The 72,089-nt window shown below is 32.7% G+C and overlaps 2 protein-coding genes across 3 annotated transcripts; one reads left to right on the top strand and one right to left on the bottom strand.

Moving 5' to 3' along the window:
* The first annotated feature begins 35,182 nt into the window (after positions 1-35,182).
* Positions 35,183-39,767, top strand: LOC139876983 (RNA-binding protein BRN1-like). 2 transcript variants are annotated; one of them, XM_071864386.1, is made up of 9 exons: positions 35,183-35,402; positions 35,650-35,732; positions 36,204-36,255; positions 36,562-36,687; positions 37,669-37,748; positions 37,837-38,007; positions 38,288-38,594; positions 38,983-39,126; positions 39,398-39,767. In XM_071864386.1, exons 1-9 carry the CDS (start codon positions 35,234-35,236, stop codon positions 39,523-39,525), a joined length of 1,260 nt encoding a protein of 419 aa, XP_071720487.1. In that variant the 5' UTR covers positions 35,183-35,233; the 3' UTR covers positions 39,526-39,767. The 2 variants fall into 2 exon arrangements, with proteins under 2 accessions (XP_071720487.1, XP_071720488.1); XM_071864387.1 differs by having other exon boundaries at positions 38,288-38,587; positions 39,398-39,533.
* A 1,085-nt stretch (positions 39,768-40,852) lies between these two features.
* Positions 40,853-41,800, bottom strand: LOC139874700 (uncharacterized). Its single transcript, XM_071862110.1, has one exon. The coding sequence runs from the start codon at positions 41,798-41,800 to the stop codon at positions 40,853-40,855; it is 948 nt and encodes a 315-aa protein (XP_071718211.1).
* Between the last annotated feature and the right edge of the window lie 30,289 nt (positions 41,801-72,089).

Raw genomic sequence — 72,089 nt, 5'->3', positions numbered from 1 at the left:
AAAAGAGCTCCTTTTTTTATTTTTTTCCGGAAGAATTGGAATGGCTAGATCAAGAAACGGGTTAAATGAAATCAAATTCTGTATAATTCAGGAAAGACATTAACCGCAGAATGGTCTTGGGTGTTAGCGTTTGAGCGAGAGGTCTCGGGTTCAAACTCGGGCAGAGGTGTTTATTTATTTTGAAGGCTTGTTACTTAAGGTAGTATTTTTAGTATTAGTCTTTTTATTATTATTATTATAATAATTATTATTATAAATATTAACACATAACATTTTACTTATTAGTATTATCATTATTATTAGTACTATATGTATTTTCATTTTTATTAACAATATCATTATATTCGACATTATTATTATTATTATTTACTACTAGTATCATTAAAATTATAAGAACTATATTATTATTATTATCATCAATACTACTATGAATACTATTATGATTACAATAAAAATTAGTTATACAATAATATATTTAACAACACTATATCAATATTTTCATAATAATATTGATTATTATGTAAAGTATATAAAATAAATATATTTAACATAAAAACCATTAAAACATCATTATTATCACTAATAACACATAAATTGTTCAATTACGAATATATTTTTTAATATATATATATATATATACGAATGATATAGGTTCGTGAATCTGAGGCCAACCTTGCACTTGTTCAATGACGTTATATGTATTTTTACTACGAAATACAGTATGGTGAGTTTCATTTGCCTTTTTACCCTTTATATTTTTGGGACTGAGAATACATGCGCTTTTATAAATGTTTAATGAAATAGACACAAGTAATTGAAACTACATTCTATGGTTGAATTATCGAAATCGAATATGCCCCTTTTTATTAAAGTCTGGTAATCTAAGAATTAGGAAACAGACACCCTAATTGACGCGAATCCTAAAGATAGATCTATTGGGCCTAACAAACCCCATCCAAAGTACCGGATGCTTTAGTACTTCGAAATTTATATCATGTCCGAAGGAGGATCCCGGAATGATAGGGGATATTCTTATATGTATCTAGTTAATGTCGGTTACCAGGTGTTCACCATATGAATGATTATTTTTGTCTCTATGCATGGGACGTATATTTATGAGAACTAATTTTAACATGAACGTTTTTAACATGTGAAATATTATTTATGAGAACTATTTTCATGTGAAATAATTTTAACATGAACGTGTTCACCATATTATTTATGTGAAATATATCTGATTTTATCAAGAACGGGACATATACCACTCGGGGTTCTGCACCAAATTTTGCAACAAGTGTAAAAGAAATGGTCATAGCGCGGCGAAGTGTGAGGTCTACGGACCAGGGGTTAATAGAACGAAAGGAACAAATGGTGTCGGAACGAGTAATGGCGGAGCAAGTAGTGTCGGAGCAAGTTATGCCAATGTAGTTTGTTATAAATGTGGAAAACCGGGCCACATTATTAGAAATTGCCCGAACCAGGAGAACACGAATGGACAAGGCCGCGGAAGAGTTTTCAATATTAATGCGGCAGAGGCACAAGAAGACCCGGAGCTTGTTACGGGTACGTTTCTTATTGACAATAAATCTGCTTACGTTTTATTTGATTCGGGTGCGGATAGAAGCTATATGAGTAGAGATTTTTGTGCTAAATTAAGTTGTCCATTGACGCCTTTGGATAGTAAATTTTTACTCGAATTAGCAAATGGTAAATTAATTTCAGCAGATAATATATGTCAGAATCGAGAAATTAAACTGGTTAGCGAAACATTTAAGATTGATTTGATACCAGTAGAGTTAGGGAGTTTTGATGTGATAATCGGTATGGACTGGTTGAAAGAAGTGAAAGCAGAGATCGTTTGTTACAAAAATGCAATTCGCATTATACGAGAAAAAGGAAAACCCTTAATGGTGTACGGAGAAAAGGGCAACACGAAGCTACATCTTATTAGTAATTTGAAGGCACAAAAACTAATAAGAAAAGGTTGCTATGCTGTTCTAGCACACGTCGAGAAAGTACAAACTGAAGAAAAGAGCATCAATGATGTTCCCATTGCAAAAGAATTTCCCGATGTATTTCCGAAAGAATTACCGGGATTTCCCCCACATCGATCCGTTGAATTTCAAATAGATCTTGTACCAGGAGCTGCACCAATAGCTCGTGTTCCTTACAGACTCGCACCCAGCGAGATGAAAGAACTGCAAAGCCAATTACAAGAACTTTTAGAGCGTGGTTTCATTCGACCAAGCACATCACCGTGGGGAGCTCCTGTTTTGTTTGTCAAGAAGAAAGATGGTACATTCAGGTTGTGTATCGACTACCGAGAGTTGAACAAACTTACCATCAAGAACCGCTACCCACTACCGAGAATCGACGACTTATTTGATCAACTACAAGGCTCGTCTGTTTATTCAAAGATTGACTTACGTTCCGGGTATCATCAAATGCGGGTGAAAGAAGATGATATTCCAAAGACTGCTTTCAGAACACGTTACGGTCATTACGAGTTTATGGTCATGCCATTTGGTTTAACTAATGCACCAGCTGTGTTCATGGACCTTATGAACCGAGTGTGTGGACCATACCTTGACAAGTTTGTCATTGTTTTCATTGATGACATACTTATTTACTCAAAGAATGACCAAGAACACGGTGAACATTTAAGAAAGGTGTTAGAAGTATTGAGGAAGGAAGAATTGTACGCTAAGTTTTCAAAGTGTGCATTTTGGTTGGAAGAAGTTCAATTCCTCGGTCACATAGTGAACAAAGAAGGTATTAAGGTGGATCCGGCAAAGATAGAAACTGTTGAAAAGTGGGAAACCCCGAAAACTCTGAAACACATACGCCAGTTTTTAGGACTAGCTGGTTACTACAGAAGGTTCATCCAAGACTTTTCCAGAATAGCAAAACCCTTGACTGCATTAACGCATAAAGGGAAGAAATTTGAATGGAATGATGAACAAGAGAAAGCGTTTCAGTTATTGAAGAAAAAGCTAACTACGACACCTATATTGTCATTGCCTGAAGGGAATGATGATTTTGTGATTTATTGTGATGCATCAAAGCAAGGTCTCGGTTGTGTATTAATGCAACGAACGAAGGTGATTGCTTATGCCTCTAGACAATTGAAGATTCACGAGCAAAATTATACGACGCATGATTTGGAATTAGGCGCGGTTGTTTTTGCATTAAAGACTTGGAGGCACTACTTATATGGGGTTAAAAGTATTATATATACCGACCACAAAAGTCTTCAACACATATTTAATCAGAAACAACTGAATATGAGGCAGCGTAGGTGGATTGAATTATTGAATGATTACGACTTTGAGATTCGTTACCACCCGGGGAAGGCAAATGTGGATCGGAGAAGCATCTTAATATTCGGGAAGACGGAACCCGGTATAGGGCTGAAAGGATTTGGGTACCAAAATTTGGAGATATGAGAGAAATGGTACTTAGAGAAGCTCATAAAACCAGATACTCAATACATCCTGGAACGGGGAAGATGTACAAGGATCTTAAGAAACATTTTTGGTGGCCGGGTATGAAAGCCGATGTTGCTAAATACGTAGGAGAATGTTTGACGTGTTCTAAGGTCAAAGCTGAGCATCATAAACCATCAGGTCTACTTCAACTACCCGAAATCCCAGAATGGAAATGGGAAAACATTACCATGGATTTCATCACTAAATTGCCAAGGACTGCAAGTGGTTTTGATACTATTTGGGTAATAGTTGATCGTCTCACCAAATCAGCACACTTCCTGCCAATAAGAGAAGATGACAAGATGGAGAAGTTAGCACGACTGTATTTGAAGGAAGTCATCTCCAGACATGGAATACCAATCTCTATTATCTCTTATAGGGATGGCAGATTTATTTCAAGATTCTGGCAGACATTACAGCAAGCATTAGGAACTCGTCTAGACATGAGTACTGCCTATCATCCACAAACTGATGGGCAGAGCGAAAGGACGATACAAATGCTTGAAGACATGCTACGAGCATGTGTTATTGATTTCGGAAACAGTTGGGATCGACATCTACCGTTAGCAGAATTTTCCTACAACAACAGCTACCATTCAAGCATTGAGATGGCGCCGTTTGAAGCACTTTATGGTAGAAAGTGCAGGTCTCCGATTTGTTGGAGTGAAGTGGGGGATAGACAGATTACGGGTCCGGAGATTATACAAGAAACTACCGAGAAGATCATCCAAATTCAACAACGGTTGAAAACCGCCCAAAGTCGACAAAAGAGCTACGCTGACATTAAAAGAAAAGATATAGAATTTGAAATTGGAGAGATGGTCATGCTTAAAGTTGCACCTTGGAAAGGCGTTGTTCGATTTGGTAAACGAGGGAAATTAAATCCAAGGTATATTGGACCATTCAAGATTATTGATCGTGTCGGACCAGTAGCTTACCGACTTGAGTTACCTCAACAACTCGCGGCTGTACATAACACTTTCCACGTCTCGAATTTGAAGAAATGTTTTGCTAAAGAAGATCTCACTATTCCGTTAGATGAAATCCAAATCAACGAAAAACTTCAATTCATCGAAGAACCCGTCGAAATAATGGATCGTGAGGTTAAAAGACTTAAGCAAAACAAGATACCAATTGTTAAGGTTTGATGGAATGCTCGTAGAGGACCCGAGTTCACCTGGGAGCGTGAAGATCAGATGAAGAAGAAATACCCGCATCTATTTCCAGAAGATTCGTCAACACCTTCAACAGCTTAAAATTTCGGGACGAAATTTATTTAACGGGTAGGTACTGTAGTGACCCGAACTTTTCCATGTTTATATATATTAATTGAGATTTATATTTACATGATTAAATGTTTCCAACATGTTAAGCAATCAAACTTGTTAAGACTTGGTTAATTGAAATATGTTTCATATAGACAATTGACCACCCAAGTTGACCGGTGATTCACGAACGTTAAAACTTGTAAAAACTATATGATGACATATATATGGATATATATATAGTTAACATGATATTATGATAAGTAAACATATCATTAATTATATTAACAATGAACTACATATGTAAAAACAAGACTACTAACTTAATGATTTTGAAACGAGACATATATGTAACGATTATCGTTGTAACGAAATTTAATGTATATATATCATATTAAGAGATATTCGTACATCATAATATCATGATAATATAATAATTTAAAATCTCTTTTGATATTATAAACATTGGGTTAACAACATTTAACAAGATCGTTAACCTAAAGGTTTCAAAACAACATTTACATGTAACGACTAACGATGACTTAACGACTCAGTTAAAATGTATATACATGTAGTGTTTTAATATGTATTCATACACTTTTGAAAGACTTCAAGACACTTATCAAAATACTTCTACATAACAAAAATGCTTACAATTACATCCTCGTTCAGTTTCATCAACAATTCTACTCGTATGCACCCGTATTCGTACTCGTACAATACACAGCTTTTAGATGTATGTACTATTGGTATATACACTCCAATGATCAGCTCTTAGCAGCCCATGTGAGTCACCTAACACAAGTGGGAACCATCATTTGGCAACTAGCATGAAATATCTCATAAAATTACAAAAATATGAGTAATCATTCATGACTTATTTACATGAAAACAAAATTACATATCCTTTATATCTAATCCATACACCAACGACCAAAAACACCTACAAACACTTTCATTCTTCAATTTTCTTCATCTAATTGATCTCTCTCAAGTTCTATCTTCAAGTTCTAAGTGTTCTTCATATATTTTACAAGTTCTAGTTACATAAAATCAAGAATACTTTCAAGTTTGCTAGCTCACTTCCAATCTTGTAAGGTGATCATCCAACCTCAAGAAATCTTTGTTTCTTACAGTAGGTTATCATTCTAATACAAGGTAATAATCATATTCAAACTTTGGTTCAATTTCTATAACTATAACAATCTTATTTCAAGTGATGATCTTACTTGAACTTGTTTTCGTGTCATGATTCTGCTTCAAGAACTTCGAGCCATCCAAGGATCCATTGAAGCTAGATCCATTTTTCTCTTTTCTAGTAGGTTTATCCAAGGAACTTAAGGTAGTAATGATGTTCATAACATCATTCGATTCATACATATAAAGCTATCTTATTCGAAGGTTTAAACTTGTAATCACTAGAACATAGTTTAGTTAATTCTAAACTTGTTCGCAAACAAAAGTTAATCCTTCTAACTTGACTTTTAAAATAAACTAAACACATGTTCTATATCTATATGATATGCTAACTTAATGATTTAAAACCTGGAAACACGAAAAACACCGTAAAACCGGATTTACGCCGTCGTAGTAACACCGCGGGCTGTTTTGGGTTAGTTAATTAAAAACTATGATAAACTTTGATTTAAAAGTTGTTATTCTGAGAAAATGATTTTTATTATGAACATGAAACTATATCCAAAAATTATGGTTAAACTCAAAGTGGAAGTATGTTTTCTAAAATGGTCATCTAGACGTCGTTCTTTCGACTGAAATGACTACCTTTACAAAAACGACTTGTAACTTATTTTTCCGACTATAAACCTATACTTTTTCTATTTAGATTCATAAAATAGGGTTCAATATGAAACCATAGCAATTTGATTCACTCAAAACGGATTTAAAATGAAGAAGTTATGGGTAAAACAAGATTGGATAATTTTTCTCATTTTAGCTACGTGAAAATTGGTAACAAATCTATTCCAACCATAACTTAATCAACTTGTATTGTATATTATGTAATCTTGAGATACCATAGACACGTATACAATGTTTCGACCTATCATGTCGACACATCTATATATATTTCGGAACAACCATAGACACTCTATATGTGAATGTTGGAGTTAGCTATACAGGGTTGAGGTTGATTCCAAAATATATATAGTTTAAGTTGTGATCAATACTGAGATACGTATACACTGGGTCGTGGATTGATTCAAGAAAATATTTATCGATTTATTTCTGTACATCTAACTGTGGACAACTAGTTGTAGGTTACTAACGAGGACAGCTGACTTAATAAACTTAAAACATCAAAATATATTAAAAGTGTTGTAAATATATTTTGAACATACTTTGATATATAAGTATATATTGTTATAGGTTCGTGAATCAACCAGTGGCCAAGTCTTACTTCCCGACGAAGTAAAAATCTGTGAAAGTGAGTTATAGTCCCACTTTTAAAATCTAATATTTTTGGGATGAGAATACATGCAGGTTTTATACATGATTTACAAAATAGACACAAGTACGTGAAACTACATTCTATGGTTGAATTATCGAAATCGAATATGCCCCTTTTTATTAAGTCTGGTAATCTAAGAATTAGGGAACAGACACCCTAATTGACGCGAATCCTAAAGATAGATCTATCGGGCCCAACAAGCCCCATCCAAAGTACCGGATGCTTTAGTACTTCGAAATTTATATCATATCCGAAGGGTGTCCCGGAATGATGGGGATATTCTTATATATGCATCTTGTTAATGTCGGTTACCAGGTGTTCACCATATGAATGATTTTTATCTCTATGTATGGGATGTGTATTGAAATATGAAATCTTGTGGTCTATTATTATGATTTGATATATATAGGTTAAACCTATAACTCACCAACATTTTTGTTGATGTTTTAAGCATGTTTATTCTCAGGTGATTATTAAGAGCTTCCGCTGTCACATACTTAAATAAGGACAAGATTTGGAGTCCATGCTTGTATGATATTGTGTAAAAACTGCATTCAAGAAACTTATTTTGTTGTAACATATTTGTATTGTAAACCATTATGTAATGGTCGTGTGTAAACAGGATATTTTAGATTATCATTATTTGATAATCTACGTAAAGCTTTTTAAACCTTTATTGATGAAATAAAGGTTATGGTTTGTTTTAAAATGAATGCAGTCTTTGAAAAACGTCTCATATAGAGGTCAAAACCTCGCAACGAAATCAATTAATATGGAACGTTTTTAATCAATAAGAACGGGACATTTCAATATTTGTATAAATATAAATATAAATATAAATATAAGTAGTATTATTATTATAAAAGGGGTTTTTACCGTTTAATGACCGGTTTGTCGATTTTAAAACTTAAGTCACAGTTAAAACCTAATGTAAAATATTAAAAATAAATATAACTTAATTTTAAGCGTAAAGTAAATAACAATAATAAAATTGCGATAAATAAAAGTGCGATAAATAAAATGATGATAAATAAAATTGCGATAATTAAAAGTGCAATTAAATATGAAATAAAGGAATTATGCTTATTTAAACTTCCGTAATCATGATGTTTGACGTGTTGATTTTAGTTTATTACCATGGGTTAATTGTCCTTTGTCCTGGATTATTCAATATGTCCGTCTGGTTTTTTTCCATAACAGTCCATCAGTCATAAATATAAAGTGCGAGTGTCCTCGTCAAATTATCCTTATATCCGAAGTCAAATATTCCAACTAATTAGGGACTTAAACTATAATTACACGAAATTTCCTTGTATATAATTCTCCCCTATTTTAATAAGTCCATTAACTATTAATCCATTCCCGTGTTCGGTTAAATGAACGATTATTTGTACTTATAAATATCCCGACATCGTGTCTGATTGAGTGTATATGGTTATTTATAATTACATCCAATTGTAAATCTTTATATTAAATTAATGAACTATCATTCAATTAAACAAATATAAAGCCCATTAATAGCCCATAGTCTAATTTCCACAAGTGTCGTTCTTTTGTCCAAACCCCAATTATAGTACAAAGCCCAATTACCCCGTCTTTAATATTTAGCCCAACATCATGATTACTTCGGCTTAAATAAGCATAATAATAACTTAGCTACGAGACATTAATTTAAAAAGGTTGAACATAACTTACAATGATTAATAATAGCGTAGCGTTACACGGACATAATTTCGACTTACACCCTTACAACATTCGCTAACATACCCTTATTATTATTAAAATTAAAATTATAATATATATATATATATATATATATATATATATATATATATATATATATATATATATATATATATATATATATTACGTTTGAGAGAGAGATAGATAAAAGATGTGTTTAGTTCGACCAAAACTGCGAAATTTATAGGACCTGACCCAAAATTTGGGGCCATGCGATCGCATGGAAATTGTTCTTGCGGGCCATGTGATCGCATGGCCTGGGATTCCAGCTCACATTCGATTGTTTTCTTCTTGCCGACGGTTTTATTAAATAATATAATATATAAATAATTTTAAGAATTAATTATATATTATATTATATTCATGTGCATAGTTGACTTGTAATTTTTAGTCCGTTGCGTCGAGCGTTGAGAGTTGACTCTGGTCCCGGTTCCGGATTTTCGAACGTCCTTGCGTACAATTTAATATCTTGTACTTTGCATTTTGCGGCTCGTACTCTTGTAATTTTGAGACGTTTCTCATCAATAAATTGAACCACTTTGATTGTACTTTGTACTTTTTAGCTTTTTGGTCGTTTGCGTCTTCAATTCGTCGAATCTGTCTTTTGTCTTCACCTTTTATCATTTAAACGAATATCACTTGTAAATAGAAGATTTGCAACTAAAAGCTTGTCTTTTTTGAGGGATAATGCTATGAAATATATGTTCGTTTTTAACATTATCAACGACTCGTAGGATTAAGTCTAAAGGAAAAATCAAACGTAAGGAATCATCTTAATGTAAAATGTCGATCTATTTAACTTGTCAATATCTATTTTCTAATTTTCCTATATTCCCTAATTTCACTTTCACAATACATAATATGTAGGTTAATTAATTTTATCTTATCAAAGTCACGGGGCAATTATTGTAGGGCATGTATTGGAATTTAACAGGAATTTCTACCAATCTGGCTAGCTCTTGTTACTTGCCACTTTGTCCTTACTCGAAGATCACTTTACCATTTATTCCGAATATTGTTAAAAAGAAAAGGTTTCCTAATTCAAAGTGGACCTTTCAACAGAGACTCGTAATCATAATTCAATGTATCTAATAATTCAATCATTTGATATTATCTTTTAATTCCGTCGATAAACATATAAATACGTTCATGTAAAGTATTATACGTTTAATACTTTGTTAATATTCTCAAGTTATAATATATATATATATATATATATATATATATATATATATGTATAATCATATCCATTTATGTATTGGTTCGTGAATCGTTGAAACTTGGTCGAGGTTAATTGAATGTATGAACACAGTTAAAATTCTTAACAAACTTTGCTTATCGTGTCGGAATAATGTAAAGATTAAAGTTTAATTTTAGTCGGAAATTTCCGGGTCGTCACATTAAGGATAGACAACCAAAAATTTTAGAAGACCTACCCGGGGACATGATTGATGAAATCTTGTCTAAAGTCGGTCAGAATTCGTCGGCACAATTATTTACGACAAAATTAGTTTGTAGAACATTTGAAGAACGTTCCAGGCATGCCTTAGTTTATAAAAGGCTTTCATTTGAAAGATGGGGTATATCACATTGGGGACACCGTAAGTTACGCCGTGTTTTCTTTAAAGCGCTAAATGCGGGGAACCCAAATGCAATTTTACGCTACGGGTTAAGAACCTATTTTGACTCAACATATCTCAACATAGGACTTCGTGAGTTAGAAAGAGCTTCTAACATGCAACATAAACAAGCATGTTATGCTTACGGGTTAGTGATGTTCGCTTCTCACCAAAGTGAGAAAAAGAACATCGGATTACAACTTTTAAATAAAACCTTCCCACATGTGACGGATTCAGTAGTTGGGGTGAGAAACAAGGTTTTTAGATTATTACGGGGCTGTTGGGCATTACGAAACCCTCGTCCCTTTGACGACGTTACAACATGTTGTCTTGTCAACGGCCACAATGGTTATGTTCCACAAGACCAAGGATGGGAAGTAGTCATAGTAAAACCAGAATGCATGACTTGTTTCTGGACTTATGAATTACGTGTTTTTATTGCCTTTGCTGAACGACTTGCGTATTAACTAGGATTGTTGTTACAACTGTTTTGTATCAAAGTTATTGTGTTCTATATTTCATGCTATATGTATAATAGCGGTATTGTAAGCTTGTAAAGTATTTTATAAAAGTTTGAACGCGAAATATTATTATAATCAGTTTTTCATATAGAATTGTAGTAGTTGAATTGTATATTAGCTTCTAAGTATGAACTTAACGGGTAGGTACTACCCGAATTAAAACTATAAAAAGCTAATATGAAGAAAAAGCTTTTATAAATGAGTTCATATTATGCTACGAAATACTATTGACTACTCTTAATATTCTATATGATTAACTTAATTCTTTTGGCTATTTTTGAAGGAAATGGCACCGACTACTCGTCAGAACTTGAACATGAGCGAGGAAGACTTCCGTGTTTTCCTAGCTGCGAACATAGCCGCAGTGCAGGCCGCAATGCAAAATAACAACAATAACTCTGGTTCTAGCAGTGGAACTAATTCCACAAGAAATCGTGTAAGATGTTCCTACAAAGAATTCACTGCCTGCAAACCTTTGGAATTCGATGGAACTGAGTGTCCAATCGAATTAAAACGGTGGACTGAAAAGGTTGAATCGGTGTTTGCCATAAGTAAATGTACTGAAGAAGACAAAGTAAAGTACGCTACGCATACCTTCACAGGTACTGCGTTAACATGGTGGAACACCTATCTCGAGCAGGTGGGACAAGATGCTGCTTACGCATTATCGTGGTCAGCATTCAAGCACTTGATGAACGAGCAGTACCGTCCCAAAAACGAGGTCAATAAGCTCAAGGTAGAGCTTAGAGGGTTACAAACACAAGGATTTGATATTACTACGTACGAACGACGATTCACAGAGTTGTGTTTATTGTGTCCGGGAGCATTCGAAGATGAAGAAGAGAAGATCGACGCGTTCATAAAAGGGTTACCAGAAAGGATTCAAGAAGATGTGAGTTCACACGAGCCCGCCTCCATACAAAAGGCAAGTTGAATGGCTCATAAACTCATAAATCAGATTGAGGGAAGAATTAAAGAGCAGGCGATCGAAGAAGCTAACACAAAACAAGTCAAGAGGAAGTGGGAAGAAAATAGTGACAAGAGTCACCAACAAAACAACAGTAACTATTGCTTCAACAACCAACACAGCACTCACAACTACAATCGCCCCATTTTTGCAAAAACAAACGCAACAACAACTATCTCAACAACAACAACAACCACAATAACCGTCCTAACAATAATAACAATCGCAACAACAACCAAATCAATAACAACAATGGCAACAACAATCAGAACAATAAATGTCTAAGGTGTGGAGGGTATCATCCAGATAAGTTTTGTGTAGTAGTGTGTACCAAGTGTAACAGAACTGGACATAGTGTAACGAAGTGTGATGTCTATGGACCAAAGGCATATAAAAATAACAGAACAAATAATTCCATTATTTGTTACGGATGCGAAAAGTCTGGCTATTTCAGCAAAGCATGCCCTAATCAAGGGAATAATTATGGGCAAGGCTGTGGACGAGTCTTCAACATTAATTCGGCAGAAGCGCGAGAAGACCCGGAGCTTGTTACGGATACGTTTCTTATTGAAGATAAATCTGCTTATGTTTTATTTGATTCGGGTACAGATAGAAGCTATATGAGTAGAGATTGTTGTGCCAAATTAAATTGTCCATTAATGCCTTTGGACAGTAAATTTTTACTCGAATTAGCAAACGGTAAACTAATTACAGCAGATAAAGTATGTCAGGATAGAGAAATTAAATTGGTTGACGAAACATTTAAGATTGACTTAATACCAGTCGAGTTAGGGAGTTTTGACGTAATAATTGGCATGGACTGGTTGAAAAAGGTGAGAGCAGAGGTCGTTTGTTACAAAAATGCGATTCGCATTGTACGGGAAAAAGAAAAACCCTTAATGGTGTACGGAGAAACGAGAAACGCGAAGCTAAATCTTATTAGTAATTTGAAGGCGCAAAAGCTAATAAGAAAAGGTTGCTATGCTGTTTTAGCACATGTCGAGAAAGTACAAACCGAAGAAAAGAACATCAATGACGTTCCCGTCGCAAAAGAATTTCCCGATGTATTTCCGAATGAATTACCGGGACTACCTCCACACCGATCCGTTGAATTTCAAATAGATCTTGTACCAGGAGCCACACCAATAGCTCGTGCTCCATACAGACTCGCACCCAGCGAAATGAAGGAACTCCAAAGCCAATTACAAGAACTTTTAGAGCGTGGTTTCATTCGACCAAGCACATCACCATGGGGAGCTCCTGTTTTGTTTGTCAAAAAGAAGGACGGTACATTCAGGTTGTGTATCAACTACCGAGAGTTGAACAAACTTACCATCAAGAACCGTTATCCACTACCGAGAATTGACGACTTATTTTATCAACTACAAGGCTCGTCGGTTTATTCGAAGATCGATTTATGTTATGGATATCATCAAATGCGAGTGAAGGAGGATGATATTTCGAAAACAGCTTTTAGGACGCGTTACGGTCATTACGAGTTTATGCTTATGCCATTTGGTTTAACTAACGCACTAGCTGTGTTCATGGACCTTATGAACCGAATATATGGACTATATCTTGACAAGTTTGTCATTGTTTTCATCGATGACATACTTATCTACTCAAAGAATGATCAAGAGCACGAAGAACATTTGAGAAAAGTGCTAGAGTTGTTAAGGAAAGAAAAACTGTACACTAAGTTTTCATAGTGTGCATTTTGGTTAGAAGAAGTTCAATTCCTCGGTCACATAGTGAACAAAGAAGGTATTCAGGTGGATCCGGCAAAGATTGAAACCGTTGAAAAATGGGAAACCCTTAAAACTCCAAAAAACATACGCCAATTTTTAGGATTAGCTGGTTACTACAGAAGATTCATCCAAAATTTGTCCAAAATAGCAAAACCCTTGACTGCATTAACGCATAAATGGAAGAAATTTGAATGGAAGGATGAAAAAGAAAAAGCGTTTCAATTGTTGAAGAAAAAGTTAACTACGGCACCTATATTGTCATTTTCTGAAGGGAATGATGATTTTGTGATATATTGTGACGCCTCAAAGCAAGGTCTCGGTTGTGTATTAATGCAACGAACGAAGGTAATTGCTTATGCGTCTAGACAATTGAAGATTCACGAGCAGAATTATACGACGCATGATTTGGAATTAGGCGTGGTTGTTTTTACATTAAAGACTTGGAGGCACTACTTATATGGGGTCAAAAGTATTATATATACCGATTACAAAAGTCTCCAACACATATTTAATCAGAAACAACTGAACATGAGGCAGCGTAGGTGGATTGAGTTAATGAATGATTACAATTTCGAAATTCGTTACTGTGACGACCCGGAAATTTTCGACCAAATTTAAACTTAATATTATATGATTTCGACACGATAAGCAAGTCTGTAATGTTGAAGACTTAAAAATTTTGAAATGTGTTCATGTATTCATTCAACCTTTGACTATTACCGACAATTCACGAACAATTATTTGTAGATAATTATGTACAGGTGTATACATATATAAATGTAAATAAATATAATAATTGGAAATAATAAAATTTAATCATTTGAATTAAGAATTATTATTAAGTATTAACATTAAGAATAATAATTATAATTATTATTATTATATATCATATAATTAATAGCGTGTAATGTTAATATCTACTATAATAAATTTAATTATAAGTTAAACTATAATTGTTATAGTAATAATATTATTACTTTCAATATTAACATATATAATAGTATTATTAATATTATTATGAAAATGGATATAAATATAAGTTGTTATATTATTACTACAATAATTATTATTAATAGTATTATAAAAGTTATAATATGAAATAGAATACATGTAACTTGTATATCTCTTATATCATTTGTATTATTAGATATTATTAAGAATTATTAGTATTATTATAAACTAATATTATTATTAGGAACTAATATCTTGTATTATTATTAACATTTTTGTTATTATTATCATTATCATTATTAAACTTATTAAAAATAATCAATATCATCATATTATTATTACCATTATTTTTAAGTTTATTATCTTATCAATAATAATAATATTATTATTAATATAATTATTATTATTATTATTATTATTATTATTATTAATATCAATTATAATCTATAAAAGCAAAAAGGGTACAAATCTGTTAAATATACCCATCGATCCTGTATGTTATTTTTGTTTCTATCTCTAAAAGTGATTACCAGTAGAGATTCGATCAACACAAACAACCAAAATCAGTTGCAAATCCTTTTCTTCTTCTTTTTTTTATTTTTTTTGTATTTATCTTCCTGTCTGATTTAATAATTGGTTGATCGTAATCTTCTATAAATTCAGTGTTAATTGATACCATATGAATTTACACTATCAATTATCAACTTCAATTACCTCTAACAGCTTTTATTCAATTGAAATTAAACAGGAAAAAATAGAAAAACAACACGACACCTCTGTTCTTACACTTTTTGACCATATTTTGAAATCGAACCATTTTCAAAAATCTAAAAATGCAGTTTCGTTAGAAATTATGTGTCTAAACTATCTGCAAAGTTTCAAGTTTCAATTTTAATATCGGATTCGAATTCATGAGTCAAAGTTTTTAATTCAAAAGTCAACAATTTTGTTCTTGGTAAAATTAGAGTTTGTTTGGATGTTTCAAGGTCAATTGACGGTTCCAATAGATTATAGGTATGATTTTCAAACTATTTCATGAAGGAAGCATATTAAAAAATGAAGTTAAAATTAAATTCAATTTTTTTTCTTTCTACAGCGACGAACAACCAGCGGTTTTTTTTCTTTTAATTTTTTTTTCAATTCAATTAATCACAATTAATTGTTTTCTGACTTGCATACTCAGTCCTAAAATCGTTTATTTAGAAAGGGTTAAATTATTTGGATCGATTTGATTATGATGAAGGAGATGATAAATATGGGAATACATAATACGAGTTATATATATTACGGGTAGAGATATATCAGAAAGACAGATATGGCAGATTAGTTATGATGTTTATGTGTGAGCGGGAGGTCTCGGGTTCGAGTCCCATTTTGGGGCATTCTTTTTATAAAAAGCTTTATGAGAGGGTATATTCCTTATTCTTATTTTATAACTATCATTACTATTATTATTATTATTATCATTATTATTATTATTATTATTAGTAATATTACTAGTATTAATTATAACTAGTATAACAATTATTATTACAAGTATTATAAATTATAAATGTTATTATTATTAAGTATGAGTGTTATCATAAATTAAGTATTATGAACATCATCATTATTATCATCATTAATCTAATTATTATTATTGTTATTACTAGTATAAAGTATTATTAGTATCAATTTATAATTTCGAGTAATAATATTACTATCATTAATATTACTAATATTATACTGTTAGTATGATCATTTAAATATCTAATAAAACTATAATTATTATTAAACTTACTACTATTATTAAAAATATTATTTTTGCTAAAAACTATCATTTTTACTTTATAATTATTAGTAAAACTCCCATTTTATCATTATTATTATTTTCATAATTAGTATTATTATTAACCATTACTAGCATTAGGTATTATTATTATCAAGATTTTTATACAATATTAACACTTTCTTTACTAACAATACTACTAGTATCATTATTATTACCACTATATTATTATTACTATTAATATTATTAATATAATTACAATAAGAGATAATCACATAAAAATATACGTAATAAAACTATATTAAAAAATTTCTTTATATAAAGTATATAAAATAAATATTAAGTTATTAATTAAGTACATAACTTATTAAGATAATAATTATATCATTAATAAGATATAAAATCGTTCGACTTCAATTATATGTGTTAATAAATATACAAATGATATAGGTTCGTGAATCCAAGGCCAACCTTGCACTTGTTCAATGCCGTCATATGTATTTTACTACGATATACAGTATTGTGAGTTTCATTTGCTCCCTTTTTAATTGCTTTTGCAATATATATTTTTGGACTGAGAATACATGCGCTGCTTTTATGTTTGATGAAATAGACACAAGTACTTAAAATATATTCTACGTTGAGTTGTACCACCTTGCATATCTTCCCTAATAGCTTGGTAACTAATATTTACATCTTGGAAGAACATGTAAGCGCGAATCCTATTGATAGATCTATCGGGTTTGACCACCCCAACCGGGCTAGTCGCTCTAGTATCGTAAACGGTTGCATAGTACTTCGTTTTTACTACACTTGGTACAGTTTAGGGAGATTTCATAATAAAGGGAATATGCCACATTAATTGATAAGTATGGTTACCGAAGCGCTCAACAACTTATAGAATACTTTTATACACTTGCGAGTGTACATATATTTATAAACAGAAATCTTGTGGTCTATTAAAATATTGAAATGATAGTTATGATAAACTTATGAACTCACCAACCTTTTGGTTGACACTTTTAAGCATGTTTATTCTCAGGTATGAAAGAAATCTTCCGCTGTGCATTTGCTCATTTTAAAGAAATTACTTGGAGTCATTCATGGCATATTTAGGTCAGTACCTCGCAATGGGACCAGATGTTGATGACTTCGTCCAGGTGGATTAGGACGGGTTGTTAAAGTTACCATTCGGGGAAGGCGAATGTGGTAGCCGACACTTTGAGTAGAAAGGACAGAGAACCTATACGGGTAAAAGCTATGAATATAATTATTCGCACTAACCTTACTACTCAAATAAAGGAGGCGCAACAGGGTGTTGTAAAAGAAGGGGATTTGAAGAATGAAATACCCAAAGGATCGGAGAAACACCTTAATATTCGAGAAGACGGAACTCGGTATAGAACCGAAAGAATTTGGGTACCAAAGTTTGGAGATGTGAGAGAAATGGTACTTGGGGAAGCACATAAAACCAGATACTCAATACATCCCGGATCGGGAAAGATGTACAAGGACCTCAAGAAACATTTTTGGTGGCCGGGTATGAAAGCCGATATTGCGAGATATGTAGGAGAATGTTTGACGTGTTCTAAGGTCAAAGCTGAACATCAGAAACCATCAGGTCTACTTCAACAACTCGAAATCCCAGAATGGAAATGGGAAAACATTACCATGGATTTCATTACTAAATTGCAAAGGACTGCAAGTGGTTATGATACTATTTGGGTAGTAGTTGATCGTCTCACCAAGTCAGCACACTTTCTGCCAATGAGAGAAGATGATAAAATGGAGAAGTTGGCACGATTATACTATAAAGTAGTTTTCTCCAGACATGGAATACCAGTCTCTATTATATCTGATAGAGATGGCAGATTTGTTTCAAGGTTTTGGCAGACATTACAACAAGCATTGGGAACTCGTCTAGACATGAGTACTGCCTATCATCCACAAACTGATGGTCAGAGTGAAAGGATGATACAAACGCTTGAAGACATGCTACGAGCATGTGTTATTGATTTTGAAAACAGTTGGGATCGACACCTACCGTTAGCAGAGTTTTCCTACAACAATAGTTACCACTCGAGTATTGAGATGACACCGTTTGAGGCACTTTATGGTAGAAAGTGCAGCTCTCCAATTTGTTGGAGTGAAGTGGGGGATAGACAGATTACGGGTCCAGAAATTATTCAAGAAACCACAGAGAAGATCATTCAAATTCAACAACGGTTAAAAATCGCCCAAAGTCGACAAAAGAGCTATGCGGACATTAAAAGAAAAGATATAGAATTTGAAATTGGAGAGATGGTCATGCTTAAGGTTTCACCTTGGAAAGGTGTTGTTCGATTTGGTAAACGGGGGAAACCAAATCCAAGATACATCGGGCCATTCAAGATTATAGATCGTGTCGGACCAGTAGCTTACCGACTTGAGTTACATCAACAACTCGCGACTGTACATAATACTTTTCACGTCTCGAATTTGAAGAAATGATTTACTAAAGAGGATCTCACTATTCCGCTAGACGAAATCTAAATCAATGAAAAACTTCAATTCATCGAAGAACCCATCGAAATAATAGATCGTGAGGTTAAAAGGCTTAAGCAAAACAAGATACCAATTGTTAAGGTTCGATGGAATACTCGTAAAGGACCCGAGTTCACCTGGGAATGTGAAGACCAGATAAAGAAGGAATACCAGCACTTATTTCCAGAAGATGCGTCAACACCTTCAACCGCTTAAAATTTCGGGACGAAATTTATTTAACGGGTAGGTACTGTAGTGACCCGAATTTTTCCATGATTATATATTAAATGAAAACTATATTTGCATGATTAAATGTTTCCAACATATTAAGCAATCAAACTTGTTAAGACTTAATTATTTGAAATGAGTTTCATGTAGACCATTGACCACCCAAGTTGACCGGCGATTCACGAACGTTAAAAACTTGTAAAAACTACATGATGATATATATATGGATATATATATGGTTAACATGAGATTATGATAATTAAGATTCTTACTAAGTGTATTAATAATGAGTGATATACATAAAAATGAGATTATTGAATTAAGAAACTCGAAATGATATATATAACGATTATCGTTATAACAATGTCTTACTAAATACATATGAATCATATTAAGATATAGATACACTATGTTTAACATGATAAAATGATAATTAATTATATCATTAAGTGTGTTAACAATGAACTACATATGTAAAAACAAGACTGCTAACTTAAAGATTTCGAAACGAGACATATATGTAACGATTATCGTTGTAACGACATTTTAATGTATATATATATATATATATATATATATATATATATATATATATATATATATATATATATATATATATATATCATATTAAGATATATTCATATATCATAATATCATGATAATGTAATAATTTAACATCTCATTAGATATAATAAACAATGGGTTAACAACATTAAATGAGATCGTTAACTTAAAGGTTTCAAAACAACACTTACATGTAACGACTAACGTTGACTTAACGACTCAGTTAAAATGTATATACATGTAGTATTTTAAGATGTATTCATACACTTTTGAAAGACTTCAAGACACATATCAAAGTACTTCTACTTAACAAAAATGCTTACAATTACATCCTCATTCATTTTCATCAACAATTCTACTCGTATGCACCCGTATTCGTACTCGTACAATACACAGCTTCTAGATGTATATACTATTGGTATATACACTTCAATGATCAACTCCTTAGCAGCCCATGTGAGTCATTAAATATGTGGGAACCATCATTTGACAACTAGCATGAAATATCTCACAAAATTACAAAAAATATTATAAATCATTCATGAATTATTTACATGAAAACAAACTTACACATCCTTTATATCTAATCCATATACCAATGACCAAAAACACCTAAAAACACTTTCATTCTTCAATTTTATTCATCTAATTGATCTCTCTCAAGTTCTATCTTCAAGTTCTAAGTGTTCTTCATAAATTCTATAAGTTCTAGTTTCATAAAATCAAGAATACTTTCAAGTTTACTAGATTACTTTCAAGCTTTCTAATCGAATCCAAGTAATCATCCAAGATCAAGAAACCTTTGTTATTTACAGTAGGTTATCTTTATTATTCAAGGTAATACTCATATCTAAACTTTCATTCGATTTCTATAACTATAAACTATCTTAATTCGAGTAATAATCTTACTTGAAATTGTTTTCGTGTCATGATTCTGCTTCAAGAACTTCCAAGCCATCAAAGATCCATTCAAGCTCAAGATTATTTTTTTCATTTCTAGTAGGTTTACCTACTAAACTTGAGGTAGTAATGATGTTCATAACATCATTCGATTCATATATACATAACTATCTTATTCGAAGATTTGAACATGTAATCACTAGAACATAGTTTAGTGAATTCTAAACTTGTTCGCAAACAAAGTTAATCCTTCTAACTTGACTTTTAAAATCAACTAAACACATATTATATATCTATATGATATGCTAACTTAATGATTTAAAACCTGGAAACACGAAAAACACCGTAAAACCGGACATACGCCGTTGTAGTAACACCGCGGGCTGTTTTGGGTTTGATAATTAAAAACTATGATAAACTTTGATTTAAAAGTTGTTCTTCTGGGAAAATGATTTTTCTTATGAACATGAAACTATATCTAAAAATCATGGTTAAACTCAAAGTGAAAGTATGTTTTTCAAAATGGTCATCAAGATGTCGTTCTTTCGACGAAAATGACTACCTCTTTAAAAATGACTTGTAACCTATATTTCCGACTATAAACTTATACTTTTTATGTTTAGTTTCATAAATTTCGGTTCATTATGAAACCATAGCAACTTGAATCACTCAAAACGGATTTGAAACGAAGAAATGACGGGTAAAACAAAATTGGATAAATATGCTAGTTTTAGCTACGAAAATTTTGTAACAAATCTAGACTAAACATATCCTAACTAATTTATATTGTATTATACATATTATGTAATCTTGGGATACCATAGACACGTATACAATGTTTTGACATATCATATCGACCCATCTATATATATATTTCGGAACAACCATAGACACTCTATATGCAGTAATGTTTGAGTTAGCTATACAGGGTTGAGGTTGATTCCAAAATAATATATATACTTTGAGTTGTGATCTAGCCTGAGACTTGTATACACTGGGTCGTGGATTGATTCAAGATAATATATATTGATTTATTTCTGTACATCTAACTGTGGACAACTAGTTGTAGGTTACTAATGAGGACTGCTAACTTAACAAACTTAATTCATAAAAACGTAATAAAAAATGTTGTGAATATATTTCAATCATATTTTGATATATATGTACATATTTGTTATAGGTTCGTGAATCAACCCGTGGCCAAGTCTTATTTTCCCGACGAAGGAAAAATCTGTGAAAGTGAGTTATAGTCCCATTTTTAATATCTAATATTTTTGGGATGAGAATACATGCAGATTTGAAAATGATTTACAAAATAGACACAAGTAATTGAAACTACATTCTATGTTGAATCGTTATACCGGATATCGCCATTGTTGAACTTGGTAACCTAAGAATTGGTGTTTATTATAATTGCCACCAGTTGACACGAATCCTAAAGATAGATCTATGGGCTTTGACACACCCCAATCAGAGAATTTAAACTGCTTTAGTACTTCGATATTATTTATGGGGATATTCTAGATGCATTTTGTTAATGTCGGTTACCAGGTGTTCAAACATATGAATGATTTTTTATGCAGATTGCATGTTATTGAAAGATGAAATCTTGTGGTCTATTATTACAATTTGATATATAGATTTAAACATATAACTCACCAACAATTTTTTTGTTGACATTTAAAGCATGTTTATTCTCAGGTGATTATTAAGAGCTTCCGCTGTTGCATACTAAATTAAGGACAAGATTTGGAGTCCATTTTGTATAATATTGTTTAAAAACTGCATTTGAAGACATATATTGTTGTGTATTATTATTGTAAACCATTATGTAATAATCGTGTGAAACGTTATATTTTAGATTATCATTATTTGATAATCGTCGTAATATTTTAAACCTTTATCGATAAAATAAAGGTTATGGTTTGTTTTAAAAATCGAATGCAGTCTTTGAAAAACGTCTCATATAGAGGTCAAACCTCGCAATGAAATCAATTAATATGGAATGTTTATAATCAATATGAACGGGACATTTCATAGTAGATCGTTTTGGACGTTGAGTGTATAAGATACCGCTTGTTGCGGTGATGCATGCTAGTGATTATTAGCGTGTGGTGAGATCTTCGGATTAGCGGAAGATATTATGGGCGTCAGGCTTGGTTGTGTTCTGAAGGATCATAGGGTGTGGTTCCTAGTTGTATGTAAGCATGTAGGAATGCGTGAAGCAATTACCTCTTGGTAAATGATGAGGATCACTGGGACGTGATCCAGACTAAGCGGGGGAGAGTTGTAACACCCCGTTTTTCCTTTGGCATGTTGCTTTTTTCGACGTACGGAGTCCAAAGGTGCGTATTCGATCTTTATTGTGTTTGACTTTAGCCACGTTTGTTTAATCTAGTCATAAAACAAAAAAGGGCCTGAAAACCAAAAATTACGGCAGCAATTTATGGCCTTACAGCCGCAACTTTTGAACAGGGAGACATGTTTCTGAAAACAGCCAAAGTTACGGCCACAATATTGGGGATTACGGCCGCAATTTTGGGGATTACGACCGCAATTTTGGTACTGGCAGGTTACGAATTTAACCTTAAATTTGGGGTTTTTAAGGGGCTAAAGTGGTCTTTTCACTTGGGATCGTGTATATGGCTTGGGAACTGATCTAGATCTCATCTTATCTTCATCATTCACCAACCAAACCCTAGAGAGACAGAGGAGTTTCTAGAGAGAGGAAGCTTGAGTTAGTGATGAAGATGGTGATTTTTGCCCAAATTGGAAGCGGGTTTTGGTTCTCCTTGATGTTTCTTATTACTAGCTCGGTTTTAGAGTTAAGGTAAACCCTAGATTCGATTTAATTACTTTGATTTTGATTTGGGGTTAGTGTTTGTGCTAATTAGGGTTATAAACCCCATTTCTTGTGACTTTGGGGGTTTTTGGGTAAGTTTCATGTAAGTAAATCCAAATTGGTGACTTAGGGTTTTGATTGATGAAATTGCAAGTTTGGGTCTTGCATGTGTTGGTTTAAACCTTAGAACACTTGTGTACTAGTGATTTTAGTGTTGTGTTGACTTGATTTTGGGTGTAAACCCTAATTTAGGTCAAAATGGGTTTTGTGTTGAAATGGGTCAAGTGTTCTTGGTTTTTGGTGAATCAAGTATGTAAATACTTGGTTTAGGTGTTAATTGGTGTTTTAAAAATATAATCACTAGCCGTTAGTGATTATGGGTATTTTCATAAATTGTGTCAAAATGGGTTGAATTTGATTGGGTCGAATTTGGTAATGACACTAGTTTTGGTCAATTGGAAGTTAACTTTGTGTTGAGTGTTAAATTGGTGAATTTATGACGAAATCACTATTAATGGTGATATTGGATCAAACTTGACTTGTTTTGGTGGCTAAGTGCAATTTGGGTCAAGTTGCACTTATGAGTTGGTTTTGAAAGGTCAAGTGCAATAAGTGTTAGTTTGTACCTTTTTGAATGGGTCGAAATTACCACCCGTAGTGGTAATTGGTGAAGTCCACTTTAGGTGTCTAAATGGGCGGATTGTGGAGGTAGGTATAAACCCTTGGTTAAGGGTGTTGGCGTCGAATTCTCTTGTAGAGAATGTATGTTGATTATGTGTATACATATATGCGCATTATAGGTAAAAGCTTGCTCGGTTGCGTTTGGTGGAGATTTCGCGCATGGTTTGTAATGCTCGAGTTCATGAGGTGAGTGGAATAATTATGCGTGTATGTATATAATGTATTTATTTGCGTGGCGTGAAATGTGGGTTAGTCGCGGTGTTAAGACACCACATTCTACATAACGAGTGGGTAGTCGCGGTGTTAAGACACCACTCCGGGGTTAGTGACATGTGGGTTAGTCGCGGTGTTAAGACACCACATTGTCGTGATGGGTGGGGTAGTCGCGGTGTTAAGACACCACTCTGGGAAGTTTGACATGTGGGTTAGTCGCGGTGTTAAGACACCACATTTGTCATGATGGGTGGGTTAGTCACGGTGTTAAGACACCACCCGGGGGTTAGTGATACGCGGTGTTAAGTACACTAATAGATGTTGTGAACTCCGATGGTCTTTCACGAGCACCATTCCCTTGTACTATTGGTTAGCCATGGTTGTGTGAGTTTTGTATTAGCATATTAAATTGTGAACTATATGCTATTGGCGATGCTAGCTTATTGTGAATTGCGGATATTTAGTTTTGCATTATGATTGCATGGTTGTTGAATTGCTAGCTTGTATGCGGTATTTGTGTAAGTGTATGCAGGTAAGTAGATTATATATGTATATGTATAATTATTGCATTCACTAAGCTTTATGCTTACCCCTCTCATTGTTTGCTTTTTACAGGTATTGTGATTGTGAAGCTAGCTAGTTGATAGACTAGATGCGTAGGAGCGCTTGGGCTCGATGGGGTAGCTTTTGGATATTTGGACGATAATTGGGGATTTGATAGTCCCCGGGATTATGCTCTTGGTATCGGATTGGGTTATTGTGTATTAACTCGTATTCGTGTGATTGGGTCATTATTACAAATAATTTTGTAATGTGTAATTTGTGTACCAAGGATCATTATAAATTGTCAAATGTATCGTTATAATATTATGTTTTTGGTTAAAACAGAGTTGGAAATGTATTGTATTAATGGGACCTAACTTATAAAAAAAATGTGCTTCGTTTTTGGTAAACGGATTTGGGGTCATTTCAAGCAGTTTTCTGATGTCTTTTTGAAATGTCCCGTTCATATTGATTATAAATGCTCCATATTAATTGATTTCGTTGCGAGGTTTTGACCTATTCATTTTTAAAACAACCATAACCTTTATTTTATCAATAAAGGTTTTAAAAACATTACGTAGATTATCAAATAATGATAATCTAAAATATACTGTTTACACACGACCATTACATAATAGTTTACAATAAAAATATATTACATCGACATATGTTTCTTGAATGCAGTTTTTACACAATATCATACAATCCTGGACTCCAAATCTTGTCCTTATTTTAGTATACAACAGCGGAAGCTCTTAGTATTCACCTGAGAATAAACATGCTTTAAACGTCAACAAAAATGTTGGTGAGTTATAGGTTTAACCTATATATATCAAATCGTAACAATAGACCACAAGATTTCATATTTCAATACACATCCCATACATAGAGATAAAAATCATTCATATGGTGAACACCTAGTAACCGACGTTAACAAGATGCATATATAAGAATATCTCCATCATTCCGGGACACCCTTCGGATATGATATAAATTTCGAAGTACTAAAGCATCCGGTACTTTGGATGGGGTTTGTTAGGCCCAATAGATCTATCTTTAGGATTCGCGTCAATTAGGGTGTCTGTTCCCTAATTCTTAGATTACCAGACTTAATAAAAAGGGGCATATTCGATTTCGATAATTCAGCCATAGAATGTAGTTTCACGTACTTGTGTCTATTTTGTAAATCATTTATAAAACCTGCATGTATTCTCATCCCAAAAATATTAGATTTTAAAAGTGGGACTATAACTCACTTTCACAGATATTTCCTTTCTCGAAAATAAGACTTGGCCACGGATCGATTCACGAACCTATACAAATATGTACATATATATCAAAGTATGATCAAAATATAATTACAACCATTTTTATTATGTTTTAAAGATTTGAGTGTATTAAGTCAGCTGTCCTCGTTAATAACCTACAACTAGTTGTCCACAGTTAGATGTACAGAAATAAATCGATATATGTTATCTTGAATCAATCCATGACCCAGTGTATACACGTCTCAGGCTAGATCACAACTCAAAGTATATATACTTTTGGAATCAACCTCAACCCTGTATAGCTAACTCCAACATTACTGCATATAGAGTGTCTATGGTTGTTCCAAATAATATATATACATGGGTCGATATGATATGTCAAAACATTTGCATATGTGTCTATGGTATCCCAAGATTACATAATATATTAGAATACATGTATAATACAATATAAGTTAGCTAGGATATGATTTGTATAGATTTGTTAAACATTTCCCGTAGCTAAAAAGATCAAAAATATCCAATCTTGTTTTACCCATAACTTCTTCATTTTAAATCCGTTAAAAGTGAATCAAATTGCTATGGTTTCATATTGAACTCTAATTTAAGAATCCAAACAGAAAAAGTATAGGTTTATAGTTGGAAATTTAAGTTACATGTCAATTACTAAAGAGGTAGTCATTTCCGTCGAAAGAACGACATCTTGATGACCATTTTGAAAAACATACTTTCACTTTGAGTTTAACCAAGATTTTTGGATATAGTTTCATGTTCATATGAAAAATCATTTTCCCAGAAGAACAACTTTTAAATCAAAGTTTATCATAGTTTTTAATTATCCAAACCAAAACAGCCCCCGGTTTCACTACGACGGCGTATATCCGATTTTATGGTGTTCATCGTGTTTCCAGGTTTTAAATCATTAAGTTAGCATATCATATAGATATAGAACATGTGTTTAGTTTATTTTAAAAGTCAAGTTAGAAGGATTAACTTTTGTTTGCGAACAAGTTTAGAATTAACTAAACTATGTTCTAGTGATTACAAGTTTAAACCTTCGAATAAGATAGCTTTATATGTATGAATCGAATGATGTTATGAACATCATTACTACCTCAAGTTTTCTGGATAAAACTACTGGAAATGAAAAAAATGGATCTAGCTTCAAAGGATCCTTGGATGGCTTGAAAGTTCTTGAAGCAGAATCATGACACGAAAACAGTTCAAGTAAGATTTTCACTCGAAATAAGATTGTTATAGTTGTAGAAATTGAATCAAAGTTTGAATATGAATATTACCTTGAATTAGAAAGATAACCTACTATAAATAACAAAGGTTCCTTGATCTTAGATGATTACTTGGAATGGATTAGAAAGCTTGGAAGTAGACTTGCAAATTTGGAAGTATTCTTGATTTTTATGAAACTATACTTATGGAATTTATGAAGAACACTTAGAACTTGAAGATGGAACTTGAGAGAGATCAATTAGATGAAGAAAATTGAAGAATGAAAGTGTTTGTAGGTGTTTTTGTTCGTTGGTATATGGATTAGATATAAAGGATATGTAATTTTGTTTTCATGTAAATAAGTCATGAATGATTACTAATATTTTTGTAATTTTATGAGATATTTCATGCTAGTTGCCAAATTATGATTTCCACATGTGTTAGGTGACTCACATGGGCTGCTAAGAGCTGATCATTGGAGTGTATATACTAATAGTACATACATCTAAAAGCTGTGTATTGTACGAGTACGAATACGGGTGCATACGAGTATAATTGTTGATGAAACTGAATGAGGATGTAATTGTAAGCATTTTTGTTAAGTAGAAGTACTTTGATATGTGTCTTGAAGTCTTTAAAAAGTGTAATAATACATATCAAAACACAACATGTATATACATTCTAATGAGTCGTTAAGTCTTCGTTAGTCGTTACATGTAAGTGTTGTTTTGAAACCTTTAAATTAACGATCTCAAATAATGTTGTTAACCCAATGTTTATTATATCAAATGAGATGTTAAATTATTATGTTATCATGATATTATGATGTATGAATATCTCTTAATATGATATATACATTAAAATATCGTTACAACGATAATCGTTACATATAAGTCTCGTTTCGTAATTCTTGAGTTAGTAGTCTTGTTTTTACATATGTAGTTCATTGTTAACACACTTAATGATATATTTAAATATCATTTTATCATGTTAAATATAGTGTATCAATATCTTAATATGATACATATGTATTTAGTAGACGTTATCATAACGATAATCGTTATATATATCATTTCGAGTTTCTTAACTTAGTAATCTCATTTCTTACATATATCATACATTGTTAATATACTTAGTGAGATACTTACTCATCATAATCTCATGTCAACCATATATAGTCTATATATACCACAACATGTAGTTTTTACAAATTTGTAACGTTCGTGAATCGCCGGTCAACTTGGGTGATCAATTGTCTATATGAAACTTATTTCATTTAATCAAGTCTTAACAAGTTTGATTACTTAACACGTTGGAAACTTTTAGTCATGTAAATATCAATCTCAATTAATATATATAAACATGGAAAAGTTCGGGTCACTACACTTTTCACTATCAAAGATCTATTCTGGGTCAAACAGGCAGTATTCACAGCTTCTGCCCGGTATGAATTTTTCAACCCAGACTCAACCAACATAGATCTTGCTGCTTCAATGAGAGTTCTATTTCTTCTTTCTGCAACACCATTTTGTTGAGGTGTTCACACAGCAGAAAAGTTTTGTGAAATACCTTTGTCAGCACAAAATTCTTCCAATGTTGCATTTTTGAATTCTGTACCATGATCACTTCTTAGCTGCTTCACCAATTGCCCATTCAATAATTTCATTCTTTTGATAAAATTGATAATTTCATCAGCAGCTTCACTCTTTTGCTTCAAAAAGAATACCCAAGTGTATCTGGAATATTCATCAACAATAACCAGTGTATACTTCTTCCCACTACAGCTGGCCACATTAACAGGACCAAAAAGATCCATATGAAGTAAGTGAAATGGTGTCTCAACAGATGAAATCTGATTTGACTTGAATGATGTATGATGATGCTGATGATGCTTCCCCTTTTCACCAACAGGACACAATCTGTCCTTCACATAAGACATTGTGGGTAGCCCAGACACCAAACTTTTACTTGATAATTTATGAATATCTTTGAAGTTGAGATGTGAGAGTCTCTTGTTCCATAATCACTTGAGGTTGTCTACTGCCTTTAAATAAAAACAAGTATCAGTTGTCGTGACTGTTGTGTTCATGTCAATTTGATTCATGTTCTCATGTCTTTTTGCTGTCAGCAGTGGCTTCCCTGTCTTATCAAAAATAGTACAAATTTTCCTTCTAAATTGGACTATCTTACTTTTGCTTGTCAGTTGGCTTATGCTGAGTAAGTTGTGTTTAAGCCCAACGATATATGCTACATTTGAAAATGTAACATTCCCATTTGTTAAAGTGCCAAAACCCTTTGTGTAACCCAACGAATTATCTCCAAATGAAACAACTGGACCATCTTTTTCTTGATAGTCCATTAGTAGGGACTTATCCGGTCATATGTCTCGAACATCCACTGTCGAGATACCAGATTTGCTTGTTTCGAATGCCCTGCACAGTAGCTAAGAGATTAGTTCTTTTTGGGAACCCATCCGAGGATGGGTTCTCGAAGGGTCATTTTTGATGATCTCTTCCTTTCTGCTGGTCTGATTGAATAGGAAGTAGCAGATGGGGGTTGGGTTTGAGTACACTGGTTGGCCAAGTGAAACTTGCTGCCACATTTGTAGCATTTTCTCACTTTCGGTTTTGGTGACTGGTCATACACAGACTTAACGGGGGCAGTAAGATCAGGTCTGCTTTGGGATATAGCTTCTATGAGCTGGTAAAGCTTAACAGTCATTATCTCAGTGATAGATAACCCAGCACATGATTCCACAATTTGGTCCACCTTAGCTTTTCCCTTAAGGGCAACTTTCTTCTTGGAACCAGTACCATAATCATGGTATACTGCTTGCCTTTGTCATTTAACGAGCCAGTGTGGGAAGTTACTAGCTTGTCTGCTGATACTGGTTGACCAGTATGAATTTTGATTGCTGATACTGGTTGACCAGTATGAATTTTGAAAGCTGATACTTGGTAGCAGTAATTTCGTTCGTCCTCCTTTTCACTCCACATGCATCTTTTGAATTTTCATCACCATTTCTTCAGCCATTTAACAAGGTAAACGTCCATTTCAATATTTTAATTATATCTTCTTTTCAAACTAGTAATCTTCTTTAGCCAATATCAAGTCCCTTTCTGAAATCATTTAACGAGCTCGAGCAATCTTTAGCGAGCCGGGCTAAATTTAGTTTAGATAACTAACGAGCTTATAGCGAGTTGAGCTCGAGCTTTTTACATGTATTACGAGCCGAGCTCGAGCTAAAAATCAGAAGCTCGAACCGAGCCGAGCTCGGGCTCTGAAAACCAAACGAGCCGAGCTCGAACACTACCAAGCTCGGGCTCGGCTCGGCTCGGCTCGGCTCGGCTCGTTAACAGAATAAGGATGCAGAATTTTGGTTTAGGGGTGAAGAAGGATAACTTTTTTTTTTTTCCTTTTTTGATTTAGGGGTTAGGGATGAACATTTGTGATATATATGGGGTGAAGAAGGATGGAAGATTTCAATTTAGGAGTAGAATGATTATTTTACATTTACATAACGTTAAAGATTGAATATAAATGTTTAGGTAAATTGATTTACAAGGCGGAATTGTCACTTTATTTATACCGGTGTGGATAAATAAAAAGAGGTTTCTAAGAATTACCTACTTTATTTATACATGTACATATTTTTATTACGCAAATCATATGTAAATACCGAATACAATAAATAACTCACCTATAAACATGGTAATTAGAGTTCCCTTTTTTATTTTTTTCAAAAGCAAATTTTATTAATCATGAATCGGAATAAAGACAAAGAATGTAAGATGGTCAAAGACTACCCATCAAACAACCATTAGAACTCGAACCTATCAATTATACATTAATTCGATAAGAACGAGTACATGAAGGTGCGATGTGCACACCTCTTATTAGACGGTGTACACTCCTGGATTAGTAAGTCACGTGTTCCACTCGATATTCCTAACTTTATATCTCTTTGAAATCCACTCGAAGGAAACGAATTGAATCTCTTGAGGGCGACATGCGTGTTCCAAGTCTTGCCTCGAAATACCTTAGCATTCTGATTCTTCCAGATTAAGGGTGCATTTGTTTACCTCTTAATATAATGGTTCAGCGCTGAATGCTGAACCATTCAACATTCAGCGCGTTTGTTTTTGACCTCTGAATGATATATGCTGTTGAATGGTTCAAAATTCAGTGCTGAACCATTCAAAGATGAAATACTCTCTAAACCATTAAGAGCCTAAATTTTATGTAATATTCTCCTCAAATCATATCATGAACACTTAACCAACAAGTATATTGAATATTTTTATTCATGTTATATGTTAATAAGATAATTTTACTCAGTTTATATCGTTCATTCTATATGATTATCAAAAAACTTATTTACAACAAACTTTATTCAGAGGTTTTGAATCATTCAGATTCTGAACCATTCAGCGCTAAATCATTCAGTTTTATCAAACACACTCTAAGTAACCACAAATCCATTCCATGACCTGCCATAGACCGGCACCATGGGCAAAATTTATGTGTGGAGACTTTACCCGAAATACATCGTCGATGCTTAAGTTCACGATCGAGCCAAGGTTTCACCATTTAAACACCTGATCTCATACATCAAACGCACTATAGTTCACCGCTAGAGTTCACTTATATATCATTTATTATATTAATATCTTATACACTAAAGGTACAAGAAAAGAACAATTTTAATCCACTTAAGAATTTCATTTATAAACTAAAACTCATTTAATATACATTTCTTTCAATTATAGATAACTACTGTATTAATTAAAATTAAGATTTACATTAATTTTAGGAAATTATAGATAATTCAATGTACTTATCACGTGTCTTGGGCACAAGTTAACTTTCAAAAAAAAAAAAAAATGTTTGTGTTTGTGTTGGAAGTTCTTATGATGGCTCTAGATGTAGGGTGATGAGTTCTTCACTCAATAGGCAGAAATATTCTTCCAACTATATAGGTTCAAAAAATTCCGATGTTCGTGTTGTTAAAGAAGCGGCGAAGATTAAGAAAATGAAGGGTGCTTGTAGGTCTTATAACCTACTGAATGATGATGAGTATCTTGATTTTGGGGATGCTTTTAATAGATTATTCGCTGAGGTAAATGGTATTGTTGCACCTGATGGATCAAGCAAGATTGAGGTAGAGATTGATGCGGACAAGAATGGGCTCAAACGGGACGTTATTCCTCCTTCAACGGCTACATTGCCTGGCTCGGGATCTTCAAATATTTTAACTTACAGGATTGAAAATCGTTCGGGTAAAGGGGTTCGGTGGGACAAGGTTGACGGTAAGGTGGCAAAAGCGACAGGCAAAGATCAGTAAATTTCTTCTTGGTTTCGGTGCGATTGCGTTTTGTTCTATTAGATTTTGTATTGTTTCGGTTACTCTTTCGTTTGACGTTAGGCTAGTCTTATTGTATCGTTCTAGTATTTCGGTCTATTTGTGTTGTTTTGGTGATTGGTTTACCGTGGTCTGGCTCGGATGTAGATAGCAGATAGGTAGTTTGGTTTTTAGTTTCGAGCCTATCTGTTATAACGTTATATCTTTGTTTGGTTTGATCATCTTCTGATGATCTAGCCTTTGTTTTATAGTATTCGTTTTTTTAGCCGAAAAAAAAAAGAAGCTTTAATGTTAATTTGATGATTGACATATGAAGAAAGCTTTAAATACTCCCTTAATTACAAAAAAAAATATTGTTCACCTTTCTATTTTTATTTGTCTCAAAATTATAGTCTTTTTCTTTAAATAACCATTAAATGTCCCTAAAGTTCCAACCATTTCCCTTTTAATTTTGGCAATTTAACTTTAAATATTACAATTAATTTATTAGTTACTTTTTATAACTAGCCGTCAAATTAGACAATTAATTACTACTACTATATTTTAAACTCAACAAAAAGTCAAACAAGACTTTTTTTTAGAAGAGAGGGAGCAAAATTTAATTTGAGTAGCTACAGTGATAACCATCACCATGTTATTTCTGAACCATTAATTCCCACTAACCTCATTGATTGTAGATACGAACAACATTAACTTTTTCATTAAGTTTGTATGTAATTACTACTATGGAAACGCGTTTTTATATAAAAACACTTTATTCGTGGCAATAAATGAAACAACCTATATTTTGTTTTTACTTTTGTTACCATTTAAACGAAATTTAAATAAACCGGAGCTTGGGTTTTTTCCACAGTGGTTATATTTTTTAGAGAAAGGCTATGACAACGAGCAAAATCATATTGAAGGTGTAGACAACCTAAGCTACGAATTTATTTGGTTAATAAAGTATAAAAATATAAACGTATAAATTTTATTAGAAAATACAATATTCGAAGATGGTAAGACTACAAAGAAACAGTTATACTGATCTTATATACAAATAGTCGTGTACATATAAAAAACTTTCATGACATTATAGTATTCGTATATGATAAAATAATTTTAGGCCACGTATCTTTTAATTATGAATCAGTCAGTACTAGTAGCATTGCCAACGGGCCTCATGTTCAGGCTTGTCCTCGCCTTCTCCTCAAGGGGTTGTTGGCAATGATGTGTCCATGCCTTGCACTCAAAATGTCCTCTAACTTCGCCCTGCAATATTTCTTTAGATAGCATAATTATTCACAAGTCTCTCTCATACTTTGTGTTATATTAATTCTTTTGAACATCAGTTTGGGATCACCCTGGGTGACTAAACCACCTACGCGTTAATCTCCCGCAGTTGCATAACCTGCATCCCAACAGTTGCCTAGGAGGAACACGTCTCAATCTGAGGGCATGAGCGGTAAAACCCCCATCCACCACTGCCCCCGCAACGCTATGTGCGGAAGGCACACTTGGGTGGAATTAAAGGGTTAAGTGACAACATTGTGTGCAATGATGAACCTCACGGGAGTCGAACTTCTGACCTCTTGCTAAGAGAGACATACCACTACCACATGAGCTGCACCACAAGGTTACTTTGTGCTATATTTATTTGTACTCAGCTTAAACACTTGTAAACTAATTTATTTTATTATTTTTTGGTGGGGTATGTGTTGGGAAGGATGTATGTTATTGTTGGGAGTGGTATGTGTAGGAAATGGGAATAAAAAAGCTTATGTGGCGGTGTGTGTTGCAGAGGAAAAACGTCATGATTGAGAATGGCCTAATCCGATATATTTGGAATTACCCATGGCTATACGGAGAGGACAATTACATCAAAGATTAATGAACAGTAACTAAACCCAACCCGTTAAATTTATAACAAGTTTAAATAAAATAATGAATTATGATTGATCAATTAACTCATTCATATCATCTACTTTAAGCAGTCATATGTATATAAAAATCCCTAATATAGTAGATCCATCTATTTTAATATGAAAAGTGATTCGTACATCACTAATTTTAATCAACAAACAAATAAAGATGTTTAATGATATTGTGAATCACCATTTCTTTGTATCAATGAAAAATTAGAGTTGAGTGTTGAAATTGTCATTTATGTATAGTACAAGGGTCACATAAACATCTTTACCTAAAAAACTTCTCTTTTTTCTAAAACACGAATCCAACTACTGCGGGCTCAAATTTAGAACAAAATTTATTTATTTATTTACTTATTTAATTATTAATAAAAAAACACATAATAGAGTCAAACAGAGAGATCACGGTGTGTGTGAGAGAGAAACAGAGCGACATTAATGGCGGAAGAACACAAACCGCAAAAACACAACGACGACAGCGTTAAATTGTTCGTCGGTCAAGTCCCTAAACATGTAACAGAATCAGAACTTGCTTCATTGTTTCAAGAATTTGCTCTTGTTGACCAAGTCAACATCATCAAAGACAAAGCTACACGAGCATCTCGAGGTTGTAATTACTATTACTATCATTATTATTTAATTAATTTCTTTATTTATTATTTATGAATAATATAGAGTATAAGTTATTCTGTTATATTTTTTTTGTAATAGAAGTAATTTAACTTGCAGAGTTGCAGATCACAATGTATTATATTTACATTATTGTTGTGAATTTGTATTTTAATTTAAATTATTGTTGTTGTAATTATGTAATGTGTTAATTAAAATAGACCTAATTTGTTAATGTTATGCAGGTTGTTGTTTTGTTATATGTCCATCTAGAGAGGAAGCAGACAAGGCTGTTGATGCGTGTCACAATAAGAAAACTTTGCCTGGGGTAAATATTATTTTTTGTTCTTATTTTTTTTTTAATATTTTTTTTCAGATCTTTTGATTAGTCTGTGTTATGTGTAATAGTTAAATAGTTAATTGTGACATTGTGAAGATTTTGAAAATTTGATAATAACAATGTTGACATGTTGTGCTTGTCAAAAAATTTGAATTTGTCTATGGTTTGAAATGCTTTTAGTTGGTTGAGGTAGTTTTAGGCATTCATTAATAAGAATTAAGATGTTCAATAACAATGTGCCACATCAGCTTTCGGTTGAGTTAACTACTTGTGCCAGATTAGTTAAGGCTTAGCTTTACACATTTGCGCATATGATTAGGTTATCAAATATCATAGATAATGAGAGGCCAATAAATCTCTAATGATTAGGTTATCAAATATCAAATATCGTATTGACTTTTGACTTTTGATTTTGCTATTGAATGGTATAACAATATTTGATTTGTGTTTGTGAATCAGGCATCTTGTCCATTACAAGTGAAATACGCAGATGGCGAGTTGGAAAGACTAGGTTTGGCATGCTATTTTTATTGTATTGGTCAAAGCGGTTCGGGTTGGGTTGATCCAAAACATTTTTTGCCCTTAATTAGTTGCATAAACTGATTTAGGAAGCTATTTGTATTTATACTACACTTTGACCTTTTAGACCCTTCACCATAGTTTCGCTTTTGACTAAGTTTTATTTTGGATTATTTGACTTATTCGAAGAAAAATCGACTAGTTATTAAGTGATTGGGTCATATTGTCACTAGTAATTATATGATCGTTCAATTTTCTTAGTCTGATTAGCCATTTATCTTCTCATTGTTTATTCAAGAACACAAGATTTTTATTGGTATGCTTCCTAAGAACGTTTCTGAAGGTGAAGTTTCGTCATTGTTTTCTCAATATGGAACCTTAAAGGACCTACAAATTTTGAGAGGTTCTCAACAGACAAGCAAAGGTGCCGTGTGTGTGTGTGTGTGTGTGTGTGTATATATATATATATATATATATATATATATATATATATATATATATATATATATATATATATATATATATATATATATATATATATATATAGGGGCAGGATCAATGGGGAAGTAACCAATCGGGGGGAAACGGGGGGAAGCAAAATTTTTTTATTTTTTTTTTTCGTTTTTTTGGAATTTTTTTTTTCCGGCATCAAGATCACACGAAAATATGAACATTTAGAAGAGACACTTCGTGATGAATGTTATTATTTAGGCGGGAAAACGATCGACAAAAATAACATTCAAGATAATATTGTTCGTGAAGAATATGAACTTTTTTTTTCATGTTTTGTGAAGTAAAATTTAGCTCGATTTAGAGTTTAGGGTTTAGGGTTTGGTGTTTTGGGTTTATTCCATAAACCCAAAACACCAAACCCTAAACCCTAAACTCTAAACCGTTCGTGTTAAAAACTCAATCTAAATCCTAAATCTAAACCCTAAACCCTAAATTTCTAAACCCTAATATCTAAACCCTATAAACCCTAATATCTAAACCCCAATAGCTAAAACCTCAACATACGCTCGAAAAACACGATAATTGTTATATATTACTTCTTCGAGCGTTTTCCCGCCAAAATAAAAACATTTATCACAAAGTATCTCTACTAAATGTTCATATTTTCATCCCATCTATAATGTTCGTGAACAAAGTTTTTTCAAAAAACGAAAAAAAAAAAGTTTTTGCTTCCCCCCGCTTCCCCCCGATTGGTTACATCCCTCTTGATCCTACCACTATATATATATATATATATATATATATATATATATATATATATATATATATATATATATATATATATATATATATATATATATATTCGTAAATCTAGTTCTTGTTGGTTATTTAACAGCTAATAACTACATGTTGAGTTTTTTTTTTTTTAATGTTTTATTCACCACGGTGACAGGTTGCGCTTTTGTGAAGTATGAGACAAAAGAGCAAGCGGTTGCAGCTATCGAGGACCTTAATGGGAAACACAAAATGGAGGTTGTGTACGATATTCACTTTATAAATAAGCTCGTTCAATGGGCAAAATAGTCTTTTGTTGTTAACTTTGTGATTATTTTTTTATTAGGGTTCGACTGTCCCTTTGGTGGTCAAATGGGCAGACACCGAAAAGGAAAGGATAGCTAGAAAGGCTCAAAAGGCACATTCGTTAGCAAGTGCGGACCCCACACAACATCCGTCTTTATTTGGAGCTTTGGCAATGGGTTACATGTCACCGTATAATGGTTACGGATATCAGGTTCGTTTCATCGTATGCTTTGCGTTTTGTTCGTAATATATGTTCAAATTCCAAATTAGATTTTGCTAATGCGGGCCTTAGGACCGTCGTTAATACGCTTAAAACACTTGTACTTTTAGGTAACATCCACCGTAAAGTTAATAACCAGTTACTATGTACAAGTGTTTTTAGCGTGTCAACGACAACACTAAAGGCTGTCATTAACAAAATCATAAAAATTATACTTGATAATATGAGTGTTTCTCCTTTTTCGTCTAGTAAAAGTTCTTTTTGTGTGTAGGCTGCGGGAAGTTACGGGCTCATGCCGTATCGGCTACCCCCAGGTCAAAGTCAACCTTCGTACCCTAGTTTGATTCCGCATGCAAACCAAGGAAATCTTCTACGTGGTGGGACCCCAAGAAACTACCCAGTGCCACCTGGCGGGTATTTAGGTTCTGCGTATCCATCTGTTCCCAGAACTCAGTATCCTGTGACATACGCAGGAGGAATGATGAGCGGGCCCCCTAGTCCTGTACCACCACCGCTTGCAAATAATCTAGCTGCAACGTCTTCGAGTGGTGGTTCAAGTCCTGGAGACCAGGTTGAAGGTTAAAAATCCTAACGCAGTCAACTTTTCGTCGTGTTCCGTGTGTGTTTTGTGTAACATGAAATATGCGAAAATGAAGGGGTTGCTAATGGGTCAACATGGGTGGTATTTGATACGAGTCGAAGTAGACATTTCGAATATTTTGTGAATTTAGATACAAAAATATCTTTTTTTTAACAATAACTAAAGTTTGGATTATATGACTGGATGTTTTTTGTTCCAAAAATGAGAAGAATTTTCGACCCGTTTGGCCCAGTTTTCATTTTGACAACTTATAGTACCTGTTTGACTTGTTAAAATATGTAATAAGGTTGAAACTGTCAACACTAGTTGACATCTTTTTTTATATCTTTTTCTTGTATGCATAAATAGTTTGTTTTTTCGTACAGGTCCACCTGGTGCGAATCTGTTTATTTACCATATTCCTCAAGAATTTGGTGATGAAGAGCTTGCAAATGCCTTCAAGGACTTCGGACGGGTCTTGAGTGCTAAAGTCTTCGTTGACAAAGTAACCGGTGTCAGCAAATGCTTTGGTATGGACCCCACTTTCGTAGTAACTAAAACTAGCAACATGGGCAGATCGGGAATGGTTTCGGGTTGTAATGGTGATATTTAATATGGGTCAAAACTGGCCTGACCGTTTTAACATGATCATAACTTTGGGCGACTTTAACTCCTTTGTCCTGTTCGGTCCAATTTGACCAATTTTTATATTTGTACCTTCTTAGGTGACCCGTTTGAGATAAATCACAGCCCAAATCGATCCATTCAATATTCGCTTCTAATTAAATCTATGTTTTGCAGGCTTTGTTAGTTATGATTCATCAACTGCTGCTGAATCTGCAATTAACATGATGAATGGATACCAGTTAAGCGGTAAAAAGTTGAAGGTTCAACTTAAAAGAGACAACAGACAGAACAAATCTCAATAGTAATCGAGTTTACATACAATCTAAAACGGCGGCTTCGAGCTAGCAATTGACCATACAGACTATTTCATTCTACGTGTCACGAGCACATAGGATTCGAACCTCTGACACTTGTAATACTCGGTTAATTATGCGTCATTGTAATATGTAATTGTGCAACGATTTTTTCTTTCTACAACACCGTTCATAATGTAGTTTTAATTTTACATTTATATTCAAGAAATATTCTTAACTTTTAATTTTTATATCTAGTTTTTGTCGTATTTTCTATCAACCATCACAAGATGACCTAGTGGTTCATTACATTATCACAAATAATCTCAATATCAAACCTCATTAGCACTTAGCGGTACATCTTGAGGTGACCATGGAATAAGTCGGAATTGGTCATGTGATAACTGATTAGACCGCGTACACCTGAGTGAAATACATGCATTCCCTAAGTAACATGAACAAGAAAAAACTTCATCATTTTGTTGTCATGTTTTTCATTACAAAGATGTGATTATAAAAGGTTCCACTTTGATGATTGTCTTCTTGTTATGATATTATAAATGATTTAGGAAGCCTGCACGTTGCGGAGGCAGGTAATATATTTTTTTTCTAAGAAAAATAAGAAAAAGACAAAATAGCTGGCATCAGTAAATGGCTATTGTTTACTTCCGTTTATGTTTTAGTATAGATGTTGATGTTAATGTTAATGTTAATGTTAATAACATTAATGCTTATTCACATGTCTAGTTATTTCTTTATGTGTGGGTACTTTATTACCCATTTATCTTGGATTTATCATACATGTGAGCACATGAGAAAGTAATTTTTGAACCTTTCAAGTTTCAAGTCATAGTAAAAGTAGATAAATTAAAGCATATAAATGAGTATTTAAGCAATTGCTGTCTTAACATAGAAACAATAGGCACATGATATATTTAAGACACAATAGATTTGTCTTTCTCATGAAGTCAAAATGGAAAAAATTGAGAAAATGAGGAAAAAACAATGGATGGATAAGCTCCAAATAATTAGTGTTCTTTGTTAATTACAGTGTTTATCAATCAAAATGCAAAAGTTTATGCAGAAGTTTAATAGATCTATAAAGTGTAAACTCTATATAATCTCTGTTGTTGTATGATCCTCGAGGGCCATTTTTTTTTTTTTTTTTAAAAGCAGTAGTATATTATTCTCATTGATAAAACTCACTGTACAATGTTCATAATTACACACATATGTTTAGTACATCGCAACAGAATAGGAAATGGAGATATACCAAGTGTTGGAGCTGACAAGGTGTCCTCAACCAACAATTCGCATATACACCTTACATCCTAACTTAACATAAACTAATCGGATTGTGAATCCAACTATGCCAGTCGATGGTTTTATCCTTGCACCTCTTCGCAATCCACTCAAAGCTTTTTACTTGAATATCGTTTAAGGCAACCGGTACGTTCCAACATCTGTTCGAAAAAACCTTTTGATTACGGTTTTTCCAAATTAGATAGCAACATGACCATATTACCGCTTGCCAAATCTTTTTGCTCACTAATGAATTCGAAGGTCCCGTGTCCCTGAAGAAGTCCTCCACGTTTGCGAAGTTAAAACCGCCACGACCCCACCAATCAAAGACTTTGTTCCAAACATCGTATGCATGCTTGCACAAAATTAAGGAGTGATCCACCGACTCGATATCGTTGTCACAAAGCGGACACCGGACCGAGTGAAGGTCAATCCCTCCTTTGTCCAATTCGGTCATGACCGGAAGTCGTTTTCTCCTTACCCTCCACATAAATACTTCGATCTTTTTTGGAACCAAAGCATTACGCATAGTTTCCCAACTTGTGTTACCTCGAACAAGTAGCTTAGAGTTGATAATATCCGTTAGTGATTTTGTTGTGAAGATCCCATTTGTACTCCCTTTCCACGACCAATGATCTTGAATTTGAGGGTTGATTGTCGCATTTGCAAGTAGCTCGTTTAACCTTTGTAACTCGCCATTGGCACGTCCGGAAGGGGGGCGTACCCATGACCAATTACCCATGCACTTTGTCCAGTCCCATATAGTTCGGTTTTTAACCGTAGCACCCATATCATTTTCTAACCTTGACAACCTTTTGAACCTATTCTTGAAAGAATCTTCACCAAGCCAAGTGTCATTCCAAAAGGAGGTTGAAGCTCCATCCCCTATAACTTTCACAAAAAGATTTCTAAAAGGAATGTTAGCTTTCTTGAAAGCTTGGTTTGATTCTTTTAAGGTAAGTAACGTGTAATGAAATAACATGTATAGGTTTTGTGTTGATTTGCATTACAATAAGATTCTTTACTTTAATCATTACGTTGCAGATGAGAATAAAAGGGATATATTTGGATTGGTATGTACGGTTGAACATCAAAATTTATCCACTAAAATTATTGATTTTGCAAGAGAAAATTTGACATTGTAAGGTAACTTATAATGATGCTTTGATAAGCAACATATAATATATTGGATCTATGGTCATGATTGGTCAGATTGAAGCTAATGTCGTTGCACTTCAAGGACTCTACCCAGGTGCGAGTGATGAAAGACAGTTGGAAGATTACGGACTCTACTCAAGTGCGAGTGATGAAAGACAATTGGAAGATTACGTAAAGCTTAATGTAATTTGTTGTGTTCTTTGGAAAGTAATTTGTGTATTTGGTTTCAGGAGTCTTACGGTTCTTGGTTGTTAGTTTGGGTGTATGTTGCCTTTACTATTTTTGTTCTCGTTGTAAATATTCTTTATATCATCAATATATTTATCGAATGAATACCTTTTATTTAAAAGAAGTTATAAATAAGGTGTTATGAAATTTCATTGTTGATTAGTTTGATCAACGATCAGTGACCCAATAATTTGTTGGTTAAAAAACTTGAATTATATATATATATATATATATATATATATATATATATATATATATATATATATATATATATATAGTGGACCAATCCATTGATAAGCACTAAATGGGGTACAAGCTGGATAAGTGAATATGGGCCTCACATTTCATGATTTCTAATAAAAAGTCTGATTTTATAGTTAAAAACGCGGAGGGGTATAATCGTCATTCATGTATACAAATTGATTTAGGGCTGGATTAGATCATTCTTCAGCCTGTCTCACAATTCGTATAACCCTAACTGCAGATAGCAACAACCACCCCATACAATACCAATTCCATTGTTTGCGTAATGCTATGGATATCTTGAATGACCTCCGATCAATCGCCGGTCGAATTTTGAACCGTAACACCTTCGATTCATCCTCAATTTCATGTAAACCGGTTATCGAATCCGGTCGTAGAGACCCCATAACTCGCGTTCTAACCGGTTTCGAAAAGTTCTCCGTCGATTCTGCTTGTAATGATTCTCTTAAAGGTGATTTTTACATGATTTCGTTAACTAATCTTGTCACTGACTTGTAATTGCTAGGATTTGCAGATACGATAGCTTACGATTCCGTTTCACTGTAGAAATTGATGTATATTGTGTATATGTATTTAATTGTTTTTATATAAGTAAAATTAATTAATCATATAATTTGTTGTATGCACTTATTACATGGTTATTCATCTAGTTAGATATCGTTGGCTAAAGGAAGAAGATTAATTTGATTAATTCAGATTTATTCATGTTTTATACATATATTAACCACATGTGTTATCATCTACGTATGAACACATACACTTATATTCTTTTTTTAACTCGTACACATCTATTTTAATGGATCTGAATATGTCAAAGGTTTAGTTATTGATTTGTATGTGTTGTTTGTAGTTATTGCTACAATGTTCGTTCAAGAGCATGCCGGTAATGAGAAGTCGTTTGTGTGGCATGCTGTTGATTTTTTTGATGGTGAACTTAAGGATGAACTATTTTGCATCAGGTTTGCTTCGTTAGTGATAGGTTTAAGTCTTTTTTTATAATATATGTTGATGTGGTTTGACAAAGTGATGATCGGAAAGTGTTACTGGAACGATTTAGAGCAAATTTTGTGTCGGAATCACACACTAAAACGGTTTCCTTTGAGAATTCAAATTGATGAAGTTCATGCTCCTTTACAATTCATGTGTATATTTGATGTGGTTTGTTATTTATTTGAAAGTGTTGTGTGGGGATTTGTGTTTAATTCTGATTTTTTATTTTTAAATAAATTTAGGAGGAGAAGATTGTTGTGATTGTTGGTACAGTTACAGATGATGTTCGTGTGCCTGAGATTCCATGCAATGAAGGCTACTGCGTTAAGGTTTACTGAGACTGCTAGGGCAAAGATTGAGAAGGCTGGTGGAGAATGGTTGACTTTTGATCAATTGGCTCTTGGAGCTCCTCTTGGACAGAACACGGTATGAGTTTTATTATTTTATTCTAAATTCTAAATGTTTTATGCAGATATTGATGATGTCTACTTTTAAATATTTTTGTATCAATTTGATTTATTGATTGTGTGTGATGAAATGCCATTTCAATTCCCTTGTTTGAGAAAAATTATATGACTTATGTGGAATTTGCCCAACCTTTGTTAATATTTGTGCTGATTATGTTTGTTAATATTTCTTTTAAGTTGAACTCCACAAACTCTTTTGCTTGGACTAACAGATTGATAAAGTATGCATGTTGAATTTTGAAAGTTGGATCGTTGTAAGAATAGATGGCTTTCATTTCCACATGTAAAAGAGTATGCTTATTAAGTTATTTATTTATTTAATTGAATGATTATTGCTATTCAAGTGATACTACTTATTGCTTCTTTTTTTTTATACTGCTTGTTTCTGTTACAACTGTTTTAGTAGTTTAGATTTATATTATCTGTGATGACCCGGAAATTTCTGACCAAATTTAAATTTAATCTTTGTATGATTAACATTTCCGACACGATAAGCAAAGTCCGTAAAACTGAATCTCAAAATTTTTGAACTACTTTTATATATTTAAATACCCTTCGGTTGTTTTCGACGATTCGCGAACAATTATATGTAAATAGATACATATATACTATAACTTGAAAAGGTAACAATGTATTAATTGTTTGATACCGTACATTAAACTTATTGGTTTAAATATCTATTTGAATATATACGATAAGTTGAAATATTTATTATTAAAATTTATTTATAAATAACTTCCAATGTGTATTTAAAAACTGATTTATGTATATTAAAAAGATATATACATATATATAATTTCAAGTTATTTAGTAAACGATAGTAACATTCGTTTATTGATTCGATTGATATTTAGATAAGTTAACTAAAGCGTTTAAGATGAACAAGTAAAACACTAATTTGCTACAGTATTTTCAAATTGCTACAGTACCCAAAATGCTACAGTGTTTTCGAAAATCACTATTTGTTACAGTGAATTGCTACAGTAAAAATTGACTTTGCTACAGTAAAACACTATTTTAAAATGTATTTTTACAAATATCGAGACAATGATTTATAGAAGTAAATGACCAAAACACTCAAATGTATAAGTTATATTTCGAGTGATATAATTTAGGGATAATTTAAGGCTATATTTTGACTAAGGTACGTGTCCCAAAATGTAATGTACAAGTTTTCTCAGCGTACGAAAGGACATTCGAAAAACCGGAACCGAGACATAAGTCGAGTGATGACGTACGACTTATCGGAGCAAAAGTTACAAGTCCACTAAGCACGGAAATAAAATATAATATATAATTAATTAATTTAAATTATATATATTATATATATTATATTATTATTAAATTATGTCGACAAACAAAAAGTTAAAACTTTGTGACCAGGTACAGCTGACCATGCGATCGCATGGCCATATCAAATGAAACTCATGCGATCGCATGACAATGGATTCCAGATTACATCTATAAATTAATTGATTTCTGCTCTTTGATCTTATTTATTTTCATATACTCCGTAAACATTTAATTATTTATATTATTATTATTATTATTATTATTATTATTATTATTATTATTATTATTATTATTATTATTATTATTATTATTATTATTATTATTATTATTATGATTAATATTATTATTAATCTTAATATTATTAGTAATATTATTATTAATTAGTATTATACATAAAATACTACGACGAGGTCATGAGCGTGTCACTTTCAAAATGGTTTTCAAGTGGGATAGAGCTAAGGAAATTATGGGTTATTGCCAAGGAGATTATGGGTAATGTTCGGGGGTATATTTGTGAATCAAACCTAGTGTTTATCATCTCCGTTGCGTCTACGTACTTTCCTACAATATTGAATCTCAATATTGATACGTTGAGATCTACGATTATTTGATATTTCGAGTTTCGGTCACATTACGAAGAACAACTTTATGTGCTGCTAAGGTGAGTTTCATTTGCTCCCTTTTTAATTGCTTTTGCAATCTATATTTTTGGGCTGAGAATACATGCACTTTATTTTAAACGCAATGGATACAAGTACATACTAAATTCTACACCGAGTTTGAACCAAAAATCCCTTAGCTTTGGTAACTAGTAACTGCCAGTTATAAGAACTGGTGGGTGCAAGTAGTAGTGTATGGATCTATAGTGCTTGACATCCCCGTCTGTTCCAGGTATAGAAACCCTAGCCTGAACTATAAAACATACGTATACTATTTAAGTTTAGTACACGTTGTATTGCGTGTATTGTACATGTTGGTTGCATGTATGTTAAAACAGGGGTACTTATTATAACGTTAAAGCTTAGTTACCAGGGTGCTCAATCTTGTAGAATATTTGATAAACGTTTTTGGATGAAACAACTGAAATCTTGTGATCCACCTTTATATACAGATTATGCGAAACACTAAAATTATGAACTCACCAACCTTTGTGTTGACACTTGTTAGCATGTTTATTCTCAGGTTCCCTAGAAGTCTTCCGCTGTTTGCTTATATGTTAGACAAGCTATGTGCATGGAGTCATACATGGCATATTTTTCAAGAAAACGTTGCATTCACCAAATCATCACCATGTATCTTATTTTGACTGCATTGTCAACGGAAGTACTATTGTAAACTATTATTTACAGTGATTGTCTATATGTAAAAATCATCAGATGTTGAAAACCTTTGATTTAAATATTCATTTATGGTGTGCCTTTTCAAAAGAATGCAATGTTTACAAAACGTATCATATAGAGGTCAAATACCTCGCAATGAAATCAATGAATGACGTATTGTCCATATGGATTTGGAGCGATCGTCACATTATCATTTACTTCATGCAGTCTAGTATATAAGGTACTGATTATGTACCCATGATAACAGCTGTGTTTCTGTCTACAATGAGTCCTGAGATTTTGATGTGGCCAAATGGGCGGGTCGGATGGCTTGGGTAGCTGAATGATAATAATCGTGATGAATGATAATAATCGTGATGAATGATTAACTTATCATTAATGAAAAACGAGTGATGAATGATAAATTAATCATTCATCACTCGTTTGATGAATGATAAATTAATCATTCATCACGATTATTATCATACATTTTGATGAATGATAACAGTTTTTTATGAATGATAACTATTGGATGAATTATAGTTATTTTTTAATTATTTTTTCTTTTCAACTACAGTCAAACTTGTTTGCTTGTTTTACAATAAATCTATTGCAAAGAATCGAAGCAAAAAATGCAGTGAATCTTCAATTAGAAGAAGAAAATCCTGATGATGTTGTGAAGGAGCCTGATGAAGATCAATCTTTGAATCAAGTTATGTTGATGAATGTTAACATTTTATCTGATGAATGTTATCATTTGTATGGTGATTAATATTTAGTTCTTGTTTATGGTCTATGTTATGTTATGTACTTGTTTATAATCATGTTGATGAATCATAACTGTAATCACGAGTTTCTATCATTCATCAGATATTTATTGTTATCATTCGTCGGATTTTTTTTTTTTTTTATCATTCAGCAGTTTGCTTTTCACATGAATGGATTAAAGTGTAAGATCAGAGAGTTTTGATGGGGTTGCAAAATGAGTAAGAAACCAGAAACATAATTTAGAATCTGAAAAAAGAACATATATTCATGTGTACAAAAAATAACATCATTTAATAAATAACTAATCTAACATAGATTAAATTACTTACACCCTATTAGATGGATGACAAAATTGCACTTGATGTACGAGTACAAGTCCGCATTCCCTAGATAGTTATGTGTCTAAAAAGTTGCATCGGTAAACTCACGCGGTGATTCTCCCTACCGGATTTATTATAAAAACATCCACCAGAAAAGTGATGAATTATATCCGATGAATGGTAAAAATACACGATAGTTATAAAAATAAATGATGAATGATAAGAATACCCGACAGATGATAAAAGATATAAATACCAATGAATGATAAAAAAAAATGGGTAAATGATAAAAAAAGAATATGATGATTGTTAAAAAAACGGGTGAATGATAATTAAAAAAAAAAAAAACTGATGAATGATAAAAAAGAATATGATGAATGATAAGAAAAACTGATGAATGATAAAAAAAAATGATGAATGATAAAAATAATAATGAAAACTATTATAATTATATTTATATTTCGAATGACTTTATAGCATTCGATATACAATTGGGAAAAAATATATTAAATAATATTATTCGCCTATTGAGTTTTATGATGAATGTATGCATTATACGATTTTTAAGCTCTATCTTTTATGATGAATGTTATGATGAATAAAATGATGTATTAGAAAACTATATAGTCGACCAATGATAACAACTACTAAAGTTTAAATATAACAATGACTAAAATTTTGATGAATGATAAAAAAAATCGGATGAATGATAAACAAAATCTAATGAATGAGTAACTATAACTATTATGATCATATATATATATATATATTTTAATACTTTTATAAATCACAAAATATGTTTGGAATTGTCGAGACACTCCAGATAAAATAATCCGATCCGATAAATGAATATAAGATGATTAATATCCGATGAATAATAAAAAAAAGCTGATAAATGAAACAAAAATAAAAGTATATATATATACAATGAATGAGAAGATAATATTCACACATCAAAACCAAACCATCAATTCGGTATTTGAAAAACATTCATCCTTATAACAGCAAGAAACTTGTCTACTGATATCGAGCTCTTAAAATAAAACCATATATTCACAAAGTAATTAGCATTGAATTGAACTATAATGAGTACATAAGAGTAGTTATAAGTAGCTTATTAAGTAAACTTAAACCAAAATAGCTTAAATAAAAACATACAAGTTACAAAGATGCAACAGTTTCTTCTTGTGCAACTTTATAATAAGAACTCGTCGTATTAATACCGAGTGCAGCTCTAAACAGTGATGCTCTTGACGATTTCAATATCCTAACTTCAACATAATCACCAACTTTTGGAATCCTATAACCATCACTATCCACCTAATCGGGAACCGGTAAGTTACTGAAAATTACCCTATAGCCTCTATCGCTCTTTTCTATGAGCTCGGTTTCAGGAACTCCTTTATTCGGTCCTTTAACTAAAACAAGTTGAATACTGCCGATTTGGGAGTCAATACACGGGCCCATACTCTAGGGTGGATTGTTTTACAGAAAGGGCGAATCTCCTTGCTCAAAGTTGCTGAAAACATCGTTACTTTTATATCAACGATGAAAACATACTTAATACTATATACCACAACCTACATATTTCAAACAACATGTGAGCTTCAAGTGGGGGGAGATTATACTAACCTTGACTTTGTCCCACTTCGTGTCAGGTGTAATCCTACTTTTTAATATATTTATGTCTTGATGAAATTCACCATCAACTGCAAGTTAAAACAAAAAATTACATCATTTAACAAATAACTAATCTAACAGAGATGAAATTAATTACCCTCTGTAGGATGGATGACAAAATTGCACTTGATGTATGAGTATAAGCCCGCATGCCCTAGATAGTTATGTGTCTGAAAATTTGAATCGGTAAACTCACGTGGTGATTACTGTTACCAGATTTGTTATAAAACATCCACTAGAAAAGTGATGAATTATATCCGATGAGTGGTAAAAATATCCGACAGATTATAAAAATAAATGATGAATGATAAGAATAGCCAACTAAATGATAAAAGATAAAATACCGATGAATTATAAAATACCTGGTAAATGATAAAAAAAAAATATGATGAATGATAGAAAAAACTGATGAATGACAAAAAAAAAAGCTGATGAATGATAAAAAAGAATATGATGAACGATAAAAAAACTGATGAATGATATAAAAAAACTGATGAATGATAAAAAAAACTGAAGAATGATAAAACAAAAACTGATGAATGATAAAACTGTAGATATCCATTGTTGGGTTTTCCAGATTTTGAGAATGATAAAAAGTCATCCCTCGAAATCTGATCGGCTGTTAGCTTCAACTTGTACATCTTGAAATGAATACTGTAGGTGCCTAAAATATCTAAAAATACCTTGATTAGCAATTTCTCGTTATAACAATAATAATGAATAGCATTACTTCTAGATAAAATTTAACTAAAAAAATAATAGTAACTTTTTAGGGTTCATGAACTCATGAGCTTTAGTATATATCGTAATAAAATTTAAAATTGCTGAGTAATTATACAAAACAGGCCCTTAAAGGTCAAATCGTAACACAAAGATTGTGCAAAGTGTTCAATATTTAGTTTTAAACCGTTAACTCGAAAATGAATCGAATGATAAATCGATGAATTATAATTTTTTTCGATGAATGATAAATGTTTTTCGATGAATGATAAATGTTTTTCGATGAATGATAAACGTTTTTGGATGAATGATAAATGTTTGATGAATGATAAATGTTTTTCGATGAATGATAAATATTTGATGAATGATAATTATCTGATGAATGATAATTGTCTGATGAATGATAATTATTTTTCGATGAATGATAATTATTTTTCGATGAATGATAAATATTTTTCGATGAATCATAAAATAGAAATATTTCACACAAGCTTAAAATAAAAACTTCAAAATTGTTGTGAAATGAACCATATAACTGACTTTGTTTACTCAATCTCACCCTGTTAATGATGTATTAAATACAACTTCACCAACTTGAGTCCCTGAAGCACCAAATGACTTTGCTCTCCAAATGGATCCATCTTCAAGCACAAGTCTAGCACACGCAACCTTCCACGGAGCTACATTTTATAAAGAAATATATAAATCAAGTTATAAACATGGGAGGTTCTAATTGTTAATTTACAAGCTAATTTACCTTTTTCACTAAAAATGATAAGTACCCTTCACCAATGTACTTAATAGACTAACTAATAATTTGTTCAATTCATTAAACTCAAAGATCAAAATTTTAAGTTTGATCAATGCATCTTGTAACAAACACAATAAACTAATAGGATAAAGAACTTATGCATCATACAACAGAAGATCCACCCATACTCCTTCCATCAAATGGTTGAGGTGAGGTGGCGATTACCAAATTCGTGATAACATGAATCAACAGTTATCATTCATCATTAAGATAATAAGTATCTGCAATAACTTTTTGATCTTTTCGGCTTCAAATTCATCCTAGGCTTTTTTTTTAAAAAAAATAAAAAAAATACAAAATATAATGTGACATTACTCATTCAGGACTTTCATCAAACAGTTGGTGTGCAAATATAAAAACTAAAAGAAAACTAGTAAAAATTCTCAGTTTATGCATAACTTGATGATATTGACAAATTCTATACATGTAGCCATCATAAACACCAAATAAAAAAAACGAAATTAGATGTAATAACACACTCATTAATAAAATTATAAAGCATAAAGTTCATATGAAACTAACCTAGAATCATCGGATGTTTCAGCGTCCCTTCAAATGAAGATCATGTATTGCAAGTGTCTCCAACATGTACAGCGGTGTGTATCGTTCTTTTCTGAAAATGCAATCGGAGATGCAATTGGAGATGTTATCAGTAAAGCATACACTGATGATTTAGTATTAAAATGCGAGACTAAAGATGAAGATAGAAGGTGAGATTGAAGTTGAAGATAGAAGGTGAGATTGAAGGTCCGATTGAAGATGAAGATAGAATGTGAAGCAGGTAGTGATAATTTAAGATTTACCTTCAGCGTTTTATTTTATTAATTTGTGAATTTACGATTTTGCCCCTCCGCTTTTTTGTTTATTAAATGATAGTTTGTGGTCCAAATTTGCTTATCCCGTATGTACTCGTTTTAAACTTAGTCACGGATCGTGCCCCTATATATATATATATAGTCATAATCAAGAGGGAAGCACTTTTTTAGAGGAAGGGGGAAGCAAATTATTTTTTTTATTTTTTCGTTTTTTGAAAAAACTTTGTTCACGAACATTATAGATTAGATGAAAATATGAACATTTAAAAAAGACACTTTGTGATGAATGTCATTATTTTGGCTGGAAAATGCTCGAAGAAAAAAATAAAAACATTCAATGCAATGAATGTTTTGCTGCTGAGTTTATTTGAATCATTTTGTTTTCATCTTGTGTGAAGTGTTTTTCTCGAATTTAGCCCGATTTAGAGTTTAGGGTTTAGGGTTTTCGGTTTTACTCCGTAAACCCTTAACCCAAAACCTAAAACCCTAAACCCTAAACTCTAAACCGTTTGTGTTAAAATATTCAATCTAAACCATAATTTCTAAACCCTAAACCCTAATTTCTAAACCCAAAACCCTAAAAGCTAAACCCTAATTTATAACTCCCTAATTTCTAAACCCTAATTTCTAACCCCTTAAGAAAAACTCAGCAGAAAAACATTCAATGCATTGAATGTTTTTATTTTTTTCTTCGAGCGTTTTCCCGCCAAAATAATGACATTCATCACAAAGTGTCTTTTTTAAATGTTCATATTTTCATCTAATCTATAATGTTCGTGAACAAAGTTTTTTCAAAAAACGAAAAAAAATTACTCCCCTCACTTCCCCCCAAAAAAGTGCTTCTCTCTTGATTAAATCTCTCTCTCTCTCTCTCTCTCTCTCTCTCTCTCTCTATATATATATATATATATATATATATATATATATATATATATATATATATATATATATATATATATATATAGCCAAGGGTTCATTTGAGAACCACTAAAAAATAAAGAACCTTGAGAACTCCTTTTGTACGTAAAATCATAAGGCTATTTAAGTAATTCTAACATTAATTTCGATTTTAATAAATTAAAAAAAAGTAGTAACTTCCCATGTTAAACTTAACCAACATGTAGCAGTTAATATTATTCCATGATTTTAGCCATACTCGTTCTTCTTCACTCTGACATTTTCCAATTCATTTCTTCATTCTTCAATTTTTTAAAATATCAATAGCAAATGTCCATGACTTTCTTCCATATTTAACCAATCGATTATCCAACTATATTCTTCCGATCATCATCATCTTTTAATATATAACTGATCTATATTAGACTTTCGTATTCGTAAAATGGATTTAAACAACAATCTTTAGTTAGTCGAGATTTATTTTCACTATGTTCATAAATCGTAAACGTTCATATGTACATAAATCTTAAACGTTCTAATGTTCATAAATCGCAAACATTCATAAGCTGTAAACGTTCATGTGTTCATCCATCACAATACTATATTCATAAAACGTAAAACTTGTAAACATTCATAAGCCGTAAACGTTCATATGTTCAGACATCATAATACTATATTCAGAAATCGTAAAACTTGCGATTGTGCACTAATATGTACATATCGTGATTTTCACTATTTTATAAATTTTAAATGTCCGTATGTTCAAAAATCGTAAAAGTTCATATGTTCATAATTCGTAAATGTTCATATGTTCATAAATCGTAAACATTCATATATTCATAAATCGCAAACATTCATAAATCGCAAAAGTGCATATGTTCAGACATCCTAATCCTATGTTCATATGTTCACACATCGTAAACCTATGTTCATATGTTATGTATTTTCTATAAACATTGTATCTGTATTTTGTTCATAGAATGGAGTGCAAAAAACAGCGGTTTGGGAGATGTCCGAGTACGAATAGCTGAATTAAGATCATTTCCCCCTTCACGCACTTGTTTTACTTGTGCTTGCAACGTATCCTTACAAACTTTAGAACCTGCCAAACCTCCAAAATGAACAACCAATCAAACTCAAGTAATACACACTATAACAAATTATTTCTTTAACAGATGCAATTTACGTACATGCTCATCTATATCAATTGCACCTTATGCTCAAATAAACATTTTTACAATAACTCAAATTAACAGAGTTACAAATACAACATAGTACATCTTTTCAACCAAATACATATAAATCTGAATATGTATAACCTACTACTATGAACCAAATCGTCATTATGTCATTACCTATTTTGAAGTGTAAGTTTAAAAGCAACCTGTAACATGCTCAAATTTATAACAATGACGCACAACTTTTACATTTGTTCAGATGTTCATAAGGTCAATGAAGTTAAAAAGAAAAAAATCACAACAAAAAAAAAAACTGTTTATTGAAACATTTGAACAATAGTATCATTTGCACATTTAATCAACTGCACAATAGATCATCAGGTCAATGAAATTAACACACACAAAAAAAAAACAACGTTTTACAGAAATGAACCCTTTTAAATTGTGCAAATCCTTTTCATTGAATTCAATTAAAAAAACGTAGTTCACATATTAACAAAATACATGCCTAATTTCGGTTTCCTTTCAACATGTGATTTCTTCTTATCAACGATGTATTCAAATCTCCAATTAACAATGCGTATTTCGGCTCCGAGAAACTAACACATAAGATTAGATGATATATTGCAGATAATAATAAATAAATAATCCATACGGTTTGATGTTTTGCAGTGATTAGTATGAATCCCCACAAATTTAGGGATTTTTGAAGTCATATTAACAATTATCTCTTTTCCACCCAAAATTCTCGCCAACTTCCCGACTTTTTAAATGTGTAGTTTGACGAATGTAACCTTTTTAGTTTCTAGGCTTTATTTGTTTTGCAATTATTTACAATCATGCCACTCATTATTGAACCGTTGATCTTTTAAATCTAATGACTAGGATTGATTCTCAAGGTTCTTTATATTTTTTTGGTTCTCAAATGAACCTAACCCTATTAAGGTTTAATGATTTGAATTTAACAAGTAGGATGGTCAGTTGCGTGTTGCGGCGGCCACCCATGTTTTGCGTACGGGAAGTTTTTTGTAGTATATAACTACATATTTTTTCAATAAAATTTTAACTTAATGAGCATAACTTAATCCAAGATAATAATCCTTTTTAACTTTTAACATACCAAACACTTCTCATAATGGTAGACAAAACGTATAACAATTTGTGATCTTTTTACTTATGATATGTATTAAATTAATTAAATAAAAGTATGATATCAAGTGCGTAAAGAAATAAAATAAATGTTTAGAAAACATTGTAAAAAAATGTTGATGAAAGAATAATAAAATAAAATAGTTGAAGGTTTTAAAATAAAATTAGATAAAACTGTAGGAGGATTTAAATTTAAAAAAATGGTAAGGGGCGAAAAAACCTAAATTGCAGGAAGCTAAAGTCGGATAAAACATTTTGAAGGGTTAAAAGTGAAATTTCTAGAAATTAATATAAAAAACTAGATTCGAAAGTGAATAGTAAATCCGAAGCTGGACGGACAATGAGAGGCTGTCACGTCACCCCAAGCCTACATCCAAGGCTTTTAGAATTGTTAATATATATAGTTTAAATGATTTAAATCTAACTAATACTTGATACATTATACATAATCTCTACTATATAATGTTATTATTATACTATGGTTTAGGCTAGTTGGTCCAAGTTCGATTATGGACTTAAGTACATTGGGGTTTCTAGATTTATTAGGGGTTTATGTAATTTATAAATACCGTATCAATAATAAAGTATTTCTTATAGAGTTTCATTGTTAAACAAGTGGTATCAGAGCGAGGTGGCACAAGTGTAATCATTGTGACATTGGGGGTTAAAACCAAGATGACTGTGGACGTAGCCAGGGAGGTCGGGAATCCGGAATGAGTAAATATGGTGTTTAACAAGTCTAGAATTAAAAGCCACGTTATGTGATATGTACAAGTGCATGAATAAACCGATTAAAGGGTGATTGTTGGAGATAATCTGATAAAAAAACTCAACGTTTCCCTATAAAATAAAAAGAAAAAGATAAAATCACTGATGTTATGCAGTCTTCAGCACACGGTAACGTTCACATTGTTTAAGTTCTAGTATATTGTATGATTATTCATGTAATCAATGACACTCTTCAAACAACACAATAAATATTTTTTGAAGGAAACATGCCTTCGTTGGCAAGTGTTGATGATTGTATTATGAAATGTGCTTAATTTTCTTTATAAAGTCATAGATTTTTTTTTTTTTTTTTTTTTTTTTGGTAAAAGGGTTTCACTCGGTAAATATATTAATATAAACATATTACAATGAAGCACAAATGATTGTAGGACATGCCTTACAACCTCTCAAACAACCAAGCTTCAACTTTACAAGCTAAAGCAACCTCTCAATAGAAAAAACTATTAAGATGTTTTCCAATCCGATTTTAACCTAAGCACAGACACCGATTTCTTCCATTTTAAGGACATTAGCTTCAACCTTACTGTTGAGTAGATGAATATCATGGTTGAGTAGATGAATATCATGGATTTTCTCAACAGATCTTCTTCATTTCTTGAAAATCTCCGATTTCTCTCTTGCCAAATAAAATAGAAAGACGCACTATAAACCAACTTCGTAACAGTAATTCTGGCTAAGTTTCTTGTCGCAAACGGACTCAACAAAAGATAGAAATCTCTCCACCCATTTGCAATAATGGGAAAATCAACATGCTTTGTCACCATCGACCAAACTCGCACAAAAAAAACTACACGAGAAGAAGAGGTGATCGTGTGAATTAGGAACCTGACAACACAGCGGACATAGACGGACATCACCTAGCCGACACTCCCAGTCTTTTAATTTATCTTGGGTTTTCAATCGTTCACCCATGAGCAGCCATAATTTAAAAGTGTGCTTAGGAATACATTGAGAGTACCAAACCACATCAAACCAAGAAACCTGACTCGATCTTGGACGAATAAACTCCCACGCATGCTTCACCGAGAACTCACATAAAATACCATCTGATCTCTTCCATAGAACTGTATTTGACGAATCCGAGAAGTCTGGTGGAGCTAGATTTGACAAGACCGAAAACCTCTAAACCCAGTCATATTAGACGTTGTGATATTGCATAGAGCCACATATTTGGTATATCTTCTCCTAGTAATCCAATGTTTTGACACATTATGATGAGTTTTTAAATGGAAAATGCTTTTTTATTTTTAAAAAAAAACATGATCCATGTTTTTTTTTTGACTTCTCAGATGATTTAACATTGATATTCTCACTCACGATTTTGATAAATCTACTATTATCATGCATTAAGTATTATTATCATACATGTATTCAATAAATAAAAATGTTGAATTTATCGAAATCATGAGTGATTATATCACTAGCTTGTCAAATGACATGAGTTTAATCCCATAAATTGTACTTTATATATGCATAAAAAATGTGCCTACATACAACAAAGTAAAAAAGTAAATAAATTGTGTTCTACAGTTTTATCTTAGAACATGTGTTACACCAAGAAAACACACGGCGTGAATGATGACATGGCATTAAAACACACCCCATTATTTCTGTTACAGTCTGTGAGTTTATGCGTGGGGGAGAATCCAACATCCGAAGTCGCGATCGTGAGTCACATCATTGACCCACTTTTTTTTTCCTTTCTTTTTAATAAAATTATATTTATCTTCTTTTTGCCCATCTACCATTCATATTTTGTCACATCCTCACAACACTTTTCACCTACACTCTCAACCCACACCAACATAACTTCAATTTTTTCAACTCATTCACCCACTTAATAAATAAAAAAACTCTATGTCATTCACTAACTCACACTACCGAGTCTTAAAGAGAAAAAAAAAAAAAAAAGTTGATGAATAATTTTAAGTAATTTAATAATAAAAATTATCATTTCCTTCAATTTGAGAAAATTTCATTTTCTTTCTCTTGTTTTTACATTATTCTTCTTTTTTATTTCTACATATAAATATAAATCTCCTGAAAAGAGTGTAAATGTTGGTTCTACAAAATATTTTTATGAATTTCAAATCTTTTTAACCTTCGTTTATAAAATTCTACTTTCAACGATTACAGGTTGTGATTACGGACGGACGGAGTATGTGATTTCATTTTAACAAACCTAACACTAACATCTACGGAGTATCACAGCAACGTGGTTAAAAGGTTGGGTTGAATAAGTGATTTTGCGTTGATACTCCCTTGAATTGTAGCGAGCATTTTCAAATGATCTGTCAAATAATCGTTAAATTTGTCTATTAATTTCAGTCATGTGTCAAACATGTAAGGGTGTTTTTGTCTTTTTAACTTTTCTTTCATAAACTTCATTTTCATATTCATGTACAATGTACAATGCTTCAATCTTCATTTTCACAAAACCCTTACCAAATTCAAAAGAAAATCAAAATTGAATTATGACACAAAATTAAAATAAATCAAAACCCCAAATTAAATTCAATATAAACCCGAAAACACATGGCACAAAAACCACATGCTTGCTGACTTAGAGATTAAATATGGTCTCTTTTAGATCTTCACTTGCTGGATGCTTTTAAAGAATGGAATGTAAATCACAGTGATTGATTTATACATGTGAGTTCTCAATCCTTTCAGGTCTATCCAAAAACTTGCATTTTTTTTTACTCACGTGCCATCTTTCAGTCTTCAGATGGGAAAAAAAATATGTACTTTTTTATCTCAAACGGTATTGGGTCTAAAGTGAATTTATATCGGGAATATTAAGCATATAATTTGTGTGCCTGGCATAAAGTTTATAATTTGATTTGTTCACTTGATTTATCTTGAAAGCTTTATTTGGGTTTTGTATTACATCATTTGTTGTTCTAAAGTGAATTTATATCGGGAATATTAAGCATATAATTTGTGTGCCTGGCATAAAGTTTATAATTTGATTTGTTCACTTGATTTATCTTGGAAGCTTTATTTGGGTTTTGTATTACATCATTTGTTGTTTTATTGAAGATTTAGAAAAAAAGATTACAAGTGATTAAATTGTTATAATAATAATAATAATATAGATATGGATAGTCAATTTTGGTGTATACATATAGTCAATTTTGGTACACAAAGTATGTATTTTTATATTGAGATTTTAGGCTATAAATACTCATGAATGCAAGCATTAAACTTGCACCATTTCTCACACTTACAAAGTGTTTCTTTCTTTCTCTCCATTATCATCTTTGTTCTTACACTTCATTATTAGTATTCTAAATCAAGAATCAAACCACTAAAGGTAGTTATAAGCCTACTGAATTATAACATCAAGAATCAAACCACTAAAGGTAGTTATAAGCCTACTGAATTATAACACGTTATCAGCACGATAATCTTAATACTAAATATGGTTGGCTCTGCCACCAAAATGATATATGGTCGGTTATACCACCAAAATGATATATGGTCGGTTATACCACCAAAATGATATATGGTCGGTTATACCACCAGAATGATATAGGTCGGTTATACCACCTGAAAAAATATATGGTCGACACTGTCGCCAAATTTTCATTTATGTTTACTAATATTTATATTTTTGTTATATAACATTTATTTATGATTACTTACACATGGTCGACACTGTCACCTACTTATCATTTATGTTATATTAAATTTATGTTTAATGTTTATATACTTATGAATATAAATTGACTCTAATTTATCATGATGTTTGTTTTAATTTTTGATAATAGAAAATGTCGAATCTGGAAAAGCTTAAATTTACTCCTTTAGAATCAACTGGAAACAACTACATGCCATGGGTTATAAAAGTAAAAATGCATCTTAAATCAATGGGCATTCTTGAAACCATAAATGAAAACAACACTTGTTCTGAAAAAGAACAAGCTACGGCATGTTGCTTTATTCATCAACATATTGATGAATGCTTACAAAATAATTATGTGACTGTAGAAGATCCCCATGTTTTATGGGAAGGTCTCAAAAGCAGATTCAATAATCAAAGAGAAATTTTACTTCCAGCTGCAATGGAACAATGGAGAACATTAAGGTTCCAAGACTTTAAGAAAGTAAATGAATACAGCTCAGCTCTGTATAATACATGTTCACAACTTAAATTCTGTGGACATGAAATTAGTGATGCAGACATGATGGAGAAAACTTTCTCCACAATGAATGCTGCAAACATCACAGTGCAAAGAAATTTGAGAATGCTAAAGTTCAAAACATATCCTGAACTTAATTCATATCTCTTAGTTGCAGAGCAAAATGATGAGCTATTAATGAAAAATCAGCAATCCCGTCCTACTGGTACACTTGCAATCCCTGAAGCAAATACTGCAAATAATTATAAACAGGGACAAGGACGCGGGCAAGGTCGTGGTTATAATAACCATCACCATCATCATGCCAAAAGCCATAACTATGGTAGAAACCATCCTTATGGTAATGGTAATGGGCGTGGACGTGGTCGTGGCCGTGGCCGTGGTGGTCAAAGAAATAGTAATCCACGAAAATATAAATATCAACCACAAAACAAGCCCATTAAACAAGATGTTGAAGAAAATTCTTCTAAAAATTCTGAAGAATCTTGCTACAGATGTGGTAGAATGGGCCACTGGGCTAATACTTGCCGAACATCTAAACATCTTGTTAAGATGTATCAGGATTCGCTGAAAGGTAAAGAAAAGGAAGTAAATTTTGTGGATAATATTGATCCAACAGTCACTGAGAAACCATCTGATTTATATGAAGATTTCTTGAATGTTTAAGTTGTGTGTTTTTTGAAAAATAAACGATTTAATATCGTCTGTCTTTGTCATTATGTTTGCTAAATGTTTCAGTACTATCTATTTGCGTTTAAAATATTGTGTAATATTAATGTACTCACTATTTATTTCTTATATATGAAGTTCAATATGAATTTTGCTGGAATACAACATCAATCAAGTGGTGGAGATCTCTGTATAGCAGACAGTGGAACTACACACACTATACTTAAATCCGAGAAATATTTTATTGATCTAAAACCAACGGAAGGAACTATACATACAATATCAGGACCTGCTAACTTGATAAAAGGGATAGGAAAGGCAAATTTCATACTACCAAATGGTACAAAATTTTTAATAAATGATGCCTTATTTTCTCCCAAGTCAAGCAGAAATTTATTGAGTTTCTCCGACATATACCTTAACGGGTATGATTATCAGTCAGTGACAACAGAAAATGAGAAATATTTAAGTATCACTGACAAGAGTCATGTGGTTGAAAAACTGCCAAGACTTAGTTCTGGATTACATTATACACATATAAATGTACCAGAAATACATATGGTAGTTAACGAAAAATATATTGATCCTGGTGTATTCAGTTTATGGCATAACAGATTAGGCCATCCAGGATCAACAATGATGAAAAGGATTATTGAATGTACTCATGGACATCCACTAAAGGATAGAAAAATCCATCATGATACAATGGTTCCATGTACATCTTGCTCTCTTGGAAAATTGATAACTAGACCCTCACCACTTAAGGTTGAGAAAGAATCACCAATGTTTCTTGAAAGAATTCAAGGTGATATATGTGGACCAATTCATCCACCATGTGGACCATTTAGATATTTCATGGTTCTAATAGACGCATCTAGCAGATGGTCTCATGTTTGTCTGTTATCAAGCCGTAATGTGGCATTTGCAAAATTTCTTGCCCAAATTATTAAATTGAGAGCTCATTTTCCTGATTACACCATTAAAAGGGTGAGACTTGATAATGCTGGTGAATTTACATCTCAAGCATTTAATGACTATTGCATGTCTATAGGAATTGTTGTTGAACATTCTGTTGCTCATGTGCATACACAAAATGGTTTAGCCGAGTCATTGATTAAACGTTTACAGTTAATCGCTAGACCATTGATAATGAGAACAAAACTCCCTGTATCTATATGGGGTCATGCAATTTTACATGCTGCTGCATTGATTCGCATCAGACCAAGTGCAAGTCATAAATATTCCCCCCTACAACTTGCTTTTGGTCAAGAGCCAAATATTTCCCATCTTAGAACATTTGGTTGTGCAGTGTATGTTCCAATTGCGACACCACAACGTACAAAAATGGGTCCTCAAAGGAGGTTGGGAATATATGTTGGATATGAAACATCTTCAATATTAAGGTATATTGAACCTATGACAGGTGACGTTTTTACAGCACGTTTTGCTGATTGTCATTTTAATGAAACATTGTTCCCTAGATTAGGGGGAGAAATGAAAAATAAAGAAAATGATGTTTCATGGTGTGAACCTCAATTAAAGTATCTTGATCCTCGCACAAAAGAATGCGAGACAGAAGTTCAAAAGATAATGCATATACAAGAACTTGCAAATCAATTGCCTGATGCATTTACAGATACAAAAACGGTGACAAAATCATATATACCAGCAGTAAATACTCCAGCTCGAATTGAAATTCCAAAAGCTGGCAATAACGTCACTCATGAATCTTTGCCACGTCAGAAACGTGGAAGACCAATCGGTTCAAAGGATAAAAATCCTCGAAAAAGAAAATCAGCTGATAATGAAGTAAAAGAAAGTGTTCAAGAAGAACCACAAATCAGTACTCCTACTGCAGAGGAGATTGATGATGTCAATACAGAAATTGCAATCAATTATGCATATTCAAAAATATTATGGAACCGAAATGAAATGAAAAATCTTGATGAGAAATTTTCATTTAATGTTGCATATGACATCATGAATAATGATGATGATCCAGAACCAACATCTATGGTTGAATGTCAAAATAGACATGATTGGGCTCAATGGAAAGAAGCAATACGAGCTGAATTAGAATCACTCAATAAAAGAAAAGTTTTCGGATCCATCATTCTCACTCCTAAAGATGTGAAACCTGTAGGATACAGATGGATTTTTGTCCGAAAAAGAAATGAGAAAAATGAAGTTACAAGGTATAAAGCTAGACTTGTAGCTCAAGGTTTTTCTCAAAGACCGGGAATTGATTATGAAGAAACTTATTCTCCTGTTATGGATGCAATTACTTTTAGGTACTTAATCAGTCTGGCAGTTTCTAAAAATTTAGAAATGCATCGCATGGATGTTGTGACTGCTTATCTATATGGATCACTTGATAGTGATATATATATGAAGATACCTGAAGGATTTAAGGTACCAGAAGCATCAAATGCAAAACCCAAAGAAATGTATTCGATTAAATTACAAAGATCTTTATATGGGTTAAAACAATCGGGACGTATGTGGTATAACCGATTAAGTGATTACTTGATAAGCAAAGGGTATACAAATAATCTTACTTGCCCTTGTGTTTTCATTAAGAAAACAACATCCGGATATGTGATCATAGCTGTTTATGTTGATGATCTTAACATCATAGGTACAAATAAAGAGATCCATGAAGCCATTCAACTTCTAAAGAAAGAATTTGAAATGAAAGATCTCGGAAAAACCAAGTATTGCCTTGGTTTACAAATTGAGCATATGCCTAATGGTTTACTTGTACATCAAACAACATATACTGAAAAGATTTTGAAACGTTTCAATATGGACAAGGCAAAACCATTAAGTACTCCTATGGTTGTTAGATCACTCAATGTTGAAGCTGATCCATTTCGTCCATGTGAAGATCAAGAAGACATTCTTGGACCAGAAGTACCATATCTTAGTGCAATTGGAGCTCTTATGTATCTTACAAATTGTACAAGACCTGACATTTCTTTTGCAGTTAATTTGTTGGCAAGGTTCAGCTCTGCTCCTACCAAAAGACACTGGAATGGGATCAAACACATATTTCGATACCTTCGAGGAACTACTGATTTAGGATTATTTTATTCTAACGAATCAAAACAAGATTTGGTTGGTTATGCAGATGCAGGTTATTTATCTGATCCACATAAAGCTAAATCTCAAACTGGATATGTATTCCTAAATGGAGGTACTGCAATATCATGGCGTTCTCAAAAACAAACACTTGTTGCTACATCGTCAAATCATGCCGAAGTGATTGCATTACATGAAGCTACTCGAGAATGTTTTTGGTTGAGATCAATGACACAACTCATTACTGATTCTTGTGGACTAGAACGCGATAAAAGTCCAACAACTATCTATGAAGATAATGCAGCTTGCATAGCACAGATGAAAGAAGGGTATATCAAAAGTGACCGAACAAAACACATACCACCTAGATTCTTCTCATACACTCAAAATCTCATTAAGGACAACCAGATTGAAATGAGATATGTGCAATCTAGCAAAAACTCTGCTGATCTTTTCACGAAAGCACTTCCAATTGCTATTTTCAGAACACACGTTCATAACATTGGCATGAGACATGTTCAAATGATGTAACAGCTGAAGCGATGTCTACTTGAGGGGGAGTCAACTCCATGCTGCACTCTTTTTCCCTTAGCTAAAGTTTTTTTTCCCACTGGGTTTTCTTTAGCAAGGTTTTTAACGAGGCAGTAATTTATAGTTGATCTTCAACAAAATAAAATTGCTATCCAAGGGGGAGTGTTATAATAATAATAATAATATAGATATGGATAGTCAATTTTGGTGTATACATATAGTCAATTTTGGTACACAAAGTATGTATTTTTATATTGAGATTTTAGGCTATAAATACTCATGAATGCAAGCATTAAACTTGCACCATTTCTCACACTTACAAAGTGTTTCTTTCTTTCTCTCCATTATCATCTTTGTTCTTACACTTCATTATTAGTATTCTAAATCAAGAATCAAACCACTAAAGGTAGTTATAAGCCTACTGAATTATAACATCAAGAATCAAACCACTAAAGGTAGTTATAAGCCTACTGAATTATAACATAAATGATTTAAGTTGATGGGTTTTGCATTTGTGCGAATTTGGATATAATCAGGGTTTTGATTTTGATTTGATTATGAACGTTGATGGAGGTGGCTAGAGGAAAGAAGATAAGAGGGGTTATAGGGCAAATATCATTACCTGGCAAATGGTGAAATGTCTAAATTACCCTCACATGTATGTCATGTGACAGAATATAAGGATGAAATTTAACAAGCGTTAGAATTTAACGACCGTTAGGCGAAAGGATGATTCACATCAGTGGCGATTCCCGAATGCAAACTTAGTGGGTTCCTGAAAAAAATTTTCAGTATTAATTATATTTAAATGTTATTTTAGTGATTGTTTACTTTTAAAAAACTACAAGTTCATAAAATATATTGGGTCTAAGTAGTTAAATATAGTGGTATTCTATACATTTTAAAGAAAAAACTATAGATTTGAAAAAGATAATGGGTCATCTAGTTAAATTTAATGGTGTCTTATACAACTTACAGGGTATTTTCTACCAATAATTTTTAAACTAGCGGTGTCCCTTAACTTTACGAGATACTATGTAGACTCGGCTACTGATTCACGTTAATGGATAAGCTTTAATTAACTAACCTAATCACATTCATTAAACATGCTTTGGATTTCAATAAAAATAATAAATATCACCTCCCATAACCACTAATCGTATTGCATAATTAATACACCAAAGTGTATTTGATTAACAAGTCCATAAATGTACTCCCAAAGTGTATTTAGGTGACATAGTTTAAGGCATACTTGTACAATATACTGACATGTAACGTGTTAGGTAATATATAGATTTGATTGAAAATACAAATGTTTAGGTTAAGAATTGACTATTGAGCTTACAACGTACATAACATAGCTAAATATTTTGAAATATTAGGTGAAATAAATGTGTGATCATTCATTCATCATCTCTATTATAGTACGATTATTTGAATAATGGGAGTTTGTCACCCGGACACAATGAAGAAGCAGAGCCGGTCCTAATAATTTGGATTCCCTGTGTGAGAATATCAAGATATGCCCTTTAAATTTTAAACGATAAACTTTAAACTATATACCCAACATAGGTTATTCAAAATCACATTTTCGTGCGTTTCTATAAATAAAATAAATAGACCTATTAAACGTAACGTTCTAGCTATATTAATTTTAATAGGTTTATAAAGTTACATTTTGAATATGAATTCACTTGGATGTTATTTTCTTCTTTATTAAACTTAGAATACATCTTGTACATAATCAGAAATCAATAAATACTATAGGTTCAAATTAATCTACTAAGACCTTCTCCAACGCAGGCGTGTTGCACGATTTTTGAAACCAACACGCCACCCAATGAAATGTCCCGTTCTTATTGATTAAAAACGTTCCATATTAATTGATTTCGTTGCGAGGTTTTGACCTCTATATGAGACGTTTTTCAAAGACTGCATTCATTTTAAAACAAACCATAACCTTTATTTCATAAATAAAGGTTTAAAAAACTTTACGTAGATTATCAAATAATGATAATCTAAAATATCCTGTTTACACACGACCATTACATAATGGTTTACAATACAAATATGTTACATCGAAATCAGTTTCTTGAATGCAGTTTTTACACAATATCATACAAACATGGACTCCAAATCTTGTCCTTATTTTAGTATGCAACAGCGGAAGCTCTTAGTATTCACCTGAGAATAAACATGCTTTAAACGTCAACAAAAATGTTGGTGAGTTATAGGTTTAACCTATATATATCAAATCGTAACAATAGACCGAGATAAAAATCATTCATATGGTGAACACCTGGTAATCGACATTAACAAGATGCATATATAAGAATATCCCCATCATTCCGGGACACCCTTCGGATATGATATAAATTTCTAAGTACTAAAGCATCAGGTACTTTGGATGAGGTTTGTTAGGCCCAATAGATCTATCTTTAGGATTCGCGTCAATTAGGGTGTCTATTCCCTAATTCTTAGATTACCAGACTTAATAAAAAGGGGCATATTCGATTTCGATAATTCAACCATAGAATGTAGTTTCACGTACTTGTGTCTATTTTGTAAATCATTTATAAAACCTGCATGTATTCTCATCCCAAAAATATTAGATTTTAAAAGTGGGACTATAACTCACTTTCACAGATTTTTACTTCGTCGGGAAGTAAGACTTGGCCACTGGTTGATTCACGAACCTCAAGTTCCTTGGATAAACCTACTGGAAATAAGAAAAATGGATCTAGCTTCAAAGGATCCTTGGATGGCTTGAAAGTTCTTGAAGCAGAATCATGACACGAAAACAATTTCAAGTAAGATTTCCACTCGAAATAAGATTGTTATAGTTATAGAGATTGAATTAAAGTTTGAATATGATTATTACCTTGTATTAGAAAGATAACCTACTGTAAGTAACAAAGGTTTCTTGATCTTGGATGATTACTTGGAATGGATTTAAAAAACTTGGAAGTAAACTTGCAATCTTGGAAGTATTCTTTGATTTTATGAAACTAAAACTTTTGGAATTTATGAAGAACACTTAGAACTTGAAGATAGAACTTGTGAGAAATCAATTAGATGAAGAAAATGGAAGAATGAAAGTGTTTGTAGGTGTTTTTGGTCGTTGGTGTATGGATTAGATATAAAGGATATGTAATTTTGTTTTCATGTAAATAAGTCATGAATGATTACTCATATTTTTATAATTTTATGAGATATTTCATGCTAGTTGCCAAATGATAGTTCCCAAATGTGTTAGGTGACTCACATGGGCTGCTAAGAGCTGATCATTGGAGTGTATATACCAATAGTACATACATCTAAAAGCTGTGTATTGTACGAGTACGAATACGGGTGCATACGAGTAGAATTGTTGATGAAACTGAACGAGGATGTAATTGTAAGCATTTTTGTTAAGTAGAAGTATTTTGATAAGTGTCTTGAAGTCTTTCAAAAGTGTATGAATACATATTAAAACACTACATGTATATACATTTTAACTGAGTCGTTAAGTCATCGTTAGTCGTTACATGTAAGTGTTGTTTTGAAACCTTTAGGTTAACGATCTTGTTATGTGTTGTTAACCCAATGTTTATAATATCAAATGAGATTTTAAATTATTATATTATCATGATATTATGATGTATAAATATCTCTTAATATGATATATATATATATATATATATATATATATATATATATATGTATATATATATATATATATATATATACATTAAATGTCGTTACAACGATAATCGTTACATATATGTCTCATTTCAAAATCATTAAGTTAGTAGTCTTGTTTTTACATATGTAGTTCATTGTTAATATACTTAATGATATGTTTACTTATCATAATATCATGTTAACTATATATATATATCCATATATATGTCATCATATAGTTTTTTCAAGTTTTAACGTTCGTGAATCACCGGTCAACTTGGGTGGTCAATTGTCTATATGAAACCTATTTCAATTAATCAAGTCTTAACAAGTTTGATTGCTTAACATGTTGGAAACAATTAATCATGTAAATAACAATTTCATTTAATATATATATATATAAACATGGAAAAGTTCGGGTCACTACAGTACCTACCCGTTAAATAAATTTCGTCCCGAAATTTTAAGCAGTTAGAGGTGTTGACGTATCTTCTGGAAATAAATGCGGGTATTTCTTCTTCATCTGATCTTCTCGTTCCCAGGTGAAATTGGGTCCTCTACGAGCATTCCATCGAACCTTAACAATTGGTATCTTGTTTTGCTTAAGTCTTTTAACCTCACGATCCATTATTTCGACGGGTTCTTCGATGAATTGAAGTTTTTCGTTGATTTGGATTTCATCTAATGGAATAGTGAGATCTTCTTTAGCAAAACATTTCTTCAAATTCGAGACGTGGAAAGTGTTATGTACAGCCGCGAGTTGTTGAGGTAATTCAAGTCGGTAAGCTACCGGTCTGACACGATCAATAATCTTGAATGGTCCAATATACCTTGGATTTAATTTTCCTCGTTTACCAAATCGAACAACGCCTTTCCAAGATGCAACTTTAAGCATGACCATATCTCCAATTTCAAATTCTGTATCTTTTCTTTTAATGTCAGCGTAGCTCTTTTGTCGACTTTGGGCGGTTTTCAACCGTTGTTGAATTTGGATGATCTTCTCGGTAGTTTCTTGTATAATCTCCGGACCCGTAATCTGTCTATCCCCCACTTCACTCCAACAAATCGGAGACCTGCACTTTCTACCATAAAGTGCTTCAAACGGCGCCATCTCAATGCTTGAATGGTAGCTGTTGTTGTAGGAAAATTCTGCTAACGGTAGATGTCGATCCCAACTGTTTCCAAAATCAATAACACATGCTCGTAGCATGTCTTCAAGCGTTTGTATTGTCCTTTCGCTCTGCCCATCAGTTTGTGGATGATAGGCAGTACTCATGTCTAGACGAGTTCCTAATGCTTGCTGTAATGTCTGCCAGAATCTTGAAATAAATCTGACATCCCTATCAGAGATAATAGAGATTGGTATTCCATGTCTGGAGACGACTTCCTTCAAATACAGTCGTGCTAACTTCTCCATCTTGTCATCTTCTCTTATTGGCAGGAAGTGTGCTGATTTGGTGAGACGATCAACTATTACCCAAATAGTATCAAAACCACTTGCAGTCCTTGGCAATTTAGTGATGAAATTCATGGTAATGTTTTCCCATTTCCATTCCGGGATTTCGGGTTGTTGAAGTAGACCTGGTGGTTTCTGATGCTCAGCTTTGACCTTAGAACACGTCAAACATTCTCCTACATATTTAGCAACATCGGCTTTCATACCCGGCCACCAAAAATGTTTCTTGAGATCCTTGTACATCTTCCCCGTTCCAAGATGTATTGAGTATCTGGTTTTATGAGCTTCTCTAAGTATCATTTCTCTCATATCTCCAAATTTTGGTACCCAAATCCTTTCAGCCCTATACCGGGTTCCGTCTTCCTGAATATTAAGATGCTTCTCCGATCCTTTGGGTATTTCATCCTTTAAATTTCCCTCTTTTAAAACTCCTTGTTGCGCCTCCTTTATTTGAGTAGTAAGGTTATTGTGAATCATTATATTCATAGATTTTACTCGAATGGGTTATCTGTCCTTCCTGCTCAAGGCGTCGGCTACCACATTTGCCTTCCCCGGGTGGTAACGAATCTCAAAGTCGTAATCATTCAACAATTCAATCCACCTACGCTGCCTCATATTCAGTTGTTTCTGATTAAATATGTGCTGAAGACTTTTGTGGTCGGTATATATAATACTTTTGACCCCATATAAGTAGTGCCTCCCAGTCTTTAATGCAAAAACAACCGCGCCTAATTCCAAATCATGCGTCGTATAATTTTGTTCGTGAATCTTCAATTGTCTAGACGCATAAGCAATCACCTTCGTTCGTTGCATTAATACACAACCGAGACCTTGCTTTGATGCGTCACAATAAATCACAAAATCATCATTCCCTTCAGGCAATGACAATATAGGTGCCGTAGTTAGCTTTTTCTTCAATAACTGAAACGCTTTCTCTTGTTCATCCTTCCATTCAAATTTCTTCCCTTTATGCGTTAATGCAGTCAAGGGTTTTGCTATTCTGGAAAAGTCTTTGATGAACCTTCTGTAGTAACCAGCTAGTCCTAAAAACTGGCGTATGTGTTTCGGAGTTTTCGGGGTTTCCCACCTTTCAACAGTTTCTATCTTTGCCGGATCCACCTTAATACCTTCTTTGTTCACTATGTGACCGAGGAATTGAACTTCTTCCAACCAAAATGCACACTTTGAAAATTTAGCGTACAATTCTTCCTTCCTCAATACTTCTAACACCTTTCTCAAATGTTCACCGTGTTCTTGGTCATTCTTTGAGTAAATAAGTATGTCATCAATAAAAACAATGACAAACTTGTCAAGGTATGGTCCACACACTCGGTTCATAAGGTCCATGAACACAGCTGGTGCATTAGTTAAACCAAACGGCATGACCATAAACTCGTAATGACCGTAACGTGTTTAGAAAGCAGTCTTTGGAATATCATCTTCTTTCACCCGCATTTGATGATACCCGAAACGTAAGTCAATCTTTGAATAAACAGACGAGCCTTGTAGTTGATCAAATAAGTCGTCGATTCTCGGTAGTGGGTAACGGTTCTTGATGGTAAGTTTGTTCAACTCTCGGTAGTCGATACACAACCTGAATGTGCCATCTTTCTTCTTGACAAACAAAACAGGAGCTCCCCACAGTGATGTGCTTGGTCGAATGAAACCACGCTCTAAAAGTTCTTGTAATTGGCTTTGCAGTTCTTTCATCTCGCTGGGTGCGAGTCTGTAAGGAGCACGAGCTATTGGTGCAGCTCCTGGTACAAGATCTATTTGAAATTCAACGGATCGATGTGGAGGTAGTCCCGGTAATTCTTTCGGAAATACATCGAGAAATTCTTTTGCGACAAAAACATCATTGATGCTCTTTTCTTCAGTTTGTACTTTCTCGACATGTGCTAGAACAGCATAGCAACCTTTTCTTATTAGTTTTTGTGCCTTCAAATTACTAATAAGATGTAGCTTCGTGTTGCCCTTTTCTCCGTACACCATTAAGGATTCTCCTTCTTCTCGTACAATGCGAATTATATTTTTATAACATACGATCTCTGCTTTCACCTTCTTCAGCCAGTCCATGCCAACTATTACATCAAAACTCCCTAACTCTACTGGTATCAAATCAATCTTAAATATTTCGCTACCCAGTTTAATTTCTCGATTCCGGCATATATTATCTGCTAAAATTAATTTACCATTTGCTAATTCGAGTAAAAATTTACTATCCAACGACGCCAATGGACAACTTAATTTAGCACAAAAATCTCTACTCATATAGCTTCTATCCGCACCCGAATCAAATAAAACGTAAGCAGATTTATTGTCAATAAGAAACGTACCCATAACAAGCTCCAGGTCTTCATGTGCCTCTACCGCATTAATATTGATAACTCTTCCGCGGCCTTATCCATTCGTGTTCTCCTGGTTCGGGCGATTTCTAATAATGTGGCCCGGTTTTCCACATTTATAACAAACTACATTGGCATAACTTGCTCCGACACTACTTGCTCCGCCATTACTCATTCCGACATCATTTGTTCCTTTTGTTCTGTTAACCCCTGGTCCGTAGACCTCACACTTCGCCGCGCTATGACCATTTCTTTTACACTTGTTGCAAAATTTGGTGCAGAACCCCGAGTGATACTTTTCACACCTTTGGCATAGCTGCTTCTGATTGTTGTTGTTGTTGCGTTTGTTATTGTTGTTGGGATGATTGTTGTAGTAGTAGTTGTTGTTGTTGGTGTTGTTGTTATTGTTGTTGTTGGGCCATTTGTTATAGTTGCGATTGATGTTGCGATTGTTGGGATAATTGTTGCGATTATTGTTGTAATTGCTGTTATTGTTGTATTGGTGATTCTTATCACCGTTTTCCTCCCACTTTCT

Source organism: Rutidosis leptorrhynchoides, chromosome 11 (assembly GCF_046630445.1).
Source record: "Rutidosis leptorrhynchoides isolate AG116_Rl617_1_P2 chromosome 11, CSIRO_AGI_Rlap_v1, whole genome shotgun sequence".
Taxonomy (NCBI): domain Eukaryota; kingdom Viridiplantae; phylum Streptophyta; class Magnoliopsida; order Asterales; family Asteraceae; genus Rutidosis; species Rutidosis leptorrhynchoides.
Note: the sequence above shows the minus strand (reverse complement) of the source record. Positions and strands in the feature narration are given on the sequence as shown.

Bases quoted from the DNA above. Each gene is read 5' to 3' on its own strand.
- LOC139874700 (XM_071862110.1), bottom strand. From the start codon at position 41,800: ATGTTATTTCATTACACGTTACTTACCTTAAAAGAATCAAACCAAGCT.
- LOC139876983 (XM_071864386.1), top strand. From the start codon at position 35,234: ATGGCGGAAGAACACAAACCGCAAAAACACAACGACGACAGCGTTAAA. The intron at 37,749-37,836 runs GTTGTGTACGAT...TTTTTTTATTAG, and splicing joins ATGGGAAACACAAAATGGAG to GGTTCGACTGTCCCTTTGGT. The intron at 38,595-38,982 runs GTTAAAAATCCT...TTTTTCGTACAG, and splicing joins TCCTGGAGACCAGGTTGAAG to GTCCACCTGGTGCGAATCTG.